General features: G+C 31.9%; 6 protein-coding genes and 1 non-coding gene across 7 annotated transcripts; 4 read left to right on the forward strand and 3 right to left on the reverse strand.

Moving 5' to 3' along the window:
• Positions 1-1,400: 1,400 nt before the first annotated feature.
• Positions 1,401-2,420, forward strand: LOC18098277 (phospholipase D gamma 1). Its single transcript, XM_006384929.3, has 2 exons — positions 1,401-1,712; positions 1,896-2,420. The coding sequence occupies exons 1-2, from the start codon at positions 1,587-1,589 to the stop codon at positions 2,187-2,189; spliced, it is 420 nt and encodes a 139-aa protein (XP_006384991.2). The 5' UTR covers positions 1,401-1,586; the 3' UTR covers positions 2,190-2,420.
• Positions 2,421-2,874: 454 nt separating this feature from the next.
• TRNAR-UCG (transfer RNA arginine (anticodon UCG)) lies at positions 2,875-2,948 on the forward strand. Its single transcript has one exon. It is a non-coding gene; the product is annotated as a tRNA-Arg (tRNA).
• Positions 2,949-3,629: 681 nt separating this feature from the next.
• LOC18098278 (sm-like protein LSM2) lies at positions 3,630-8,092 on the forward strand. Its single transcript, XM_024598798.2, has 3 exons — positions 3,630-3,875; positions 3,972-4,130; positions 7,587-8,092. Exons 1-3 carry the CDS (start codon positions 3,873-3,875, stop codon positions 7,704-7,706), a joined length of 282 nt encoding a protein of 93 aa, XP_024454566.1. The 5' UTR covers positions 3,630-3,872; the 3' UTR covers positions 7,707-8,092.
• Positions 8,093-12,302: 4,210 nt separating this feature from the next.
• On the forward strand, positions 12,303-19,518 carry LOC18098279 (uncharacterized protein At4g06598). The gene is made up of 5 exons (XM_052452466.1): positions 12,303-12,558; positions 13,712-14,441; positions 15,909-15,988; positions 16,108-16,230; positions 18,842-19,518. Exons 2-5 carry the CDS (start codon positions 13,732-13,734, stop codon positions 19,033-19,035), a joined length of 1,107 nt encoding a protein of 368 aa, XP_052308426.1. The 5' UTR covers positions 12,303-12,558; positions 13,712-13,731; the 3' UTR covers positions 19,036-19,518.
• Positions 19,519-22,629: 3,111 nt separating this feature from the next.
• LOC18098280 (COBRA-like protein 6) lies at positions 22,630-26,142 on the reverse strand. The gene is made up of 6 exons (XM_006384933.3): positions 25,732-26,142; positions 25,488-25,567; positions 23,957-24,407; positions 23,711-23,864; positions 23,295-23,560; positions 22,630-23,004 (listed from the first exon to the last, which is right to left on the reverse strand). The coding sequence occupies exons 1-6, from the start codon at positions 25,793-25,795 to the stop codon at positions 22,724-22,726; spliced, it is 1,296 nt and encodes a 431-aa protein (XP_006384995.2). The 5' UTR covers positions 25,796-26,142; the 3' UTR covers positions 22,630-22,723.
• Positions 26,143-31,150: 5,008 nt separating this feature from the next.
• LOC18098281 (ubiquitin-like domain-containing CTD phosphatase) lies at positions 31,151-38,168 on the reverse strand. Its single transcript, XM_006384934.3, has 7 exons — positions 37,835-38,168; positions 35,646-35,790; positions 33,986-34,100; positions 33,857-33,920; positions 33,221-33,386; positions 32,796-33,094; positions 31,151-31,533 (listed from the first exon to the last, which is right to left on the reverse strand). Exons 1-6 carry the CDS (start codon positions 38,107-38,109, stop codon positions 32,849-32,851), a joined length of 1,011 nt encoding a protein of 336 aa, XP_006384996.2. The 5' UTR covers positions 38,110-38,168; the 3' UTR covers positions 31,151-31,533; positions 32,796-32,848.
• A 10,502-nt stretch (positions 38,169-48,670) lies between these two features.
• Positions 48,671-49,509, reverse strand: LOC112327218 (putative AP2/ERF and B3 domain-containing protein Os01g0140700). The gene has a single exon (XM_024599267.2). The coding sequence runs from the start codon at positions 49,462-49,464 to the stop codon at positions 49,072-49,074; it is 393 nt and encodes a 130-aa protein (XP_024455035.1). The 5' UTR covers positions 49,465-49,509; the 3' UTR covers positions 48,671-49,071.
• Between the last annotated feature and the right edge of the window lie 8,206 nt (positions 49,510-57,715).

Raw genomic sequence — 57,715 nt, forward strand, 5'->3', positions numbered from 1 at the left:
ATTTTAATGCATTTTAATCTAATCGGGTTAAATTGAATAAATTTGAAAAACATAAGGTGGCCAAATCTTTTTCTCAAATCCTCATTTTCCTAGATAATACAAATAGAAAGGTAATTTTAAGGGTTTTTTTTTCCTTCTAAAATGAATAGAACGGTTCTTGAAAATATGAGACAGGGATCACCACTTTATTTTATTTGAAAAAGGAAAAGTAGAAAAATTATTTTACTAAAAAAAATCTTCAACAGATGACAATGATAAAAAAAATATATGACGACTTTTTTTTTTAAAAAAGGAGCATGAGTGTAAACCCCATATTAAAATTTTCTGAGTTTGTAAATATTAAAATCCTAATTTGAAAATAAAATGAAATTGAAAGATTTTTATATTAATAATAAAATGGATAAAAACAATTGTGTTAAATTAAAAATTAGTTGGGTTGACGAGATGAAATACTCGGTGAAACGAAAAACATTTAATTATTAAAAGGAGAGGCAATATTTTTCTTAAGAGGTCGAGAAGGTGAGTCTATAAGCACCGATGACCTCCTTTGGAAGCCAATAGTGGCCGGCTGTTCAAAGAAGGAGAGAGGATTTTTTTTTTTTCAAATTTCTTCAATATTCTACCCAAATTCACATCTCCATACAAGAATAAAAGGGGTAAGAAGGGATTAGGAAGATATTAGGCTAGGAAAAACAATGAAAATCTAGAGGATTTTGACATGGAAAGTGGTGGGTTTGAGAGGAAAATTTAGGAGGGGAGGAAAACTTGTTTTCATCACTTTTTTTTCTTCAAACGATTGTGTTTAAGAGGTGAGAAGTTTGAATTTAAACTTTAATTATATGTATATTATGTGATAATATATTTTTATTAGAAAATGCATTATGGAATGTGGGTTTGAATAAATAATTGATTAAATGCTTAATGTAGTGAGAGAGTTTAGCTCTGCAAGCAACACTCTTAGAACTAGTACTGGGCGGCGAGGGCTGCCTGCCGCGATGTGTGTCATGGCGACAATGGAACACCAGTGAGAGCCAAAACAATTGATGAATTGATTTGAATTCTTCCCCAATTTCACTCTATCCTCGTGCCATAACGACAACAACCCCCTTCACAACGAACATCAACATCTTTTTCGGTTTGCAGTGTTTTTTTTTTTTTAATTTCAATTATATCTGTTAGTTTATTAGAATTATAATTTTTTTCAGTTTATTTTTTACAGGGTTATTCTAGAATCATAATCCAGATTACAAGTTTGATAAGTTAACTTGAGTTTTTTTTTTAATTAATTTTTTTAATTTTATTTTTTAATATTAGATTTATTGAGAATTAGACTTTGTGATTTTTTTAGTATCCTTTCTATAAAGTTATCATTATCTCATGATTCGAGTTACAGGTTTAGTGGGTTAACCTTAGTTGACTTGAGTTGTTTTGTTTTATATCGATTTTTTTTTAATTTTATCTTTTAACACTTGATTGATTGAGAAATGAATTCATAATTTGTTTCAATTTGATTTTTATTAGGCTATCCTGGTTTCATGATCTGAATTACGAGTTTGATAGATTAATCCGGATTTGATGACGAATACATGGTCATGGGATCAGCAAACGTTAACAAGATATCCTTGGATGGTTCAAGGGATACAGAAATTGCTATGGGGGCTTACCAACCAACATACACATGGGCAAGAAAAAGTTCTCGTCCACATGGACAGGTTTGAAACTTCAGCTGCCACAAAATGTGCCCTAGTGAAGCTGGAGTTAAATCTTCTGTTATCATTGACTCACAGTTGGAGCTAGTATAGTTAATTATTCGATCATAAAGAACAGTAGATTAAATACAAAGGAAACATTTCAAGCCAGTTTTCATACCCTCATCGTTGATTACTTGACTGCAGGTATATGGTTACCGGATGTCTCTTTGGGCAGAGCATCTAGGCAACCTCGAGGAAGCTTTCGGCGAGCCTCAACACCTTGAATGCATGAAACGAGTGAGAAAGATTTCCAGACACAACTGGAAAGCATATGTTTCCGAGGAGGGTAAAGAAATGAGAGGACACTTGCTACAATATCCAATTCAAGTGAGCAGAAGTGGAAAAGTGAGCGCATTGCCAGGTCATGAAACATTTCCTGATGTTGGTGGCAAAGTTCTTGGATCACCCACCACCCTTCCTGATGTTCTAACAACGTAAATTCAGCTAAAGCTTTCACGCTATGGAGTTCACCATGTATAACTTCATCTGAGCTGCTTCTTGTTGCACAAAATAGTGGGGATCCTGTAGGCACAACATTGTTGAAACATCGAACATGTACACAAAAGGTTGTGACTTATTCAAACACACAGAGCTAGTGGTAGGTTTGATGATGTTTCATGGCAATGTTGCAAGAGGTTTACAAGAATTTGGTACCATTATTTATTAAATTAAAATAATTATGTGCTTGATTGTAATACTGATCTTGAACAGGAAGAGGGGTCAATTCGTTAGTATTGTAGTTCAAGATTTTTTAATTAAAAATATATTAAAATAATATTATTTTTAATTATTTTTTTATTTTTAATATTACCATATTAAAATCATCTAAAATACATAAATTTAAAGTAAAAAAAATTCAGAACTATTAAAATGAAAAAGGTTTATTCTAATTATTTCTTCTTCTTTTTTGAATTTTGTCTAATATTTTATTTTACATTCGTCAAAAATCTAAATAAACAATAATTTAACTAGTGAAATGAAATAAAATAAGGAAATATAAATTAAAAAAGCAAAATAGCAAGGGGCATGCCCATTCCGGCTACTCCCCTGCATCTTTTAACCGAAAGTAAATCAAACGTGTAAAAGATATATATTAATTAAATGAGGGCTACAGCACAATGAGGACCGCATAGCGCAGTGGATTAGCGCGTCTGACTTCGGATCAGAAGGTCGTGGGTTCGACTCCCACTGTGGTCGGTTAAACTACTGCGACTCAGCCTCTTTTCTTCAATTTTTGTGAGCCATCTATCAGTCTCAGACAATAATTCAAATATTTTCTTTCATAATTATAATGTGCGAAAATTTCTCTTTTTTTTTCTTGATTTTTATGAGCCATGATTAAGTTTTCAGAATTATTTTAATGTTAGGTGTATCAAAAACTTCATCCCAGCAATATAACCTGAGTTTCTCATTAAAAAGAAAATAAAGAGTTAGTTGCTAAGCCACCACCACATACGCAGTTTGAGTCCATGTACTGACATATGCATTGTACTCATTAATTATTTTTTAAATAATATTTTTTATTTATTCAATTACCTAATTACCCTTAAAACAACCCAATCATAACAAAAAAACTATAATGAAAATATAAAAAAGCCTTGAATATTAGTTTAGTAATTTTTGTTTTTAGGATAATTCAATTATTTTATTATGTTCAAAAAAATAAAAATAAAATCTCTAGATGCAATTTTTTTTAAAATAATTAAATTATTTTACTATACTAAAAATTACAAGAAAACCAATTTATTTCTGATTAATATGATAATAACAATAGATTCATTCTAGCGAGTAGAACATTTTACCTTCAATGACCAGCTCATTATTTTTGTCTAGGACAGACAAATTCATCGTTACACTGTAACGATCAATGCTAAACAGTGAGGTGTGTGCGTGTGTGTGTGTGTGTGTCGTGGAGGGGTATATTGGTCATTAGATAGAGAAGAAGGGAGTCGCGGGCGTGTAATCGGGGACTCTAAATCCCAGCAAAGCAAGCAGGTATAAAAAGGAGTAGAGTATTTCATTCCATTCCATCACTATCGAGGCAAAGCAGTGTAGCGGGAGACCTAATAAGCTGCTTAACAGTCACAGAAAGACATTCATAACGCAGATAGGTTAGAGATTATGGTGAGTCATCTCTATTTTTTCTCGTGATTGTAATTAAAAGGTTAATGATAATGATATGATTTAGGGTTTATGAATAATGGGGGTTTTTGGGTGCAGTTGTTCTTTTCGTATTTCAAGGATTTGGTAGGGAAAGAAGTGACGGTAGAGCTGAAGAATGATTTGGCAATTAGAGGAACTCTTCACTCTGTCGATCAATACCTCAACATCAAGCTCGAGAACACCCGCGTTGTCGATCAAGACAAGTACCCTCACATGGTACTCTACTCCTGTTCTCTTAAACCCTAATAATTTCCCAATCATGTTTTTTTCTTTTTATTATTATTATTCCATTTTTAACTGTAATTACCTTCCCCTAAGTTACCAAGCTCGCAATGTAATGTAATTGACTGAAAGCTTGGTATGGATATTTTTTTGTACAGGAATTAAAGTCAAAATTATTAGGTCATTTTGATGACCTTTTCTTGCAAAAAGTAAATTATTCTTATATTGGTGCAGTTCTATTTTGTAGCTGACATTTTGGGATATATAGTAGCCTGCTTATGAGCCAACCCTTAAATTTCAACCACATACATAAAGCTATTTGGTGGGTTTAATCATATTGTTCTTTTCGTCATCAAGTGACCCTTGGCTTCCGATTCGTAGAGCTTAAATTCTTTACGGACTTTTGCAATCTTAGCTCATTGTCTGGATCAGCTGTGTCCAAACTAAGGCTTTTTATTAAACACTCTTAAGATATTTTGATATGTAAAATCAACAATAGAACTATCATTTAGTGGCTTGACATTATATGACCTTTATTTGAAGCTATCCGGTAGCTCTTTTGTGATTATTACTGGGCTATGTAGTTTACTTCTGATCATCTATGGATGGCTAGCTGTTATCCTCTTATTCTCTCTTGAGAATTTAACTACAAGTCTTCTTTAGACTTGGAAAGCTTTGCACGCTTAGCATGGCAACTTAGTTCTTGAAGAAAGAGTTGAGCTATCCGGTATCTCATTCGTGACTTTTACTGAGATATCATTTACATCAGTTTGGAATAGGCTCAATCATCTTGTGGCTTGAGCTTTCTTTTCTTTGCTATCTAGTAGAACAAGTTATTGATAGCTCAACTATCTTTCTCATAGAGTTATGTGCAATTTAGCCATCTTGATCCTGAAGCCAGCTGTAGATAGCTCAGCCATCTTGTCACGTAAGTTATTGTGACCAAATTATCTTTATTTAGTAGCTTGGGTTCAGTCATGGCCTTGGGTATCTTGTAGACTGGGTTTTAGGTCATCAAGCTGTCTAGTACCTTGACTTTACAAGTAGGTCAGTTATCTCATAGCAAATGTGATGACCAAGCAACCCTAGCTTTGTTTAAAAGGTTGTTTGATGTTCTTATAATCATGCGCCTATGCTGAGCTATCCTGTAGCTTGATCGTCCCCTTATTTCTCGTCTTGTGACTTTGTTGTGACTTTGTCAGGCTATATTTGAGTGCAGATTTTGTTGATTTGTTATTCAAAGCTATCTGGCAGCTCATTCTTGACCCTTATTTTAGATATCCTTGTCTCATATCTGATCTCAGTGGTGCTATATTGTAGACCACTTGGCTGAATTTGATCGCTACACGAGTCCTTTGAGAAACAACAGCTCATAGTGATCAGGCTAATCATGAATGGGAAATAAACTTGTTCCCTAGGTTAGCAGAATTTCATACCGAGTGTGGAGATACTAAAATGTGAACTTTATGACAGCAGCATACCAGCATATCATTAATTCTGTTATCATGATCATAATCTCCGATGATGTGTTAAACATGCAACTTATTAATGATAAGTTTCATTTCCATTGAATCTTCAAGTTAGCTAACCAGTCCTTGTCATTTATATCTGGACACGGTACTACACCAAGCTAATTACCCTGGTATCAAGCTGGTGCAGCTAGGTATGTCAAGGACTTATGTTGAGGTAGGCACTATATGCCAAGCTCGCCTCAGTTTGACATGAGGCTTCCCCATATTTCACTCTCTCCTGGTTTAATCAACAAATTAAGGAGTTCATGACTGTTGGGTAGTAACGGAGGTTTTATTTTGCAAGTTGATGCAATTTTCAAGAACGACACAGCATGTGTATTTTTTTAATAATCGAAGTTTGATAAGTGGCTGACCTGAGTTGTGATTATCTCGATTTCATGTGCTGACAAATTGTTTTGGCCAACTCCTTGTTGTTATTCATGGCAATTTTCTTGATGAATCATGTTTTTAATTGATAGTTGTATTTGATCTCTTGGATGAGCTCACCCTTTTTCTTGTTGACACCAGTGAGCAAAGTTGAAGAGTTAAAGTGTTATTGATGTCATCATGAATTGTCATTATGTTTATTCCCATAGACAGCCAAAATGTTTTTGGCAAAAAACAGCCATATTATTGAAAAGTTAGAATTGTTGAGTAAGGCTACTAGCTAGTCAATATCAAGCTCCTTCGCTGCTTCCCACATTGAACTCATGTGTTGTGCCTGTAAAACAATTAAAACCTAAGGATGGCCCAGAAGCTGTTCTTGGGAGACCACTCTGATGCCCAAGTTAGCAAGCTTGTTAGTTGAGAGAAAGCTTGGGAAAGATTTTTAAGCAATTGAGTGTGCATACCCTAAGTTATGCTTCAAAGTCCCCTCCTTATAAAGGTTTAACTTGCTCATATAGAGTTGGATTATGAGTAGACTTACAGGTTGGAGATCATATGTAAATCATATTCTGATTAGGATTGCATTATCATGGATCCAACTCCCTATTCTTCTTGAAGATCATAATTATATTATTTTTCCAAAATGTCAAAGTAACTATTTACAAGAGTTTTGGGTGTTTGTTTTAAGGAGGATGATCTGAAGGTGGGTTGGATGAATTAGTTGTAAGAAATCACACTTGCTGACAGCATGCATGTCAAATAAACATATCACATATTTTTGGAATTTTATGTTGTGGCTGATTTTATATTTGCGATGGATGATGATGTTGTGTATCTGGTTCCTAACTTCTTATAAAATAGCACATCTTGAAAAGTTTATGCTTCTGTGCTTGCCACCTTCAATGAGTTTGTATTCTGCTCCTGCAATGTTCTTTTTCTTATTAATAGAAGAGAGCATTGTTTCATTCTTTGTTTTCTCTTTCCTTTTTTCTTCTATTTCAAAAAAGATCATAAAGAGGGTGGGTTTAGCATTTGGACATTTTTTCTATCAATGATCTGGCCAATCATGTATAATTTTGCTATAAAAACATGTAAAACTTCTTTCTGCAAATCAAAAAAATTTTAAATAGGGATCACAAAAATATCCATTCACTTCTCTGATGAAATTGTCATGCAATATACGAGCAAGGATTGAGAAACTGAGTATTTGCCTTTGCCAGGAGTTCTGCTGCCATGTCCTCTATATTCATGCATGTTTGTGTTCCTATGAGGGTGTGTGCTATTTTCGTTGTATAAATTCATGAAATGCACATCTCTGGACATTCACACACAAACGCACCCAAAGAATGTTTTCAGGACGAGGATTGTGTTGAGCTCTTGTTGTTGATATTTTTCTGTGAATAAATTCCCTGGGTTTACTTGCTTTATCCTATGTTTGCTTCAAGTTATGATGCCCATAGTACTTTTATCTTTCCCATTTGACAGTCCTGTTCTTCTGGATTTTTAATATGATCGTGCTAGCTGGATCTAATGATTTTATGTTAAATTGCAGCTTTCTGTGAGGAACTGTTTCATAAGGGGATCGGTGGTGAGATACGTTCAACTTCCTCCAGAGGGTGTGGATGTTGATCTGCTTCACGATGCCACGAGAAGGGAAGCTCGGGGTGGCTGAAAGTCATTGGAATAAACCTCTTCAAGTACTTCTCTAGACATCCGATGCAATTGATTTACCTTAAACAAGCTTTCTTCTCATTCTGGAGCTGTACGTTATTACTAGTGATGAGTTAATGAACATTAGAACATAGAAGTTAGACTTCCTAGCAATCCGGAGAAAATGCTATTGGGTTGAGCATTGACAATTTAATGGCTTAAAGAAGATGATTAATGTGCTAAACTGAAGCTATTCATTGCAGAAGATTGAGTTAATGGCTGCTTTGCTGGAAGTTCTTCAATTGATTGTTTGTTGTTTTACCTCCAAGTTCTACTGTTCTAGGATATTATGCCGGATGTAAGAATCTACTTGCTTCATATTTCTCAAGTCTAGCTCTTTGACAATAACTATAGATATGTGTTTAATGTTGGATTTTCTCACAGCTAAATCTTTCAAGTACAAACTGAAGAGAGAAATTTAATTGTACGAAATTGCATGTGATTCTTCGAGTCCATGATCAAGTACAAAGCATGGCCTCTTGAGAAAAATAGTGCAGTACCAAAGCAAAATTATAATCTTTCCATGGAAAAACCATGGATTCTTGAGAAAAACACAACACCAAGAAACAAACAAAAACCAAATTATTATAGTCAATTCAAGGTCTTATTGTATTCTATATATTATTGTTCCAAGATAAAATATAGACGACCAAATAATATTAAAAGAAGGGAAATTATTCTTTAACATCGTAGTTGAAATTGCATAATAATTTATATCATATATCTAGAAGTGTGTTTGGCAGTGTGGTAGCGGTTGCTTTTCAAATAGCTTTTCGTGCCGAAATACATGCTAATGATTTTTTTTATTTTTTAAAAATCATTTTTAACATCAACACATCAAAACGATTCAAAAAGTACAAACCGCACTCAATTTTAACAAAAAAAAAAATTCAAAATTTGACGAACAGGCTACTAATGTGCCAAAAAAACATCAACAGAAATGACTATTACTAAAAAGCCCTTGTAATATTTAATATTATAACTTTGCTATCAAACTAGCATTACATGCCAAAAATAAAAGAATAACCAAAACTTGATAATTCATGAAACATTTTAGATGCAATACAAAATCCATCCTAATTTTATGAGACCAATTTGAATCAAATAGCAGCAGCTACAGAATCTAGGAAATTATGACCCCATTTACTACTTTCAGTTCTTGTTTTCAAATTTTCTGTTTGTACTCTATTTCTCAGAAGAAGAAGAAGAAGAAGAAGGTCGTTGGTAGCTCACCTTCCCTTGAAGTGCTGCTTCTGTCCTTTTCAAATTTCAACAATAGTTTATACCAATTAAAGAAGGTATTGTGCTCGACCAAACTTCAGTGTTTGGTCATTCTTAATCAATAAAGTCGATTCATAAGATCGCTAAGTCAAATATAAGGAACCTGTAGAGCCTTCAAGGTTGGTTGATGTGCCACCCACTTTGAAGGTACCCTTGTATGTTCTGATCAATGATGGAGTAGCACTATCATTATTACACACACACTAGCTTTGGTATCCACATTTTATGGCGGGGCTAGATTATTTTATTATTAAAAAAATAATATTTAAGAATTGAAATAGAATAAAAAATATATATAAAAAATCGGATGTTAATTGGAATTAAGTCAACATGAATTATCTCGTTAAATTCACAACCCATATTATATTACTTGAATAACCTGATAAAAAATAAAAAAAATTTAAAGTCTTTTTATATAGAAAAAATATGTTAATTTTTTAAACATGTGACCTGTAAATCATTAGATTTGAAATAAAATATTTCTTAATAAATTAAAAACAAAATATTTCAATCATACGAAAGTATTTTAAAAAATATCAATTCAAAACATCAAAATCATTATTGCTACTATTATTAATAAGTAATATCATCACTATTATTATTACTATTATTATTATTATTATTATTATTTTTGCTATTATTATTAAAATTACTAGTATTACTACTACTATAATCATTATTATTATTATTATTGCAAAAATAAAAACCATAAACTTGATTTAAAGGATATAATTGAAAACTATAAAAACTTTGACATAAGAGTTAAGGAAAATAATAAGAAATCAAAAGAAAAGTGACCAAATTGAAATCATTATTATCATCATTGAAAAAATAAATAAACTTAATTTGAAAGATAAAATTGAAAGTCATAAAAACTTTGGCAAGAGGGAAAAAGAAAAAAAATTAAAAGTAGAAGGACCGAATAAAAAAATATTATATATGCAAATTAGAAATAAATAATTAAATTGAAAATAAATAAAACTTTAATAAAAAATAAAAATGATAAAAATACAAAAATTAAAATTAAAATTAAAATGACTGAATCTAAAATATCAATAATAATAAAAATCATAGTGTATTTATCAAGATAAAAGAGAAAAATATATATAAAAAATTCACCAATTATAAACCAACTATATTTCAACAACACATGTCATTCACAATAGAAGAGAAGTCTCGTAATAAAAGAGAAGACTATAAAGAATGTTTATGGTTTATCTTTTGGACCACTAATAACTTATAATTGATTGCTAAATGTCATTCTCTCTCTCCCCCCTCTTTATTTATCTATATGTTTCTTCTCTTTAATTAATGTTTAAATTCTTCTTTTTTATTTGTTATAGTTTATAAAATTAGAATTAGTGATTCTCTTTGCTCTCCCTTTTCTCTTCTTTTTTTTTTTAAAAAAGAAAAAAGTTATTCTTTTTTATACGTCTGAAATTAATATTCTTGACGTGAGATTTTGTGAGGCGAAAAAGCTTAAAAGAATGAATGATCTTTACTCAAAATTGGTAGATACAATGCATGCTGCCTCCTCCCTTTATATTTATATTTATTTGTAAAATTAGAGTGAATTAACTAATCATCACCACATCAATGGAAAAGGTATTATATGTAGTAAATGTAAGTATATTAAAGAATCAATTGGAAATTCGAATGGAAGATTGAATAGTATTTATAATAATTAAAAGATACTGCAATGTTCTTAAGATATGAAACCTATCTTAATTATATATTTATATTTTTTAAACTCATATGAGCATTTTTGTGTTTCTTGCAAATTGAAACTTGGATCCACCTAAAGCAAACCATGAGAAAGTAATGGTATGTATTTTCTTTTTCGCACCCAAATGTTCTAGTCCCAGAGAAAGAGAAAGAGGTGATATATAATTTTAAGAAGTAGTTATATGAATTAATCTGAATTCTAACTTAATTTAAGACCTGATCATGGATAGATAAATCAATCCACATGCTAGTAGAATGATCTGAGTTTTAATTTTTATTTTTTTTTAAAAAAACACCTAAAATAATATCATTTCATTAATTTTAAAATACTTAAAATGATATTATTTTAGTAAAAAAATAAATGAAACCCGTTTCGAGCTAGATTTTATGTTGATGGTCACTATATTAACCCATAAAATAAAGTTTTATAACCATGCTTAATACTAAAAGCATGTTGTTCTAAAAAAAATTAAAAACCTAAAATAACATTGTTTTGATAAAAAAACAATTTAATTTAACAAAAAACTCGGTTTAAACTAGATTTTAAGTTACTAAATTAACCCGTCAAGCGAGTTCTTATAAGAATGATTAATACTATATTCAAAAGTGTTTCTCTTTCTCTTACTACAAGCATGCTTGCATGAACAAAATCATCCCAAAAAAAAAAAAAAAGTTGGCTTGCATGATGGTCACTTGGGATTTTAGATGCTTAGGGGAGCAAAATGAACCTTTATTTCTCGAGAAATGAAGGCGAGCAACCTTTGCAACATTGTCATAGGGCAAGTGTGGATTTTTAATGTAGACATGTTGGGTTTTACAAGCATGGATTTTTGTTGTCTCCTTGTGCACTTTATGTGTGGGAGTTGGCTGGCTTCATTACCACTTTACTATAATGTTCTCTCTCCCTCTCTTCCCATCAAATTATCAACAACTTGAAAGCCCTTTATGTGCAATGGACTCACCCTTCCTTCTCCTACCATGTTCTATTAAGAAAATCCTTAATCCCATAATTTTCTTCTTCGTCTTCTTCTTCTATATAATTAGAAATAAATCCAACTCCCATTTGTCCCAACAAGGTAAATTAATCTTGAATAAACTTGATTAGTCAATGGACACCGCATTGAGAAATGTAAACCACACCCTCCATTGATGCCAACTAAGCTTTATATTTGGCCTCCATAGATCCAGTTCATAGTCATGGCTTTTTGAATTTAACCCTTAAAACCAATATTTACAAGGTTTTTTTTTCAGACCAATACGAGGAATGCATTCTTAAATCTTAAGATCTTGTAAAATAAAACTTAATCTTAATTAATACTTGAGTTAACTCCATAAAACCTCCTGTTAAAAATTGATTTAATACCATTAGAAAAAAAATGATCTAATAATTTAACAACTCATCTAGTTTATTGTTATTTAGAAAAAAAACCCTTCAATAGAAACAATAATCACTCCAATTATAATGAAGAAAAACAATTCTAGACCTTGTAAGAATTTATATATATATATTCACACACACATGTGTGTGGGTGTGTGTGTGAAAATCGGATCGTATAATACTCATATCATCAAGTGAAATATAAAGAGAATATTGCTCCACTTGTATAGAATTTCAATCCAGCCCATTTGAACAAGAAGAGAGAGACTAGAGAGAGAGAGAGGTCCCCTACTCTCCATTAAGTGAAAAAAAATAAAAAATAGAAAGAAAAAAAACCCTAAGACAGAAAGACACAGTTCAGCTGATTTGATTCTAATCTCTTTGTTTTGAATTGCATTTAGAGATCTCAATTTCTTCAATCCACCGAAAGGTACAAACTTTATCTCTTTTTTTAATTTGTGTTTTTGCTTCCAAAGGAATCTGTTTTGGTTTTTGATTTCAAGAAATAAAAGTTTAGATTTTGATTCATATTTTAGCTCTTTTTTTATCACACATTGCAACAATTTGTTAAAATATGTCAATAATTTGGTTTCTTGTTTTGTTTCAGATATTGCATGCCTCTCATTTTAGAGTTTTTCTTGTTTGATTGCTGAGAAAATTTTGGAATCAAAAGAAATTGCTAATTTTAAATCGTGGGTTTCCTTTCTTTTTGGTCTGGGAGCTGGAAAAACGTGAACTTTACATTTAGATTAACTAAAATCAGAAAGTTTGTTTAATTTAAAGTGTAACACTGAAATTTCTTTTCTTTTAATGGAAACCAAACAGAGGGCTATGATGTTTTTTTTTCTGTTGAGTGGCTGCAATAAAATGTTCTTTATTTTTTTCTTCTTAGTTTGTTTTTGGATTGGTAAACTTGGTTGTTTTTTCTCTGTTACATGTAGTTGTAAATTATGTTTTGTAAGTCTGCATATTGGTCTGGCACCAATTTGACCTAAAAGGGTCACCGAAGTTGAGATTGATCTAATGGGGTCAAGTCTTTTCTGGAGTTTTAGTCGAGTAACCATGAGATGAACCGTGGAGCTACCATGAAGTAGATTAAATGGGTGGAAATTTGGAAGAAAGCACATGAGTTGCTTTCAAGGTCTGATCTGGTCTTTCAAACCTAGTTTTATTAAGAGGATCAGCCTAAATCTTTGATCATCAAAATGCAATGGATGGTAACTGTTGATTACTAAAGTTTCATATCATGCCTGAATTTGGGAATCGGATTTATTTATTTGTTTTCCCTGCTTTTGTTCTGGCATGCTATTATAAATATTTCTGCTTTGAATGTATTGAGAAATGTAGATAACTAATTTTGGTGGATAGATGTTGTCCCCTTTCTTGTTCATTTGTGGTTTCTTATGTTAGAGAATGTTGGTCTTTTGAATCTCTTTTGTGAGGTTATCTATCTGCATTGCTTTTTGAGGCCTCTGTGAGGGATGCGTTTGAGAGACTGGAAAACATTCGAAAAAATAATTTTTTGATCCCCCATATTGCCATTAAGTACCCTGATTTGTTTTCTATATAAAACTCTTTGACAGGTACTGCTATTGCTTTGTCTATGGCAAACTCCAAGGGGTCAGCAAACATAAGAAATTTCATGTACTCTGGAAAACATGCATTACTTCCTCCAAAAAGTCCTTTTCCTATTGTTTCTCCATCATATGTTGATTATGTTCCCAGCAGCAGTATTGGATCAAAAACTGTTCAAAAGCCTAGAGAGGGAAACACACACCATCAGCGAACTTCCTCTGAGATGCTCTTCATAGAGGATCAGCCTTCATGGCTTGATGATCTTCTTAATGAGCCAGAGACACCTGTCCGTAGAGGAGGTCATAGGCGTTCATCAAGTGACTCTTTTGCGTACATAGATGCAGCTAATGCTTCTAACATGGATTATGCAGCACAGGATGGGTGCAGATATAAAAATGTGATATCTATACCTTCTTGGGGATCTCAAGACTTTGATTATTACAAAGATGTTAGGCGAACTCCTCTCTATGCTGAAATGAACATGTCGAAACAGAAGAATAGGGCTTGGGATTCATCTTTAAATGCCCAAACGTACCCAAGCAGTCTTTCCTCTCCCAGGGAGAATGCTGGTCTGCAGAGTTCAGGATCATCATGTGCTCCCCGGGAAGCAGATAGTGTTTCAGAGAGTGAAAAGCAAGATCCACTCGATGGTTCACATGATTCAAAAATCTCATCTGAGAAGGACAGCTCAAATTCCAAGTCTTCTGCATCAGAGACTGATACAAAACGTGCTAAACAGTATGTCCTGTATTATTTTTCTTCATTATCAATACCTCATGCATGCTTTGATATATTACTTAGACATAGAGCATGGCTCAAGTCGAATCATTAGTGTCATCATTTAATCTATTTAGTGTCCCCCTTTTCTTTCTGTGATCGAAGCATGTTTTGTTGATATACTGGATGATCAAGCCCCATTATTGGTGTCCTAATGCTTATCATTTTAAGGATGCATAATCAAGGGCTACTAGATTAGCACATGTTTTCTTGGAGTTGCAACATCTTGGAAGTGGAAAATCCAACCACCACACCTAGGGTACTTAGACATACCTTAAAAAAGATTGCATGACGCAACCATAAAGCTTAATTGCTAAAGAACTCATTCATAAACTCCGATTCTTAATATGAAGCATGACAAGTATAGATATTTACAGACTCAACACACTCCTAATTAGGTAGTTAAATCCTACTAAAATGGAACACCAGATAATCCGTACAGTACTAAGCTCCAAAAAGGACAAGAATTTACAAAATAATAATTGAATAATACAAATGGAACCTCAATGCCCCATTTTCATGGCTGCATTACTCTGATTTCCGTCTTTATTAATATAGTACATAAAGGCAGATGTTGAAAAAACATCCAGACAGGCACTGAGGTGTTTATTTAGCCTTGTTAACATTCCACCGGCCCGAATTTAGTGGATGCAAAATAATGACATGTTTGAACGCCCTAAAAGGAAAGGGGGATGGTCAAGCCGCAAGGGCGGACATTATCAGACACTTTAAAGGTCTTAGGTTGAAGTTGAAGTGATTTTTGTGATTTTATTTTGTGTGGAATTAATAGTTTTTATATTTGGAGCCTCCCTCTCCTTGTGATGATAAATGATAATGCTTCTACCATGTGGAAGGAAAGGGGAGAAAAAGAACTGATATGTCAAGATTTTTTCCATTGAAAATGATGGGTGTCCTTGTATTTTTTCTTTGTCTTTCCATTCTACTCTTGAGATGAAAGAATCATTTTCAAATAGGACAAAAGTGAAAGCAAGCAGAACTATTGAAGAAGAAAGGAGCTAGCAATCCATGTGTAACTCAGGGATGCATGTATACCTCTTTAACATGATTTATCATCTGTTGAGGAGGACGTGTTTCTTCCCTCTGCATTTTCTACTTGGCTTTCTTGATAATCATATCTGTTGACGACATGTGGCTTTATTTATGAGAGTTGAATATCTGAATACATAGTGGCTTATGCTATTTCTACATTTCTGATCTGTTAATAAACAATCTAAAATTTGGTATGATGACTATGACTCATGCTTTTGGCTGTTGTTGTTTGGTAGTTATTTTTGGATACTTGTTTGTAGGAGCTAGAATAGCTACTTATAATATGAAGGATATGCAAAGGTGATAAAGCTCAGGTACTCTGCAATGAGTTGAAGAGAAATACTTTTGTTAATAAGATTAAAATTATATCCACTGCAGGCAATTTGCTCAGCGCTCCAGAGTCCGGAAACTTCAGTACATAGCTGATCTGGAAAGAAATGTACAAGCTTTGCAGGCAAGTATCTAAGTTTCTGCAGAAGCTGAAGTGAGGAGTAATTTTCTATTTAATTTGTAAGGGAAATGAATGAATTGCTAAAATTGTCTGATGTCATAACTATATTTTGTACACCACAGGCAGAAGGATCTGAAGTCTCAGCCGAGCTTGAATTTGTCAATCAGCAAAATCTTATTCTAAGCATGGAGAACAAAGCTCTTAAGCAACGGTTTGAAAATTTGGCCCATGAGCAGCTTATCAAATGCTGTAAGCTCTAATTCCTGACTTCTTGACAGTTAAGGTGTTTGGAAAGAGTTGAAATTTTTGAACCATTTAGTTTGTCATGATGCTAACATAAAAAAATTTAAAGAGTCAATGATTGCTTTCCTCCATTCCATACTGCTGAACTTCCCAAGAAAGCGGGTAAGACACATCACTGAAATGCACAACCTTGTTTATTTGTGCCATTTGAACAGAAAAGGATATTGAAGAAAAATGTTATCCAGCACTTATAGGGGACTTGTTTTATGGATTTAGTGTGGAATAAACAAATAGTTGGCTTGGCAGAAGGTTCGTAAAATTCATGAAATATTCATATTTGGGGATGGAAATCATCAACATGTTCTTAAAGTTTCTAGATGTTAGTGAATATAATAAAACCACATTCTTAGGCCTTACCTAACAACTTGAGTTTTCTCTTTAGATTGCGTGGTTCTTGACATGGTATAAGATCTCATCGACCAAGTAGTTAAGAGTTCGAATCTTAACAACCTCATTCTTTTTTCTAATTAACATTAAAATTTCAGCTTTAGGTAGTGTGAGGAGATGTAAAGTTAGTGAATATAATAAAACCATATGCTAGTGCCCGCACATAACAACCTAAGGAGGTTGAGTGGTTCTTTGAAACTAGAAGAACTAAAGGCAGGGTTGTAGGATTTACTTTTAACAATCAAGTCAGCAACATGGTTTTTTCATGTAACAAAATAATTAGGAATACCTTTTTTGTGAATTTCTTGTATAAGGTCTTATAGAGAATTTGATCTTTTGGATAGTGTTGATTCTTTTGTATGGTTTTTACTACGTGAGATGGATATTCTTATAGCTTTGCCTCTTAAAAGCTATTTTTGCTTTCTATTACCAGTCAATAATATTGCTGTTAGGTTCCCTCAAGTAGCCAAGGCCAGATGGTGCTGAAGTAGGCCTTAGGCTTAAAATTTCATATCTTGCCAAATCAAGGATATGTAGAAATTGGATCCATATAACTTCAACTAGTTTTGGATTGAGTCATGATGTTTGCTTGAATTTATCTTTACCAACCATGAAAGTTGTGGCCAAATAACATTCCCCAGCTTTCCTAAAAGAAAAAAAAAATTATCCAGCTCCACTTCAGCAGACTCTGGCTTTCTCCTCTTGAGCTTGTTATTTATAACAGAAGATTGTTAACAATCTTAGTTTAACTCCTGTTTCGTTAATTTTTTGTTGGGTTGATTAGCAGCTGTGCCCACCTGCGTTGGCTTGAAAGCATAATATTTTCTTTGTGCTTCAACTTTTCTTGAGCTTGTTGATGTGTCTTGCTATGGTTGCTTCAGGTCACTGTAATTATAGTGCCTTCAAGGTTACAAAATAATAAGATCGTGTTTATGATGTAATAAGTGTAAATACTAATTAGTTTCTAATTATTTACAAATGTTTTCATTACAACTAAACAGTATCTTTTTTCTTCTCTAAGGTGACAATAAACATTTTTTTTTATTGAAATTGTACTTAATTGTTTGTAATTATCACAATCACAAAGCAATTAACTAAATTACAAAATGATAAGATGATTTTTAACACTTCATTTAGTGAATCTATGTAATAGTCCATAATCACTTGTTAAGAAGTGAATAGTATTTATTTCACTTTTGAAAGTAACAATGTACTATATGAGTCTTAATTGTATATTAGAAACCAGTATTATCATGGGATAATTAGTTATACTACTAAGTGGTAAGATAAGTTATTATGATACAATTATTAATTTTTTTTTAATAGTTTGTAACTTGAAGGCATTATAATTGTAGTGCCTTAAAGCAACCAAGCGAGCCCCCTTGTTGATGCTTTTGCACTTATAGAAACTATACAGGTATATCTATATTTGTTTGTATGTGATGTATTTGCACAAACATGTGCATGCATATTCTGTATGTATTTCCTTATCTTGCTTGCCATCATGTTCTACACCCTTTAGAAGATTAGTGAGAACGAGATGGGGTGGGCTGCTCACAAACACCGTTTGCTTCACATGAATTGGCCTTTTGTTGGGTAAACATCGACTGGAAACTGTCATGTTTGGATCTGTCAAAGATAATTAAGTTGATGGTAGAAAACAGAATACAATATCAACTGTTCCTATCTATTAAAGTGAACATGAGTTTTTAACTGTCTCATGATGGACATGCGGTCGCCATTTGTGGCTTAAGAACATGTCACTGAAATGCATGTTTATGGCAAGGGATTTAGTCACAACAGATTGCATAGTATGCAACTAAAAGATTTTCCAATGAATATGGCAAGAGTTTAGAATGAACAATTTTAGTAGGATGCTTTGGTTCCGTTATCTGTTACTTGAGAGAGGGGTTTGAGACTGCAGGGGTGGAGAATGTGCATGGCAGAAGCATGATTTGCTGCTTCTTGAAAGCACAGCTTTCCTTTTGGACAGTCCTTTGATTCTGAAAACTTTAGGGCATAGAAGTGACATAGGAAGGTGACCGAGATAAAAACGATAATGGATTGAGAATGAGATTATTGATCTTCCTCATTATGAATGGAAATGCTTTTATTTATTTATTAGTTTTCATGCTCTTACTGCTACTGAACTTTTTGAGGGTGTTTTCAGTGGAGCACGAAGTTCTGGAGAGGGAGATTGGAAGGCTACGAGCCTTATATCAGCAGCAGCAGCAGCAGCAACCTGCTTCAAATCATCGCCGTAGTAAAAGCAAGGACTTGGATTCCCAATTTGCAAACCTCTCTTTGAAACATAAGGATGCCAATTCTAGCCGAGACCCTGTGACTGGTTCACTCCGCATTTAGACATGTTGTAGCCAAGAGATTTGTTGTGCCACTACTTTGCCCATGTCTGGCTTGCCAAGTCTAGCCGGGACCACTTGACCATAATTGTTGTTGCCATTGAGTGGGATAAAGCTGGGTTCTAGCTTTCATCCCATTCTCCACCTGATTCAAACATTTTGTTTTTCTGTTCTTTCTTTCCCTATCTTAATTTGATAATTAATCTTCATGTGCACCTGGTGGTCATCGAGCAGGCAGATGACTCACCGGAGGTGATAACTAAGAAAGAGGTTTTTATTTTGGCCTCTACTGCATGTTCAGGTTATCAGAACTCAGGGAATTTGTATCCATTTCTGATCCATTTAGAATGTACACTTTGGAATCTAATGTAGCTGTGAAGGATCCTGAGGCCTTGTTGAATATGCATTGTCCGAAATTTGTTATTCTTAGGAAACTCTTGTAAAATCTGTTCAATGAAATCCATGCTTGCTTCCTGCTCTGTTTAAATGATGAGAATTATTTTGAGCAGGGAACGTTTGGCTGGTTGGAAATAATGCTCTTTTGCCTGCTATAGCTTCAAATTTATAGAATCGCTTTTGCCAAGTTGGGGAAAGCATTACTTGATGCTTTGCTTAGGATTACTTGTAACACTATTGAATAAAATTCACCGTACACTTCAGAGGTAAACCCTTCTGAGAAAAGCTGAGCTTAACTTTCAGGAAATGATTAGGATGGGGAGGAGGCGTTCATTTGATCGATGGTGTTGTTGCTTATGCTTTGAGAACACTTGTTTTCGTATCAAATGATCGAGGTAAATATCAAGGATGAGCAGAATAATCAATAAAATTAAACTAGAAAATCTTATAAAATTTTTTGGCTAGATATCGGTGGGTTTCAGATGATAGAAACTGAAAAAACTAAACTAAGAAAAAACTTAGTACATATAATAAATTGAGGTATAAATACTAACCCTAAATACATGCCATGCCTCTCTTTCTTATTTTCTTACTAAACGTGTTCAAGATATAATTATAACTTAACAGTTACAAAACATGAACAAACCTAATAGTTAGAAGGTTCATCGTTCGAGTTAGATCCTGGGGGTGGAGGGGGGGCTTATGGGAAGTATGTGGAGGACTCTCAATGTCATAATGCCCTGGCTGGTCACAAGGGCTACACTTTGTAGGTCCTGGGAATCACTCTGAAGCTATGTAATCATCTCATCTCTTTCAACCAGCTCTTCACATAGGTTTGGCGAGAGAGGCTCATAGATCCACTAGGATACGTTGAGTTGTACGAGGAGGATGCATAAGATGTGCCCAAAGGATAACTAGCTAGATAGGTCCTCTAAACGAGGTCGCTCGTAAAAAAAATCGCTCTTCCAAAAGAGACAATGATCCTAAGAGGGGTCAGAAGAAACCAATAAGGGAACGCTTAAGCTATTCCAAAATGCGTACCTCTCCATTAAACACCACCCTTATCGAAGTCCTTGCAATCATCCAAGGCAAGGAGTTTGTTCGATATCCTTCACCCCTGAAGCCTTCTTCCAACACCCTCACATCGAAGAAATATTGTCTTGTTCATAAAGACAGAGGATATGACACCAAAGATTGTTATGTCTTGAAAAAAGAAATTGAAATGTTGATAGCTAATGGTTATCTTGGTTAGTTTCTAAAGAAGGATTCTCACCCAAAACAGAATAGAGAAGAGCCTGGTTAATATGAAATGACTCTTCCCGAGATCAATGTGAATTTAAAGGTAGGCAGGAGGTGACTTTAACAATATAAAGAGAAAGCATGTAAAGCAAGTCCTCACAGCTGCTAAACTGTTGGATCAATGGCACAAGCCAATACTCTTGAAGATGGGGAAGGTGTGACTTTTCCATATAAGGACACCCTTGTCATTACCACTATTATCTCTAACCACAAAGTATATCAGGTGTTAGTAGATGATGGCAGCGTAGTGAACATCCTCTCTATAGAAGCATGTCCCAAATTAGAATCCCTTAATTAAAACTAATACAAGTGAAGAGTCCCCTCAACGGGATAAAGGGTTCAGGCGTTCCAGTGAAAGGAGTTTTAGAACTACCTGTTATGATTGGTATTCCCCCAAGATATACCTCACTCCAACAACACTTCATTATGATTGATATGACGTTGACTTATAATGTCATCTTAGAAAGACCCTTACTACACCAAATCAATGTTGTAATCAATACTAGGTACTTGGCGTTAAAGTTCCCAACTTAACATGGAGTTGCCACGTTGCGAGGGGATTAGGTAGCCTCCAAGCAATGTGCCATCACTTGCTTGAAAGGTAAGAAAGTGCTGATATTGTACGCGAGATGAACAAGCCATCACAAAAATAGGATACACCTTGACACCGACATAATAACAATAATTGACAGAGCTCTTACAAGTTCAAAAGTTGAATTTTACAACAGATGCATCAGGCATGCCAGGCATCAGTCCTAAAATAACTACTCACCAGTTAAAGGAATAACCAGTTGCACTCTAGTTCGTAAGAATAAAAAGAACTTTGAAAGGGAAAGATTGAAAGCTATAACAAAAACAAAAGAAGATAAACTTTAGGTCATTGGTTTCATCAAGGGAGTGTTATACCCTGTCTAGTTGTCAAATATGGTTATGGTCAAGAAGAATAATGGCAAGTGATGAATGTGTGTAGATTTCACTGATTTGAACAAAGCTTGTCTAAAATATAGTTATTCGCTCCAAAAAATGATCGTTGGTAGATGCCACTGTAGGTCTCAAATTCTTGAGCTCCTTGGATGCCAACTCAGGTTATTATCAAATCTTCATGCACCCCAAAGACGAGGAGAAAACGACTTTCATAACTATAGAAAGTACTTATTGCTACAGAGTAATGCCATTCATGTTGAAGAATGCAAGGGAAACATATCAATAAATGGTTAATCAAATATTCAAAAATCAGTTAATAAAAATTATGAAGGGATATGTTGATGACATGTTACTAAAGAGCATGACTTTTGAACATCTTCTAGACCTTGATATAAGTAATAGATGTCATTGTTAAATTGCAACATTTACCGATGAACTATGTCATCGCTATACCCCTCGGTACATACCAACAGAAATAGTCCATTGGTGTACACTGAGAGAATTGCAGTAAGAAAAAAAAAATAAATAAATTAATAACATGTCATTTTATAGAAGTATTACCGACAAAATAACCCTTTAGTAACATGTCATCAAGAATTTATTTATTTATTTATAACATGTCATATTAGCGACAACTTTATTTTGTCGGTAATACCTTCTATAAAATGCATGTTATTTATTTATTTATTTTATTCTTTCTTTTCTTACTGCAATTCTCTCAGTGTACATCAATGGATTATTTCTGTCGGTATGTACCGAGGGGTATAGCGATGACATAGTTCATCGGTAAATATTGCAATTTAACAATGGAGTTATTTTTATAAGTATTTTTATTTGTATTTGCTAATTTTCTGATAATAAATCTAATTTTAGCAATCAAAATATAATTTGACATTTGTACCCCGCAACAATATATATCATGAGTGCGTTTCACCATGTATTTGTTTTTTCCGAGGGAATTGTGTATAGCGAACCATAGTAACCTAGTAAAACACAATCTCAAAATTATTTCTTTTGAACAATGGCAGTGAGCTTATCTAACAAAAAAAACAAATACTAATGTGGAGACAATTTTAGAGCATAAATGCGAGAAACAAAGAGAAAAGAATTATGAAAGGTGTGGTAGCAGAGGCACTATGCCCCTTGTTGGGCAGCGATGGATATTCATCCGGTGGAGGCATGACACATTCATCACCATTAAATTGAATCTTTCTAGGGAAACCCCAACCTTCTCTGAAAGTAAAAATCCCTGGATCTTTGCGTAGTAAAATTTCAGTCTGTAAATTCCCATCCTTTCCTTCTTGTAGTAAAATGTCATTGTAAAAAGGAAGCCCCCAAAACATCCCAGTATCATCTGCATAGTAATTTAATGTCAAAACACAATTACTGATATAATGACAATTGCTGAATGCAGGTTAAGTTTGCATCTCGTTAGCGTCTTTGAAGAAAGAAGAGTAGAGACAAATGAAAAAAACATATTTGATTATAAAAACAGATACGCAGATATAAAAATAATTATGTTCATGGGATAATTTTACAGTTAATTTATATTCTTTCAAAATAAAAAGTATATGGATGTTCTCTTTTCGCTAGATCACTAAACAATAATAATATGATAGAAGCTAGCTTTGTGCAACAACTTACTGATATATCCGTATCGATTGAGGGGTGCGTAGTTGAAGCTGAAAACCTGTGTCAGACTTTGCAGGTTGGGATGTAGCACCACCAAGTTCCATTCTGAATAATTTTTCATGATGTGGAAATTTGTAACTGTCATTTTAGCCCTCCAATATTGTTTGTAACTTTCTTTCAGATGCCAATGCACCCTTATTGGGCACATATGCTCTGAGCACCTTACTACAGGTGTTGGATCTTGATTTTGTTTCAGCAATGGTGGGGTCTCACCATACCTGCCAGTTTTCACAGAGCTTAATTCCCTTCTAAACAAATAATGATCAGTTGATCTGCAAATTCAAGACACTAAAATCTTTTTGAAGTGTGTTACCAAGCAAGCCCTACACATGATGAAAAAAATGTTAAAAAACGTCGGGGAGATATACTTTACACATTTTGTTCCAGGTTGTCCTTGGCAGCCGCAGCTGCATCTGGGGCACGAAACAATAGTTTGATTGTAGAATGCAGACAAGGAAACACAACATCTTGGTGTAGGTGATGCTAAACTCTGGGAGTACATGCAGGTCACATTCCATGTCGCTTCAAGAAAACAGAACAGGGAAATTTACAAAAAAGATGAAAGGATTAAACTATTGTCATGGAAAAAGTAGTAAAGTTCTGAAAGTGATTACCAAGAGCCTGTGTCCATCGCCGGCCTCCATCTGTTGTGTACCTGCTGGGTTCTACCTTAACTGCACCCCCACAACTATAGCCTGGAACTCCAAGTTTGAAATTTTCCGGCATTTTAAATTGGGAATTGGTACCAGAACCTCCGACAGCCATCTGAAAAGTAGCAACATACTTGGAAGGATCTTGCTTCATGGATGACAGTACACCTCCCTTGCAACAATTTTGGGTTTGGGCATTATAATTGGTTCCGGGAAGAAGGTCTACAATGAATGGCTCCTTCTCACAACAATGAGGAAGGGTTGATTCCTTGAATTCAGTGCAGTTTCCTTGCTCAGTAGCCTCAGCTCCCTGCATTGACCATATCACCTCTTTGCCTTTCCATGCCCAATTCAATTTCCAGCCTGGTGGTTCCACATGGCGATATTGTTGGAAGTTGTAAATTGATACCATCAGCTTAAAGAGTAGAAAACAAATGTCAAAGACCGATTTGCATATAATTAATAAAAATTTATAGTGATTAATATTGTAATAACAAGAGTTATAGTAATCCCAAATTTATAGTTATTATTGTTATGGTTATAAATTGTAATGGCAGATAAGTGAATATAATAATATAAGAGTTATAAAAATAATTATAAATATTAAATAAAAATAAAATGATAATGACAGCTAATCAAGATAATAATAATGATAGTATTATGACAGACATGATCACGATGATAATATTTAGAAAATATGATAATTGTAATGATATTATATTTTTAAATAAAAGAATTAAAATAAAAAATTATCATTTTTTGTTTTTAGAAAATATTAATATTTAAAATTATTTTCTTTTTAAAATTAAACATTTTTCTACTATGATACCAAACAATATATTATATTTTTTATTATTTAAGGCTCCTTGGTGGGATCTTTGATTGGATATGAACACTCCTTTCTCCCAAGACAGAACTGGCCTGTTGAGTGATGTCATGGTGACCAATGGGTGGACAGAATTAAACAACAAAGACTAAGATTTTTGTCGAGCCCACAAGCACCAGACCATGTTAGAAGCAGACAAACTGTACTTGGCTCAGCAGTTCTCTCTCAGGTTTCAGATTATCACACGTACATCATGCACTTTGTTCTTCTTTATTGCTAGTCGAGAAACAAGAAAAATAATGCTAGGATTTCCTGCTTTTTCTACAAATCAGTTTTTTTCTTACAAGAAAATCGCAAGGATGATGGAACAACAACAGTTTTTCTTGATGGTTTAAGATTCAATGAACATCACACAAGTAATTGAAAAACTTTTGGAAAAAAATTAAACTATATTTTCTCCTTTTCTCTTCTAGGATTCCAAATTATCCAAAAATGGAAAAAAAAAATAGAAAAATCTTATACAGTGGAAAGCCAGAATGCCTCTAATCCAACACCAAAAAACAAATATATCACAAGGGAATAACATGTTGAGAAAAGGGAACAAAAATAAAATCAAAATATTGGGAAAAAAATATTTTAGAAAATAATGAAAACATATCCACAGCTTACATTATTTGTACCGGAATTCGATAGAAGAAGATCCCATTTGATGGTTATGTTGCCATAAGGATCAAGTGGGTCAAACCCATCTGCACAAATTCCATTGAAATTCACCAAGTCTCAGTTCATTGAAACATTCATGGCTCTTAATTGGCAAAACTCAACAACATCATAAAATTCTATTAAAAAAGAAAGAAAGAAAGAAATAATGAGATTTGAAACTATGTTGGAAAATTAAAAAGAGGGTACTTACAAGAAGGTGATATAGAGCTAATGAGATAGAAGAAGAAGAAGATCAAAATCAAGACCATGCCCATTAATCCTTACTCAAACAAAAATGAACAAAAGAGGTTCAAAAACCTTCAAGAAAATCAACTCCTCTTTATATATATCTCCTATGAAGAAAGAAATAGATCTTTTCTCTCTTTTTTCCACAAGAATACACAGGGAGTGGCTAATTTCTTCACAGTCTGTATGGTTTGAGAGAAATGAACGAAAATGGAGCAGTCTAGTCAGTCTGTTTTGTGTCTCAAAAATAGAGTGTTTGGCTTAACTCTCTAAAAGACAAATAAGTAAAGGAAAGAAATAAAATTATAATTAATGCTGAGTGAGAGAAGGACTTGGAAATGGCTAAATTTAGGGAGTGCTGGGCTGTGCATGCACTGTGATTTGTGAAGAGAGATAGGTAGATACATTCAAAGTTCACGCGTTATATTCTGGGGCACTTGGCTGCCGCTTGGGTCTCAGGGAAATGCACTTGCTTTTAAGAATTTTGCACTATATATTTTTATTGTTAAAAAATGAAAAAAAAAAACAAATAAAAGAAAAGAAAGGAATCTGCAATATTTTGTTATTTCCTCCTTTTTCCCAAAATAATTTAATTGCTTAATTATTTTTTATTATATATATAGTTTAATAAATTGCAATATTGATATTTGTAAATATTTTTGGATTTAGTTGTTTAATGAATTTTGATATATATGTTTAATAAATTTCAGTATTGATATTTGTAAATATTTATTGTCTTTTCCTTCGTAACATTTTAGGATTGTGATAGTTCAAGCAAAGTGCCAATGTAGCAGTATTATATACATAAGAGATGATTTAGGGAACCCGTTTTATGTTCTTTGGAGTTTCATTAATTTATAATAAAATTATCATTGTCTTAGTTTTTGTGATTTTTTTTTAAATATTTTTTTTAAAAAAGATAGAAATTTTATAATAAAATATATAATTGACAAGGATAAAAACACAAATAAAAAGATAATTAGTCAGAAAAACAGAATTGAAGTCGAAAAGAGTTATCACACAAAACTCTAATTTATAATTTTATTATCGTGTAATACTCTTCAAGTAGTTTGTCTCTTTAAAAGATTTACAAATCCTTAAATAAACTCCAAAACTACCCTAAGCAAACTAGGAAACCTGAAAATAAAGAAAAAATAATAAAAGTTTTAAACAAACTAAGAAAAATAAAATTATTAAGTATAATATTTAATTTCCTAAACTAATTAGAAAAAAAATAACTTTTTTTCTAAAATCTCATCCTCCATCAGTTTCTCCAAGTTGAAAAGATCTTAACCTCAAGTTCAAATTATTCTTGTCTCAATCTCGTGGATGATTAATCAAGAGTTTCCAACCCTTTAGATGCTCGGTCTTTCCATTACAAATATCATATATGTCAATAACATGCATAGCCTCTATAACAACGAAACCACTATCAACGTTAGGAGGAGATTTGAAAATTTGTTTCCTGATTTTTATCTAAAGTACAATAACATCAACTTTGACCCCGCCAAAATTCTCCTAAAGCACATGTGTGGCATACATTCACAATATGCTTAATTAAAAACCAAGAATTTTCTCCTTACAGACATCACAAACCAAGAATTTTGGATTTAAATCTTCTCCTTCAACATCATCGTCAACATCCTCATCAAATTTTGGTGGTTAATTCCAATCCACAAAGAAATTAAAATCATCAAAAACTTTCAGTTTCAACATCATATTCATCTCGATCAAGAAGTTGTTTCCTCTACTTATATCTCCGAAACAGATTCTCAAAATTAGTAATGGATTTGTTATTACTCTTCTCACGATCCCCTCGGCTCCTCACCTCTGTCATCTAACGATTTAATTTTGCAATATATCTCCACATATCTTCTATCACCATATCTTGAACAAATTTTTTTAATTTTGCAATTTATCTCTGCATAGTCTCTATCACCGGTTACTGAACATCTCTTTCTTGATAGGAAACATCACCATCGTTTTATACACAAACACGTCATGTTCTACTACCTCTTCCATGTATGGTTATTGCAATACACAAGAACCAAATAACCACTGGATTCGTTGGACTATGATATCAACTGACGTGGATGATAACACAAACAAGAAGACAACAAGTTTGAATAACAGAAATAAAGCTAAATAGGGTTGTCATACAGAACCCTGATTTATAATTTTATTACTGAATATTTCTCTTTAAGTAATATGTCTCACAAAAAAGTTTACAAATCCTTAAATAAATCCAAAACTAAACTTAAAAATAAAGAAAAAGCAATAAAAGTCCTAAACAAATTAGGAAAAATAAAATTATTAAGCATAATATTTAATTTTCTAAACAAAATAGAGAAAAAATATTTTTTTTCTAAAAACTCCTCTTGTATCATAATTAATATACAAGAGAACTCTCTTAATATAGAAAATGAAACCGGTTTACATCTAAGATTAAATAAGTTAAAAAAAGAACATATAATAAAAATTTTATTTAGAGACTAAAGATCTAGATTTTAGATCTAAAATATAAAAGCTATTTTACAAGTGAATGGACAACTAACATACTCTTTTTTTTTTTACAATCCATCAATAGCTTTGCTACCTATCTTCCATTTAATACTCTTTTTTTTCTTAACAAGAGTTTTGAAGACTGATTTATTAGCGATCTACATAAAACTTTTAGTGTAATACAAAGACTCATGAAAGGATAGAAGAACACAAGAAACAAAATCAAACAACAAATTAAAACTAAGGAAATTACCAGATAAACTGAACAAACACACAAAAAAAAAAAATCAAAGTAGGAATTCTTAGATATAGGATTATTGCAAAAAAAAAAAAAGAAGAATAAAAAAAAAATCTACCACCAATTGCAACAACTAAAGAAAAAACTAAAAGACAAACAAAGTTCTAAAGAAGTAGAAAACATTAAGCATGTTCACATAAACAGATTTAGTTCAATTGTTGGTTAAATAATAAAATTCTCTAAATTAATTATAGCTTTGTGTATACAAGTGTAAGGATTAACTAATATACTAAAAAAAAGTTGAAGCAACTTTATGGTTTGTATAAATAGTGAAGCTGGTTCATTTTATTTTTTTCCTTTCCGTTTCTTTTTTTACTTTATTTTTCGTATGCAAAAAGTGTTTGGGGATTTTTTTATTACGAATTATAGACTGATTTTGCAAATTAAAATTTATTGGTTTTTAAAAAATAAAAAAAAATTAAGGACTAAATTTAACAAGCAAAACAAAACAACTCCATATACTTTTCAATTTATCTATTGTTCAGTCCCTGGAATTTTAGCATTTCATATTTTAGTCCAAAACTTCTGGTTTTTTATTGAGAAATGAGAGAAAGTAATCAAAAAATATTGAAGAAAGAGAAAGTTGTCGGTTATCGACATTTTAGCCACCAAAATAGATGATCTTAGTGTCAAAGAACTATGTTTTCAAGTGGAGTTCGATGAATGTGATTTCTCACTTTCATAATGCTAAAAAAGTACATCGAGATATTAATTTTTTTATTTGGTTATTTTAATAGCGATTAGAGGTTGTTTGTGGTTGCAAAAGGGGTTATCAAGGCTTATAGGTTTTTTTAGGTGTTTCCATGTGAAAACAAATTGAAAAAATAATTTTGGGATTTTCAAAACTAGAACCTTGATTTTTCATTCATCGGAGGTGATAAAAGAATATTGCAGTCAACAACAAATTATCTACCACAATAAATAAATATCTTTTGCCACAGTGGATGACTTGTTATCCAGTGTGTATAAAAGCATGAATGACATGTCACCCGCTCTATTAAAAACCAAAAATAAAATAAAAATCAACCCAAGCGTACATGGGCTCTTTGGTAGTTGACCAAGCGTGCGAGTCTGGCCTGCTAGACCCAACTATGTATGATTTATACTTGAATTTAAAGTATATTAATATAGTCGAATATTTGTTTAAATAAATAATGATAAGTTGGCTATTAAATCATCAAACTTTACTATTTTATAGTAGTACAATCAAATCAATTGTAAACATTAGAGTAGAAATCAACAAAAGAAAAGATAAGTGGGCCTAAAAATAAAAATTATTTGTATAATATATTTATAAAAATAAAAATTATTTATTTTTAGTAAAAAAAAATAACATAAAGACATAAATTAAAAGAAAAATTCAGGGTTAAATATTTACACACTCATGATTAGTTTTCTATGTTAATAATTAATTAATATAAATAAAATTTATCAATTCATATATATATATATATATATATATATATATATATTCATAAGCATAAAAAAACATCTCTGCATTACTTAATTTAAAAAACCATGATACAATAAAATATATTGGTAATATTGACACATTTTTTTACGGAGCTATAGCGATGAGTTAAAAAGGCTAGTTGATTTCTATAATATATTTCATATATTAAATAATATAAAAGAAAGGTGTGCGTGTGTTTTGATATATTATAATATAGATTTTAGAAACATATTTGGACATTTAATCCAGGGGGCTTTTCGGTCCCATGTCGTAGACACACCAGCAAGTATTCCGAAATATATTAGTTATTTTTTAAAATATTTTTATTTTAAAATATAATAAAATAATATTTTTTTATTTTTTAAAAACTATTTTTAATATGAGTACATTAAAATATTATAAAAATATCCAAAAAAATATTACTTTGAAGTAAAAAAAAAAAAATTTAATTTTTTTTTATAAAATTGCTTTTAAACCTCAAATACAAGCAAGCTCTTTTCTATTATTTTTTTCTTGACATTTTTCTTATTAAATATTCAATAGAAGTGATGATGTTATATTAGCAACTTCATTAATTATGTGAGCAATTATGTCCATGCACTGCGCAGGCAAGACTTAAGAGTGGCAGTCACTATCACTTCAATCTTCTTGGTAAAGAGTGCAAGTGTCTGAATAGCGAACCATGTGAAAAAGGATCCTTAAGAATATAATTCAGTACTTCATGCAGCTATTTATGGCAGGAGGTTGGTGGCAATCTTGTGGAAAAGGATCCTTCCTGCTCATACCTATCGAGCCATTTAAAGCACAAGGTTGCTGGCAAGCTTACGAAAAAGAGCCTTCCAGCTCATCCAAAATGGACAGCCATCTTGTCTGCATCGATGGTGAAATTCAACTTTTATGCTGCCATTGATGTTCAAAATAAGGTGGGGCTGCATTGGTTCTTCCACTCATCTCTACAGGATCATGTTAGCAGAGCTACTCATGAGATGGCCAACCAGGTTAGGTTTAAGGTTCATAAATGTAGTTACACAGAGGAAGCTCCTAGCAATTGTTTAGGCTATTGCAAACTCTGATGCATCTTAGGGTTTCTTTGAATGAAAGGAAACAAGTTATCAAGGAAGAAAGGAAAACTAAAATCAAATAAAATACATAATTAAAAAAAACAAGAAAATACTGTATCCTCCACACACAAACACATGCACAGTTATCTAAAAATCTTTCCATCACACAAGAACTACTCGATTACTACCTACCATACAAGTTACACAGGGTAACATCTAGAGCTAACCCAGACCATTGGCACCCACGTTGAGAAATCACATCATAATAAAGAGGAAGCCTTGGGACTACCTGGAGAGTTTCGATAGAATATGGCAAGGAATTTTAAAACTGTCTCAAACAATTCCAAGCATTCCCCAAGACTGTTCAATTCTTGTCATTTACATAATAAAGAAGGGAACACAAACAGGCTGGCCATAAGCTCTATATCCGCATCGAATCCAACCTTGGAATCCCTGAAATGGAAGATCTCATTAGAAATTACAAGGTATATCAGTACAAACAACTGTGTAATTGAGTGCTTTAAAATTTTTAAATTCCAGTTAGTATTTTTCAGTTTTTATGTACATAAGTTCTTATAATGTTGCCAAAAGACCCCCCAACAATGCTACCTTGGTAAGGTACCAAAAGGAACAATGACTCCACACTGATCATAACATCAGCCATTCTACAACTACCACTTCAAAGAGAGCTTCATACGAAGGATCCATGTAGCTGTTCTATCATTCTATCATCATTTCCCCCTATCCTTGTCTCCCCTCCAGTGTCTCTGAAAACAACAAATCATGCATGTAGCAACAACTTAATGAATCAAACGTTGTCCATCATCTCCATGATTGAATGGAAGTCACCTTATCGATGTCTCCAGAACTCAATCCACCATCTTTGTTGCCATTATTAAAGTAATTATAACCTCCATATACCCCACCATGATGACAACTTAAAATCTCTTAACACCATGCTATAATAACTGAATCATTTATAGCACTAATAACTTTTAAAAAATTCCTTGAGCTCTGACCACAAACAAATATCAATTGGTTATGATTTTAGTTGTTTTAGAAATGACTGGGACTTCACAGAAATGCTTTCTAGTTTGAAACAGGATCATTTTCAAATGGGATTGTAATGATTTTCAAGAAATTTATCTGGCTAGCTAGACACAGAGGTACAGCGGTGCTTTATTCCCAGCTCATGTACAAATCCCCATCACTAGAAGAAGAATTCCAACCATACCAGTTCACATCCTCCCAGGCTCTTCTAATTCATCAGCCTGTTAACCTTCAATCTTTTTTCATCTCCATCCTCTTTATATCCATCTACTTGTACTGCACCTTTTTATCTGGTGGCCGCTTGAAAAGCTGTGTAGACATGGCAATGGAAGTTGTTTTCATTGGCAGCTATCAGCTAGTCAGGTGGTTTGAGCAGCTTTTGTTGGTTAAATGCAGTCACTGGTTTTTGAAGTATATTAAAAACATCTAATATCAATTTATGTATGTATATGATCAATAGTTAGCCATAAATTTTCCACTACATTTTGAATTTCCCCTAAAGAAATAAGAAGGAACAGTAAAAATTTGCATTTTAGCAAGTTTCATCATCTTTTTCCCCTTCCTGATTGAGTTTCCATCAATGTTACAGATGATTTTGAGGTGGCAATAACAAGTAAGGTTTGACAGAGAAGAAAAGCAATTACAAAAGAGCATAAACTACTTACCTCAAAAGGAAGGTACAAGCAGCAAACTTTAAAGTTTCAAAATTTGTTATGACTCAGGTACGCCTACGGTTTTTAGCATTGCCCTCAGCAAAGAACTCCCAGTTTTTATGATCCAGGACACTTAAATCATCAAGCTCTGCAATGGCAAGCAAGTATTGTGTGAGCTTCACAAGCTCCTGATCATTATCTCGGTTAGCATGAGCCTTCCTGAATGGCTTGATTACCAAACCATTTCTTGGGTTCATCACGAAATTTCTTCGCAGATCGTCAAACATTATAGTGTTTTTTGAACTGTAAAACTGAAAAGCAAACAAGAAAGCAATATGTCAACTAGCGATAAAATTCAAGATTTTGCAGCATGGGAACGGGATTATTAGGCAACAAATATAAACGGAAAATATAACGCATGCATCTTAAAATTGCACCTCTGGGAATTTAGCCCAAATCAATCCAAGCGGCTTGCAGTCAAAGATCCCACGAGAGTCTGATTGAACTGTAATCATTGCTAAGTGGTCTAAAAGAGCTGTTATTTTGTAGTTAGGATTGTTGAGGACCCCAAGTTGTCCCATCTTCAATTCAACCCACTTCATGCTGCAGAAAAGAGGGATAGGTAGTGACTGGGAATGAAGACAACAATGGACATTAATATTTGATTTTTTTTTTTAATTTTATGTTGTATAATTATTAAAAAATTTAGTATGATTTAGGAATATTAATATTCACTATTTAATAGTTAAAAGTTAAAATACGAATCTAGTTATTTCTTATTCAGTAGGTTTTCATATTTTTATAGGGATGTTTTAATTTCTCTATGAGGATTTATTTTCCCTATTTCTTTTTGGTTTGGTGCCAATAAATATGCCCTACGTAGACAATAAGTAGTGTTACAAATATTGATTAATCAAATAAATTGAGTTCTTCACATGATTGGTTCTCTTGAGAGTTATGTCCATGAGTTCATCAACTAATTCTACATCACTTTAATTCAGGGGGCTGGGGAGTGGAAGATAAGCAGAAAGCCAGCACAGAGAAACTAAAAAAAAGTAAAATGAGGATCTGACCTGGTTGCAGACCATATCATTATGTCATATTCTGCATAAACGGCAGTGAGAAACTCATGAAGATCTGCAGAAGATAAGAACATTAGAAAAGTGATTGTTAAAAAATCTTGCTACAACCTAACTACTCACATGGCCGCATGAGTTCAAGTGGATTCTCTGCTGTGGATCGGTGATCAAACAGTGTATAGTCAATATCCAGAACAAGCAGTTTCTTTCCTGGACGACATGGATTTTTAAGTTCAATCTACAAATCAAAAAGCAATGAACATTGACATTACTCACAAGCTTTGTGAAGAAAAAAAGCATCAAATCTTTGTGATTAGATACATCATAGGCATTACATATAATCATCTGTGAGAAGAAAATTAATGGTGAAAAAACATGGAGTAACCAACAGCTTGGCTACAAAATACACAAAGCACCAGGCACCACTCATGAAGCAGCAAGATGAACATTTCACCTCAACATTAAGGGTACTCCAATTATCAGGCAACATTCTTCCATCAAAATAAAGCCCAAAAATTCACAGAATTTTTGTGAATTTTGTGACAAGTACATATACCATTTTGTGACATTTTGACCCGCCACTCCATAAAAATCCTTATTTTCTTCCTCTTCCAAAACTGGATGTCATGGGAATAATGTACAAAGGCAAAGATAATTTTATTAAATTTTTTACCAGCTGAAACACATGCAATCAAGGTATTAATTAAATCCTTTTGTTTTAAATCAAAAATATTAATATCAAATTTTGCAGTCACTGACTAAAGAGAAAATGGCAGTTCAATGGAAGAGTTTTCATAGAACTTCAACAGGCACTTGAAATCAACTTTTATTACTTAAAAACCAACAGCATATAACCTTGACAAGAAGCATTTAGATATATACGATTCTCAGATATAAGATTACCAGATTAATCATGACAAAAAGGAGGGCTGCAACATATAAAACAATGAAAGTTATCAATTCTGTAACAAAATTGGCAGCAGAAAGACAGGAAGTACTGCTCTAATGTTGGTAACAAAGACGAATTGGCTATTTAGCTGTGGTGGTATATGGCACATTGAAAAGCTAGTAGAAACTCTATATATATTGATTCCATATATATTGATTCCATAAGTAGTCTCGTGCTTTTACCACTTATTTCATCTGAAAAATAGGATCACACATTTGGAGCCCTTCATGTAAAGCTTTTTTCCCCTTGTTTTTTAACAAGGACAGATATTTATCAAAACAACACCTATAAAAGGATAGGAGGACAACCCCCTTGAGAGGCAAAAATATTAAAACAAAAGGCATTCCAATTGTGTTACACATGCAACAGAGAAGCTCCACTGCAAGTCCCTGCAGCTTTACTCCGTAAGGAGGTTCAGAAAAAAACAAAATCTATCTGTGCACTCAGCACCTTATATCACTAAAATTTCTATTTTAGTGTCCCACCAGTTCGAAAAGGTTGAGCGGCATCCTTACTGTCAATCTCTACACTGGCACAGGCTAGTTGATCATAGGCATGCATTTGGAGAAAATGAGCACAAACAAATTATCAAAAAAAAAAAAAAGGCATTAGCAGATTCATCAAGCTCTAGGATAACATGAATAACAAAGGCACCAATATTTTGACACCATGTTTCTTGGACGAATATCATAGGACGGTTTAAATCTCTGATAAAGCATACATTTACGCAAGTGATTGTCCAAAATCAAAACATATATGCAAATAGATATTACATCCCATCCCTACTGAACTAACAAAATATAATTTATTAACTATGAAATTTTTAAAGCTGACCTTGAATTGATCTATACGCTTCCTCAGTTTCTGCTTATTGACTTCCTTATCTTTAATATCAACAGCTTCATCTTGCCCAAGTTCAAAATCATCAACAATCTCTGGAGAGTCCACTTGATCCACGATAATATCATCTTCAACAGTTCTGTAGTGGAATTTAATATCCATTTCAAATGTGATTAAACTAAAAGAGTAATAATCTTGTATGATTGGCACCTCAATATAATAAATTAAAGTTGATGTTCATGTAGCAGACTGACTCCAAGTCATTGCAAGCTTAAACAAATGTGGTGATGAATTTATCGTTTTTTAAGATAGCAAGTTCTTTATGTCAGGAAAATTCAACCTATAGAACACTGGGAAGAAGGAAATGCCATTCCAATGTACAATTTATATTATGTATTCTGCTTCCACCAATTTTTTAAAACAAGCTGCCAGGGACGAAATGCTGAAGCTATGAAAATGTACTAAAATTCTCTGTAGATTGAATAATCTAAACAGCGTACACTCTACATTCTGATTCATAGAAGTTAACATAGTTACATTCTACACATTCTGCATCACAGATGATAAGCACCCTTATTCTGCCACTGCTTATGTTAACAGTCTAATTTTGGAATTAAATGACTGCTATGTGTTATGCAGAAAGAAAAAAGAAAAAGGTTTCCTATAATACCATTACTTGTTGCCTATAAGATATTAGTTCAGTGTGAAAGACCTTAAAATTGAAGAAGGCTCAAGTACTGAGAAAGTAACATAACCAAAACTGAAAAGGAAAAGAGAGAAGGAAAAGCTTTACATGTTCAACTCCAACCTCCAGCAGGCCTAGAGCCTACCAGCAATCATGTTTCATAAACAGTAAATCATATGACAAGGAGTAGAATTAATCAAATTTAGCTATCACTGGTTTCTTGACTCGGATTGGTAAAATAAGTATTCAGAGAAGCTTAGTGTCTCCAAAATATTGTGAGAATCAGACCATTTTATAAAGTACCAAATAAGATTGGTGCTTTATTTTGAAAAGGAACCTGTCATCCTCCAGTGCTTTGTTCGTGACACGATACCATACAACTTCTTTTATTGCAATGCAAAAGGATGCCAATAAGTAATTTGGTTAATCTTGCAACTATTTTAAAATCCTCATGAGTACTTCTTGCGAACCTATCAAATTTTCTTCAATCAAAAAGCCCTATTCATCAATTTCCTCACCAATTTACTATCTATATTCAGCTGATTATAGATTATAAGTTCATAACCCTATCCCATTCACAGATCTACTAATTCTTTCATTCCCGATAGTAAGAGAGATCTTGAACTGAGAAATAGATTTTAGAAGCTAAAAAGATATCTTGAGCAATCTCAATAATCAGGCTCATTGATATTCCTGAGTAGAAATGATGTAGATTATTCAAGAATCGATGTCGATTTGCTTTATAAAAAGAGGATATCAATGAACTTCTATGAAATGGTTTCACAAGACTCAACCAATTGTCTTGATCTTGATTGTGGGATATCATTGAGAAAGAGGAATCCGAGTCTATGTTCTATGGACTTATATGTAACTATTGAGAGTCAAGATATTATACACAACATGACTATTCCACCAAAAAGTTTTTTTTAGTTCAAAATGATTAATATGTGGAATAAGAACAAGTGATTGCTGAAATTCACTTGGGAACATACACTTTTAATTTTACAGAGAGGGTTCGAAAACATACTAATTCCAAAATGCTCTGGAGTATAGTTTTCTTGCAAATTCAGCCCTAACCTTCAGGGAAGAATCCAGTAAAAGCTCTTCTGACAAAGGGAGAAAGCACAAAAGAATTTCCACCATTGCGAAAATACGATCAACTTTTTAAAATGTAAGGGAACTGGGACCGGGTCCAGGGGGGTCTGCTTGCCCTAACCCTAAGTAATTAGTTCTTGAGCTATGAAACATAAGCCCCACCAAGACAAAAGTTTAGTTCTTTCCATGTACACAGACAAATGCAGACACAAACATGTTGTCTTTTCCATAGGAAATTCCGAATCAACAACTACTCCCTTTTACAAATAACAAAAAAAATAAACCCCTTGATCAAAACAAAATCAGTATCAGCAATAACCCATAAAAAAACACAAACATAGATCACAAAAGAAACTAACTTTTGTTTAGTCTTCACTATGCAGAGAGAGAGAGAGAGAGTTACCCGATCATGGTCATCTTGAGAGAGGATTTGATAGGTAATTGAGAGAGCAAAACTGATTCATCGGCGAGTTTGTTACCAATTTTGGGGTAAAGAAGCTTTTGTCTCTTCGGCAAAACGTTGGTGAGTTCGCAGATACTGCGCTTCAACTCGGCTACTGAATCGTTGCCGCAGACTCGGACAGTGTAATCCTTTCCGCTCCATTTGACTGTCAGTGTTATCTCATCTTCTGTCGCCGACGAGGTTAGTGAAGCAGAAGCAGAAGCTGAAGCAGCCATTTTTTTTTCCTTCTCTTTTTGGGGTCTCTCCTTCTCTCTGATTATCTCCGGTTTCAAGTTTCCCTTTTAATAACAGTTTTTGCCCCTGAAGTATTTGATGTCGTGGCACATTAATCTTCCACTGTCAATCTGATATTTTTACCTATCATGTTTTAGGTAAATAGGCATTGCTATGGGTGATTTCTAAATTCTATTTTTATTTAATTTTGTAATAATCAAAATATTTGTTTTAAGAAATTTCAATGATTTAAACTTAAATATATAAATATATTTCTCTTGTCAAAAATCTCTTTTTATTATTTTGATGCAGCAATGATTTTTTGTTAATAAAAAAATCTTAACAGTTAAAATAAATATTTATCAAGGCTTCATTTTTCTTGTTTGCTAATTTCTTTTTAATTCCGGAGATAACATAAGTCTTTTATGAAAAGGTCTGTTGTGGATACATTTTTGTATACCACAAAGTTTTTTAATTAGAAAATAAAAAGTCATTATTTATACTTAATAAAATAAAATATAGATAAACATAATCCAAAATAAATGTTAATGTTCAATGAAGTGTTGGTCTAACGGTTAAGACACTGTTATATCCCTGTAAGGACAAGAATCGATCCCTAGAAAACGTATTTATTGGGAGATGCAGCTATAAACCTCGAACAAGATTAGTTTTATTTTTTAAAATGGTGTAAGAATACCCAGATAAAAAAAAATGCTAATGTTATCAAATTATAAAGCGAGAAGCTCATTTTTTTAGTAAAAGAATAAATGTAAATACAGTTATTTAAAAAACAGTAAATAATAATAAAATGTACAAGGTAGGGAATTCATAGGCATAATTGTAGAGAAGGTTCGGTAACTTACACGCTATTTGGAATTGCATTATAAGCTATGTTTAATGAAAATTTTAAAAAAGTATTGTTTAAAATTAATTTTTTTTATGTTTTTAAATTATTTTAATATATTGATATCAAATAATTTTTATAAAATAAAAATAAATATTATTATAATATATTTTTAAATAAAAAATATTTTTAAAATCAACTACTGCCGTGATCTGTACACCCCTTTATCAAGGAAACAGAATAATGTGACAATTAGAGTTGAGGTGGTCAAGAAAATTAACGACAATTTATATGCTTTTCGATGTGCTTTAAGAAATTTCAGTGAATGTCTTGAGAGATGATAGCAATCACTTTGTGGGACCATTTGGGCACAAGGAACGCGCTTTGCAGCTTCGAAGAAATTTCTGCTCCTTCACCGTTACATAACCATGAATTTGGGTGTTTACAAGTATAATAATAATTATTTTTTAAAGTATTTTTTTATTTATAAATATATTAAAATAATATTTTTTATTTTTAAAAAATTATTTTTAATATTAATATATTAAATCATTTGGAAACACTAAAAATCTATTAATTTTAAATAAAAAAAGATAAAAACATTTTTAAAATATAAATATAAACGTTGGTGTAAACTTTTTTTTTTAATGCAGCAGTCATATGTTATCACTCTAAATTTAATTTTCAGACTTAGCTTTGATGTATTCAACTTGGGTATTATTTTTTATTTGCATTGAATAATTCTCAAATAAATTCAAAATTATTGAATGTAAAATATTATTTTTAATATTTAAACATTTATTAAAAAAAAACGTTCTTAGACATACTCAAATATCTGACGGATACTTCATTAGTAACTACAATCTCAATTATTCTCATTATTAAAAAAAAAACATGAATTTCTTAATAGCTTGTGAATATCTTAGAAGAGTAATATATTTATATGGATAACAATTGATAGAAAAGAATTATCAATGAGTTTTTTTTTTAAATTGTGATAATTATTCAAATTAATTTGTAGTTCATTATAATTTAACTCATTTTTTTTTATCTATTATATTTATTATTTATATATTTAAAATAGTAATGAAATGAATAGAATAGGTTTACTTGATGTACCTATGTTATATCGTACAAGTACTAGTTAACTTCCGTGCTTTTCAATGCGAGTTAGATAAAAAAAAATCAACACAGAAAACAACTTTAAGCACTATTAATGTATTTTTTATCTTGTAGAAAATTTTAATAAAATTCTAGTTGCATGGAAAGTAAATATCATTATCCATTGACGTATGTCATGTTTTCTAATTCATTAAGAAGATAAATTTTTGAAATTGCGTCTTGATTCTGCCAACAAATTATGAAAATAACTTTAGTTTTATTTAAATTAGTTGGGTTATTGTTTTATTTATCTTTAAGTTATTATTAGACATTTTAGAGATATTAGGGTCTTTATTTAAATTTGGGTTCATTATATTATTATTATTATTTATTAGGTTTATTCATATCCATTAAGGATGTCCTATTAGACTTGGGATTTTTCTAATATAAATACTATTTTGTAAAGACAGGGTTAAACTATATTTTTACTGAAGAAATTGGCATTCTTGCTATCTTTTATGGTCGAGTGATTCACATACTAAGTTCTTGATTAAACTTGCAAATTCTTTAAATGATTGATCAATTTTATTATGATTTTATACTACTTGTTTGCGACTCTTTATAGGTGTAAGGTGATGGTCATCATTGTGTAGTCATAATGTATCATGTTTTTAAAGTTATCCTTATTATGGTTAGGAATATATAAGGAATAATGATCGGTTTATATATACTATATTGGACTAAATCTTTGGACAATCGGTCTATATACACTGGGGATGATCTTTTACAGAGCTCAAAAGGAATTCAGCGATGGTTCGAGTTCGAGTTCAAAAATGATTTCAAGACTAGATAGTTTTTATGAGTTCTTGGCTTGTTTGTATTTGTCTTGTATCTTTCGAACTTTTCCCTCACTGGACATTTTATTGTTGACTAAAAAAATAATAAATATGTGCATAATAATAAAAGAAAGGATAGTAGAATGATGGTGCCACTAGCATATTTAGGTGATGATGGGGAGTGTGGTCATTGATGAGTTTTGATTGAACCACAGAAATTTGCATGAATCAGTGTTTGGTTAAGGTTGAACCCTTCAAGAATTGAGTTAACCTCAGTTTGAAAAAAAAAAAAAAAAGGCTACACAAACCAGCTACAAGCTTCTCACCTCATTTTTTATATCTACCGGCAAAAACACATAGAAGATAGGAAAGAAAAAAACTATTGCAAAAATACCTTCCCAAATTAACTCTTTCTCTTATACCACCCTGTAAGAACACCTCGCAATGGTCTTTTAACTGGGTAGATTCATCATCTCTCTCCCAATAAACTTTCATCATTTATCTTCTTTGATCCTTTTCTTTTAGAAATAATTTTATTTCATGTTTTTCTACTTTTAAAAAAATATTACTTGTCTAAAATTGAACCTACCTGATACGTTTCTCAAAGGGATCTTGTAGATCTGTTTAAAGATATTTTGAATTAATTTTTTTTTGTTTACACCAAGAACCTCTTTTGATTTCTTCTTTATCTTCAAAATTAAAACTCAGATCTGGCATGTTTCTATACATGTTTCTTCTTTATATTCTTTTAAAGTTTATGGTTTGTTGTAATAATTGAATTTTGATAAGAGGTGAATTATGTTTGATTCACCAAGACATATGTCTATATATGTTTCTATATCACCTGATTGCATCATGTTAGTGGATCTAACTATTATATATACATTTGAGGGTCTACTTTTATTTTTGGGATCCAAAGTCCTTTTCTTTTCTTTTCTTTTCAATTTTGTCTACTTCACTGATTTTTTCAATACTTGTATGTTAATTGTACCTGCAGCTAAGATTAGTTGGTATATTACTAGGTTGTAATTTATTATAGATTTAGATACTAGTGCATATTTTCAATACCATATATATAGTTCAAGGTCACACTTTATATTACTAGGTTATTATTTCTAAGTTGTGTTTAGTTTTAGCGTTAATGTTTGAAACTGTTTAAAAAAATAGCATTGGTTGTTTGCTTTTAAATATGTTATCGAACTAGGAATGAAAAGTTATAAAACTATGGATAAAGATACTTGGACTAAGGAAATGTTGGACGCTTTTTGTGAGCTTTGCATCGAGGCTATTGACATGGGGAATGAGACCACATACTTATTTCAATAAAGTTGGTTGTAAATTTTTGTTGACATCCTTAAAAAGAAACATTCATTCACCAAGGCACAATTAAAGAACACATAGGATGACTGCAAAAAAAAATTAGAAAATATAGATGAAGCTTATTTTTTAAACTAGTGTTGGCTAGAATGGTGAATTAGAAACCATTTCTATAAGTAATGAGCAGTGAAAAGCAAAAATTCAAGTTATTTATCATGATACTTAATCTTTAATTTGTTTATATTTTATTTTAATAATTCATAAAATATTTAAAGTTGCATTAATTAATTGTATTTGTTTTGTGTAGGAATTAGAGGAGAAAATAAAGTGTAAACATATTAGTATTGAATTATCTTTACGTTTGATGTTTGATAGAATGTTCTTAAATATTGCTGCTACAACAAAAACTGATCATTTTAGAATTATATACTAAATTAAGGTAGTAAGGAAATCCAGGACGTTCCGAAGCTGATCATCTCATATGCCAAATATTTTCAAGGCTATTGAATATAAAATAATATTTTTAATATTTACAGATATATCAAAAACAACTTTTTAGACATGCTCAAATACCTGAAGAATACTTCATTAATAAATATAATTTTGATTATTCTCATTATTAAAAAACATAAATTTATTAATAGCCTGTGCATATCTTGTAAAACTTATGTGATAACAATTGATAAATGACGTTAAAGAAAATGATAAATGTGATTTAAATTTTATTATTATAATTTGTATTTTATTATAATTTAACTCATTTGGTTTATCTTCAATAATCAATACTTATTATTGAAGTAAATCTCTGAAATTATGCAGCTGGGCTTCTCTGAAATTATGCCGCTGGGCTTGCACTTCGGCTTGTAGCCTTAAGCCCGTTGAAGTTTGATTTTGTTGGGACACCAAGTGTTTGGACCGCTTGATGGACTAAGAAAAAATAATCTGGCTAAGCGACAGCTGAAACCAGTCCAATCCATGCGGTTTCCCATGTCTAGAATCAAAAGCAGTGTTTTGGGAGCCGTTCTTAAAATTTTTGAATTTTTTTTAAATAATATTTTTTTATATATTTTTATATTGTTTTGATGTCAAAAATAGTTTTTTTAAAATGAAAAAACTTTATTTTAATGTATTTATAAGTAAAAAACATTTTAAACCGTCACCGCTACTATAATCTCAAATAAGCTCTAAGACTGTATTTAGTAATGTGGTTGAAATTATTTTTCAAAATGATTTTTATTTGGAAAAATATTAAAATAATATTTTTTTATTTTTTAAAAGTTATTTTTAATATTAGTACATTAAAATGATATAAAAATACTAAAAAAGTTATTTTGAAGCAAAGAAAAAATAAAATAAAAATTTAATTTTTAAAAAAATAATTTTTTTTTTTTAAAAAGAATACTTTGGAAACATCTGCTGTCATATCCTCCACAAAATCGAAAGAAACAGACAATATATATAAACAGAAAAGAATCGATCGAGCGAAAAGTTGAAATGATCGAAAGATTGATGAAGCTGAGAGCGAAAAGTTGAAACATCTTGTCTTTTGTGTTCATCGAAAGAAAAGAAGAAAAAGCTTGACCAAACCGAACGAAGAAAAAGAAGAAAGCTACCGAGGACAAGAACGTCTGCAGTGGCCAAACCGAAAAAGCTTCATCCAATAAAAATTTCGATGTGAAGGGTTGGTGCTCTGTGGGCTAGGCTCTCTTATTAATCACTTCACTGATTTGTCGAATATCGCTTTCTGCCTAGCACGAGACCGGGAGACTAAAGCCGGTTCATGGCGATAAACCTGTTAAAATCGCACGATGATCCAGCCGCGGGGACGTGGTGATTAATCGCACGAGATGATATATTATTTTTTTATAATCTAAAAGATATTAAAAAAGAAGTTGATGGATTACTCGCACGAAAGATGTGCCTTTTTGATCGGTCACATGATGAGGATGTTCGCGCGGTGCTGATATGGCTTGGACACAGACGTTAAAATGCCTCGAACTCGAAGGTCCACGTAGACGACAATTTGGTGGCTAGATGATTAAATACTATTATTAGATCCAATAGATTATTTTTATAGATTAAATACTTTTTAAAGATTTAGGCTTTTAGAATTATAATAATAGTTGTTTTTTTAAATAATTTTGATAAAAATATATTAAAATAATATTTTACTAAAAAATAAAAAAGTTTGTGTTTACGTGAAGATAACATAATTATACGATTGTTTGGAACGTGGACTAACTATTATTTTTAAAAAATTTAAAATTATATTTTATTAAAAATTAATTTTTTTATATTTTAAATCGTTTTAATATGTTGAATTTAAAAATAATTTTAAAAAAATAAAAAAATATTACACTTCCTGCGCTAAAGGACAACCTAAGTACTGAAAAAACAGAATCTACAGATTCCACAAACAAGAAAGCATTTGATCGGTCGGTTGTGTCCAGCAAGACAAGACTCGCGCAATAACGAACGCCAAGCCGCCTATCTGACGTGTTATTAGGCTTGCACGTGCCCATCTTGTATTTTGTTCCCATGTACCCCACCATGTGGACCCACAAGGGTTCGTCGGCAACTGCTTTAACTATCAATTCGTAATCAATCCTTAAGAAATATTAGTTTTATGATTAAAAATACTTTTTTTATTCAGATTTAAATATTAATATTATTATTTAAATTTTTTTATTAAAATTCGATGATTTAATTATTAATGATGGTATTTGATATGATGGTATGCCAATTTTTGTCTTTGCAATGAGATCCTTACAAACAATAACTAAAAAGTATATATCTTTTTATCACATCTTTACAGCTTTAGAATTAATTAAAACTAAGTCGATTATGTCTCTGCTTTGTTTTATGTAATTGTCGCTCAAAATGCTGTTACAACGTCATATTTATTGAAACTTTTGATAATATATACCTTTTTTAAAATAAATAAAAAATCAAACCATTGTTGGCACAGTTAGTTAAGAACTGATTCAAAAAGGATTGGGTCATTTAGTTATCGCATTAACTCGTTAATGCGAGTCATTGGATCAATCCATAACAATTATTTCTATTAAAACAATTATTGACCCAATCAAATTTGAATAGAGTATAACTGGTCGTCCAAAACATAATCAAGTTAACTAGTTCTTATCATGCCAATATTTTTTCTAGTTCAACTTAAAATTTAATTTGAATCAAGCACCTATCACAGGTTTTTGGAATTAGACCGTCAAGTCGAGCCAATTTAAGACCCACTAGATAGGTGGTCTGCGTTATGCTGCGAGCCTTTTATTTTTTTTCATCGTGGAAAAGATATCAAGACGATGCAAATTTATTTAAAAAAAAAATCTAAGATTTTGGTTATCGACTTGAGATAAAAAAAAAAAAGGATTAAGAAGCAGTAAAAAAAAAGCTCATGTCAAACTAGTAAACCTGTTGAATCCATGACCTCGAGACATGATATAAGGACAACTCTGAAGAAAGAAAAGATAAAAAAAAACTTAATTAAAAAATAAAATATCTTTAGTTATATGGTACAATTGTTTTTAGTTTTCAAAGGTAATGAAGCAACTTAATTATTTAGAAATAAAATCAAAACCTAAAAAGCTTATCGACTAAAAATATCACCATACTTCTAGATCTAATGCATGTTACTTTGCCGATCAAGAGATAAAATTAGTCTTTTACTATGAATTTGTACCGTAAAAGATTAATGTCTTTTAGTATATTCTATAATAATTCAATTTCTCAAGATTTTTTTTTAAAATAAAGATTTTAATATCAATTGAAAAATCATTTCAGATACTATTCCTTAACTCTGGGTTCTTGGGTACAAGAGATGCTAATCATAAATAATTAATCTGTCTAAGCGATAGCAGAAACGAGTCCAATTCATGCGATTTCGCATGGACAAGAACGTATGCACTGACCAAACCGAAAAAAGCTTCATCCAATAAAAGTTTCTAATTGATCACTTCGCAGATTTGTCGAATATCACTTTCTACCTAACGCGAGACCGTGAGACTAAACCTGTTAAAATCGCACGATGATTCAGCCGACAGCTCCGATTCACTAAAATAAAAAAATGATATATTATTTTTTTAAATCACTTGTAATAAAAAAGAGAGGATAATATCGAATCTCCTAAACCGCGGGGACGTGGTGATTAATCGCACGAAATGATATATTATTTTTTTATAATCTAAAAGATATTAAAAAAGAAGTTGATGGATTAATCGCGCGAAACATGTGCCTTTTTGATCGGTCACATGATGAGGTTGGAGGAGTTGTCGCGCTGTGCTGATATGGCACGGACACAGACGTTAAAATGGCTCGAACTCGAAGGTCCACGTAGACGACAATTTGGTGGCTAGAAGAGGGCCCTCGAAAGGACCTGTCTCCTAAAAGAATCGAACGACTTCTTGTTCTCTTTCATCCGGTGATGCGAAAAGAGTGAGAGAACGTTCGATGATTTCTCAGCCCCAATCGAAGATTTCTTTCGATAGATGGTTATATGGACCGTCCCCTAACACAGGTTTCACTCTTTTTTCTTTTTCTTTTTCTTAAAAAGAAAAAACAAATAGCACGCCTGGTTGCTCCGGTGAAGCATTGTCTGGGATCTTGTATCGAGTCTTGAACCAGATTGATTTTTAAAAAAATTATTCATTTTATTAATCTAATTAAATTTGAAGAATCCTATGCATCAACTCATGATTTGAGTAATTTGATCAAAGTTTAAAAAAAAATATGATCAATTTTATCATTGTTTTTACTTTTTTTTAATTTTCAATTAACAATATTGTTGTTTAAAAAAAATAAAAAAAATTCAATAAACCCATATCATGGACTAAGCGATTGACTCACTCAACTTATAACTCAAATTACAAATCAATAATTAGCCGAGTTGGGTCATTTAACTATTGTTACTACCATAAGATTAATTAGTGCAACTTTAATTCGCACAATCGACAACTTAAATAAATAAATAATACTTTGATTGAATAACGATGCTAAGGCTTAAAAGCATGCACCGTACATCTCTTTTGTATAAAAAATAAAAATAAATAAATAAAGAAGCATCATGCGATCTTGTAACTTGGATAGTCTTGGACGTCACAGTACAAAGGCGTTTAATAGATTGGAAAACAAATAAAAATAACTATCTTTATTCTTTTTTTAAAATAGATTGGAGAAGTAATTTAATAGCTTTTTTCAAGGCCATTAATATTAGTTTAATGACTATGATAACATAAACATATATACTTATCTTCAATTCGTTTGACTTTGAGCATTGTTATGTATGTTCATTGAAAGAAAAATGATAAGAAATATTAAATGCAACTATTTAACAATCTTCTCTCATGCTAGGTGTCTTTAGATAAATGCTTATTTGGTGCTGTAGTTTAATTTATTTTTTAAGAAATTTTGATTTTTTTTCTTTAAATTAGATTTTCTTAGGGTTTTTATATCATTTTAATATGGTAATTTTAAAAAATAAAAAATATATTATTTTAATGTATTTTCAAGCGAAAAATACCTTGAAAAGCAACTATTACCACACTCTTAATTAAAAACCCTTAGATTGGAAAACTTATGTAAGATAGCGCAAATCTACATTTATTAAATATTTTCTTTCAAAAATCAAGATAATATAAAACTTGTAGACAAATAATTAAGAAAGAATAAAAATGATGAAAACATAATTAAGGTAGGCAAAAGATGAATTTAATTCATCATAAGATATTGGTCATTAAATCAAAAACATTACCAATAAGAATTTGTTTAAAACTTTTAATCTTACTCGTGTTTGGAGGATCCCACACACACAGTTGATATTTTTTTTTTTTTTTTTGATTTACGTGGGGTGTCCGGGCCAGCTTACGCGCACCACGACTATTCCCCACGGCCCACTGGACATCCTGCAAGCCCAGGAGCAGGTAAGGCACCGCGGGGGTGACAGACGTGCACATAGAGGGTCGAACCCGGGACGGGGGCGGAACAAGTCACACTGTTGACCACAGCAGCTAGACCCTCAAGTGCTACACAGTTGATATTTAATCTATAGTATTGGAAAATTAGAAAATTTACTTGGAATTATTAATTAATTGCAAGGGGAGTTTGATTTTTTGGCCACATGATAAGTTGACGTACTTATCTGATAAGTCATACGGCAATTGCTTTGGAACCATCCACAATTTAATTCAGAACTTTTTCTTAAAGAGAAAAAAAAAACCTACCATCTTTCGTTGCTAAAAAAGAAAAGGCAAAAAAACAAGAATTGGATCTTTCAACAGATTTCTCTGTCAGCTTTGTCACCTAGCAAACAATAAAAGAAAAATATTTTAATTAAAAACAACTTGTAATTGACTTAAATCCATGTATGTGATTTATGAGGTGTTTTTCATCATTTGTTGAGATAATTAATCTCATGGAGCCCATGGAAACAAACAACCGATGGGGAGTGGTAATTAATTTATGGAACTAATGAAGAAAAATAAGATTAATTTGCAATCCAAGAAAAAGTCTGAAACGTTTCGCTTAATTACAGGCCAAAACCATGGGCATGGTGAGCTTCCGAGCTTTCACTCTTTCACTCCCATGATTACAAGATCTTGCCAAGACATATTCAGGATCATAGCTAGTGCCATACAAAAGAGGAAATATGCAGAAACGACTTTGAATACTTGTACAGCTAGGATATCAAACTCCTCTGAGATCTCCGGCCGGCCAAAACCCTCCCCTCCGAGAGAAAGAGAGAGCAGGAACAAGACTACAGCGTAAGAACACTACCCTCAGAATCAAGATGGAAGATACACCTATGTTTTACATGCCTGGATTAGTACGTAGCTTCTTCTTCTTCTTCTTCTTCTTCTTCAAAGAGGGTCTACCCAAAACTCTTGACCGAGTAACTTGAGTTTTTTCCGTGCTTGAATTCCGAATTGCAGACCCTCAGCTCCATCATTGTCCGCGACAGAAAAGATGACTTCATCGCCTTCCTTGAGACACCTGTTTTTGACAAACTTAATCCAGCCTGAAGAGAGGACTGGTTTGGGGTGGGGATCTTTTCTTCTCGTGGAACACCGGAACCTCCATCGACGACCATCGATGTCGAAGACAGCAACTTCTTTCGAGTATTTTCCTTTTGGGATTTGGAAAGCGGAGAGGCTATCCATTGGAATTGTCATTCTATAATCAATGTCAGTCTTTGATAGTGTCTTTTTGAATAGCTTTTTTGGCATATTGATAGGTATGGGAGATCCTAGCATTATCTTAAGATAGATTCTCACAACTTGAGAGCTGCTGTTGCAAGTGCAAGTGCAAGTGCAGCGCTCCCTCAATTTATAGATAATAAATCGCGGTTAACCTCATAATAGTCCCCAATCTTTAGGGACAATTCAATTAGATCTCCGTAGTGTCAATAAACTCTCAATCAGATTCTCCTTCTATACATTTCAATTAACAAAACTATTAATTAGTTAATTTCTTTATATAATGCCTCTTTGGTACCGTACGTGGTACATAGTATTTTTTGTAAACATATTTTTTAATAAAAATATATTAAAATGTTATTTTTTTTAATGATTTTTCATATGAAAAAACAATTTAAAAAACAGAAACTACCGTAGCATCAAATGGATACATAATCTATTCCATTACATGATTAGAGAAATTTTAGTAATTTTATAAGTTTTTAATAAAATATCAAAAAACAAGTGCATTTAATGTGATATTAATTGAAACTAATAAAAAAAAATTCTAATCAACAATCTATTATTATTAGATGTAATCTAGATTATTTTTATAGATTGAATACTTTTTTAAGAATTGTTTGTTTTTAAAATATTTTTTTATAAAAATAAATTAAAATAATATTTTTTTATAAAAAAATAACTTTAAAATAATTAATCAAAATAATCTAAACAAATCCATTTTTACGTGATGATAGCAGAATTATATCTCGAATAAGACAACCTAAATATTAAAAAAACAGGAGCGACAGATTCCACATGTAAGAAAGCGCGCATTTGATCGGTCGGTTGTGTTCAGCAAGACAAGACTCGCGCAATAACGAACGCCAAGCCTATCTGATGTGTTATTAGGCTTGCACGTGCCCATCTTGTATTTTGTTCGCATGTGGACCCACAAGGGTTCGTGGGCAACTACTTCAACTATCAATTCGTAATCAATCCTTAAGAAATATTAGTTGGATGATTAAAAATACTTGTTTTATTTAGATTTAAATATTAATATTATTATTTTAAAAAAATTATAATAATAATTAACCGACTAGTAAATCTATTAACATTTAGATTTATTTAGAAAATGTTATATATTTATTGTCAAATAAAAAAATCAGCTAGCTAGTAAATTTGGTATAAAGTTATATATTTATTTAATCGTATCATTATATATTATATATATAGAATGAAAAACATTATTCCAATAATAAAACACTTAATTGTAATAAAACGGTAAGTGAACATTTTTATTAATAATAATTATCAAAGATTGCAGTAATTCTTATTCATAGGATCGGCCAAGATTCTATATCATAGTCCAACCAAAAGTAATATAAACTACTCATTATATAAATATTCTTAAAGTGCTGCTTAGATAAATCTTCTAGTGCTTAAAAAAATTCATGGACGTGCCATCTCACTTTTTTATTTTAACTAAAGTTTGATTCATTTAAAACTTTATCTTTTTTTTTTAATTTCTTAATCATCTAAATTAAAATTTAAACAATGCTAACTTTGCAAATTGAGTAGCTGTAAAGAGTTGGGTTCTTGATAGTATAATTAAGTTGAGCTAGTTGAATTATGCTTGGACTTAAAAACAAAAAATTATTTTGATTAAAAAAAAATTAATATTTTTTATATATCTAGCCCATCTTGAATTAACGGATAATCAAGCTGCTCGACTTGGCTTGGCCAAGCCAGGTCATATAACAAGTGTAGTAGAGCAGTCAAATCTCTTGACAAGCGAATTTATTTTTGTGTAAATTGCAAGAATATTAGAATATTTTAAAAAAATTAAAATATTAATATCAATTGAAAAATCATTTCAGATGATATTTCTGACTAAGCCATGCTAATCATAAATAATTAATCCGACTAAGCTACAGCAGAAACTAGTCCAATTCATGCGGTTTCGCATGGATTGAATCTCATATCGCAAGAGCTGCACGAATGGGACCCCCTATGTCTAGAATCTTAGACTCTTGGGAAACATATGCTATCATAAATATCCACGACAAAATCAAAAGAAACAAACCATATATATATAAAAAGAAAAGAAAAGAAAAGAATCGATCGAGCGAAAAGTTGAAATGATCGAAAGATTGATGAAGCTGAGACCAAGCTTAGCTACCCCACCAAGATATCCTTAAGAATCCATGTGTAAGGCAAGAAAGTTTTGCTGTTTCTTTTTATGCGATTGGAGATCATGCTTAGTCTTTTGTGTTCATCGAAAGAAAAGAAGAAAAAGCTTGACCAAACCGAACGAAGAAAAAGAAGAAAGCTACCGAGGACAAGAACGTATGCCTTGACCAAACCGAAAAAGCTTCATCCAATAAAAATTTCGATGTGATGGGGTGGGCTCGGCTCTCTAATTGATCACTTCACAGATTTGTCGAATATCGCTTTCTGCCTAACGCGAGACCGTGAGACTAAAGCCGGTTCATGGCGATAAAATCGCACGATGATCCAGCCGACAGCTCCGAATTCACTAAAATAATTAGTGGGGTCGGATCGAGACATGGAAGATACTGACAACAAGCCATCACACCTAGCTTTACCATCAGCCATTGTCGAGTCATCCACCTAGTTATTGAAATCTAAGCTTGCAGTCCATCAATATCATAATTAATCATCCCCAAGCCTGAACCACACTCGTTTGTTGTCCCCATACCGTTTCAATATCCAAACTACAATTATTAAACCCATACGGGTTAATGGATCGATTAAATAACTTATCAATTCAAGATCTAATTCAAACTAAGTTTTGAATTAAATTAAATGGAAATAGATTTGATCAAAATTGATCAAGATACGGTTTGAATTTTTTATAAGAAATTTCTTTTTTCATTTTTTTTAAATATAATCTTGAAATAACATGGTTTTGAATTGATAAATTCAAATTAAAGTGTACAATCCAAGACCCGTTCTTTATACCAGGTTATATATAGTTTAATAACTTTCATTCCAAAGATAAGGATATGATCACTCCGCAGAATTGTGAAATATCGCTTGCTGCCTAAATCAATGCTCTTCCGTGAGACATAAATCGCACGACGATCTAGCCACCAACTTCTAAAATTCACTAAAATAATTAGTGGGGTCAGAGAAAGAATCGAGAAATAGAAGACAACAACCCATCACACTCAGCTTACAATCAGCCGTTGTCGAATCACCTACAAAGTTATTGAAATCTAAGCTTACAGTTCATCAATAATCACCAAAAAATCCATTCAGCCATCCCAAGTTCGAGCCACACTATCATGTTGTCTACATTTGCAGTAATCTCATCGTCCAAACTGTGTTAATGAACTGTAACTAAACTAATATTAATATCAATGATCTTCTTCTTGAAAAGAAGAAGTCTTGAGTCCCAACTTACTTTTTATGTGTGTAAGATCCAAATTGTGAATATCCTTAATTATGTTTATCCAAGCATTATCTGGAAACGAAGATATGAACTAAGAATTCTCTAGTTATATTGACAGGGAAAATTGTATTACCAAACAGCAAATGTTCAGCAAAAGCTCAGTCCCAAGTTAAGGGAATGATCATCCCAACTTAATTTACAGTGAATTACAAAGTCGAAGCCCTATATACAGTAGCTACTCAGTCTGATCATTAAGCGGTTGCAGATGCTGCCGAAAGGAAAGAAAGAAGAAGAAGAACTCAATTTTGCAATTCGATATCGCACGATAGGGACACTTGGAAAGAGGAAAGAGAATCAAAATAACCGGCCACTGCAGAGCCCCCAGCTAATAAACAGAGGTGGAAGTTGAGTCACAGGTCTAATGCAAGCGTCGCGGATCCTAAGAGATTCTGTTCTCTTAAGATTTGCACCATCTTACTGATGATTAGCTCAAACAAGCCCAGTAGTTTGATGAGACAGGCTAGATATATATAGCACCTGATCACTAGTTTTGATGATGTGTTGAAGCTGATTTCTTAATCTTGATTTTGAAATGTTCTCCTGCCGCTACATCCTTCTCTTTATCAGAGATGATTACTATAACGTCGCCGGTACTGAGACCCTTTTTACGAACAAATGAAAACCAGTCCCCAGAAAGGGCTGGTTTTGAACTCCTTCCTGGTGACACTCTACAACGAAAGGTCCACACTTGCCCCTCCTCGTCTTTGAACTTCAAGTTTGCTTCATGGTCTTTTGGGAAATCTTTTAGACAATTTTCTGGAAGCGTTAGTCTTCTCTGAACATCGGTGCTGTCGAGTTTTTTTGTGAAGTTTTCCATTGCTAGCTTCTTTTTGTTTTTTGTTTTTTTTTTTTTTTTGGGGAGAAGTTGATGTGCAATGGTTGAGAAGTTTCCCCTTCGCCAAGGCTTTTATAATTCGGCCTTGAGTACGGCCTACAATACTGTGAAACATCGTTTTCTAATTGGTGGGTCCACACAAAATTCCAAAATCATGACAGGAAAACATTGGCTGCACATGACGTGCGACGCTTTTAAAATCACACTAGAGATATTGAATCGATCCACGAGCTGTCAGTTTTATTAAAATAGTATCGTTTTGTTTCTTTCATTTTTTTTATTCAGCTAATTTAGGTTTGTGCTAGACTTAATTGGATTAACCTTGTTATTAAAAATCTAATTAGACTAATTAAATTAACAGATATTCATCTGATCAATAGCTTTTTTATTTACACCTGGTTTGTTTGATGGAATGTGATTTTCTAGTAATTCTTTTTAATTTTTTTTATGTTTGTTTGTTATTAAAAAAATTGATTAAAAAAAACACTTTTCAATTAAAAAAAATTTGACTTGATTTTCACGAAATTGTTTTCCTTTTATTTTGGGCGGAAAACACACTTTCTGAAAGTTGTAAAAAATTTAGAAATGTCATATTATTTGATGATTATATCAAATTTAGTCCTCAAACTTTTGATTGTTATAATTTTTTTTGAATATTTTTTTTTAATTTCATCCCTTAGAATTTAATTTTTATATTAACTTTAGTCCTCATTTTTATAATTGTTATTTGTTCTTCCCTTATTATTTTTTAATTGAAATTTTTTATTTATCAAATTTGGTTCTCGTTCTTTTGATTGTTACTTATTTTATTTGAAATAATTTATGAAATGATAATTATTTTTTTATTTGTTAGATTTGATCTCTATTATTTTAATTATTATTTATTTTATTTGAGATAATTTATGAATTATTTTTTTTTCAATTTAATTTTCATTCAACTTTTTAATTTGTAAGATTTGTTCCTCATTATTTTTATAAGCCTGAAAAAAATAAAACATTAGTAAGTTATTTTTCAACTTATTTTTCATAGCATAACTAAACACTAAAAAGTGTTTTTCTACTTATTTTTCATTACACTACCAAATATCAGAAAATAATTCACTTTTCTGAAATTCATTTAAAAAATAAAACTACTTCCCAGCAAATAAACAAAATCTTAATTTAAAATCTAACTTAAATGAAGTTTTGATTTATTGAATCGAGCCATGGGTTTTAAAATTACATAAGTTGGGATATATAAATATATAACTACAAATAAGACTCTTATTTATGCAATGAATCACGAATCAGTCCTCATTTTCTAAAAAATCTCAGTGTTATCTATGAATCATTTAAGTAAATAGTTGTCTTGTTAATTAGTATAAAAGGTGTTCTTATTACATAAACATGGAAGATTTAGCGTTTTACATACTTAAAATGTTTGTTCTAATTCAGTGTTTGCTAGCAAATACACCAAGCACTCAGGCACTGTTTTTTTATTTAATATGAATATTCAAATCAGCTTGCGTTTCCTGCACCAAGCACGCACGCACTCTTGTGGATCGTGGATGTGACTGCAATTGTTGTCAATTCTGTTTATTGACATCATGTTGTCAGCCTATCACCAGCACCGAGTTCAATGTTTCTGCAAGACATCATTAAAATGCGTGGAGTTATCCTCTCTCTTTTTTGCTAGCAAACACTGTTAGTTTATTTTGTCATATCGCGCGATCATTTAAAAAGTTCTCGTGATGATGATGACGACGATGACACGTGTGATTCTTCTACAAAAACTGAAGATGTCATGGTGGGTGGTTAAACTTTATTCCAAATTTATTTTGATTACAAATTTAAGTTGAATAAAAAAATTTTGATTGAGTTAAGTTCTTAAATATCAGTTGACTAAACTAAACCCTGTTAAAACTTGAAGATGAACTTTAATAATTATTTGAAAAAAAAAATCAAAACAACATCATTTTAATAAAAATAATGACATGAATAAATCTAGAAACGATAATTTAACTCAAAAACCTACTAGTTTTTTTTTGTAATAAAAGACGTCCGAGTCAGTTTACATTCACCCTCAACTAATCTCTCGAGGCCTGAAGCCTACTAGTTTATTCCTTATAAATTAAGTCTGACAAATATGTTTATTGCTGGTAGTAAATTGATGACTGAATTAAATTTATTAGATTTTAAAAAATTAAAAAATTATTTTTAATAAAAACAAAATTAACATAAATGAACCCAATCTTTCATAATTAACTCAATATAGAACCTCCTAACTCACACTTTTTATAAACCAAGTCCGACAAGCATGCTATGCTTTCTACTAGTAGTGGCTAGGATGGTGAGCCACCAAGACATAACTTTCTTTATTTTCAACGTTGAACATTTGACTAAATAGATCAATCTCTTTTTTTTTTAGATCAATCTTGACATTATATGTCTTGGCTTGTTCTACAATAAGCTAAAATGTTATTCGAATATTGGTGGATACGACAATCATAGCTCGGACAACAAGTGTTGTCACATGTGTGGCTTGTATAGTGTACAAATGCAGACCGAGAGTTAGCTACTATTCTCAACTCAAATCCAACACTATTGTCTTTTGACCCATCAACAACAAATCTCGTCTTTGAAATTGACAAGAAAAGATAATGCTCCTTTTATTTCAAAAAGATTATCATGTTCGATTAAAAAAATTATTGGTTCAACATCACCTTTCGTTGTTCACACCCTCTCTCTTTGTGCACGAGAATCACCCTGCAAATAATTGAAGCTTTAGGTTCTCCGTAAACTTGATTCTCGGGTATAGTAGTAGATGTTATTTTTTATAATTTAAAAATATATTAAAATAATATATTTTTATTTTTAAAATTTTATTTTTTACATCAATTAATTAAAAAAATCTAAAAACATAAAAAAATTATCATACACAAAAACACTCATTTTTTAACAAAATGGTGGTGCATGATACTGCAATGTCTAACATTCCACTAGAATACCGTGTTTTAATAATAATTATTCAACTTTTCGAATACATTTAAGACAAGCTCAATGATTTTCCGATTGTTAAATTTCATTAATATACCTAGAGCTTTTTTTAATTATAAAACAAATAAAACATTAATATCAATTAAACTATAATTTAATATCAATTATATTTTTTTGAAAAAAAAAACCCATCAATTCAGTTAGTTATATCCAGCTAGCTAACAGAGGTGGGGTCAATTTCTGTGGGCCCAGCACAAGAAAAGAATAAAAAAAATACAGAACAAAAAGGTCGCTTCAATGTATAATTTTAATAAATCAGCTTTCGACGATGTAGACCGCCGGCCCCACACATTAGAATTTTAAGAGCATGATTGTTTCGTATCAGCTATGTCGTCATGTTGTCGGGCGTTAGGCATCGCGCGATGTTGCTCCCCTTGCTGACGAGTCCTTGGATATACGCTTTATATAAATATCAAATCCCAATCATTTAACTTGCATTTAATTGTAGAGATTAAAATCTATTTCTTAAAAAAACCTCAATTATTACATAAAGACGAGCTAACTCAGTATGTTATTAATTATAATTTGATTTTTTTAACTTTGTAATTAATTATTATAATTATAATATCTTATCTAAAACTTATCTTGTCAGTTTTTATTAGTAGATTAATTTAAATTAATTATTTTTATTAAAATTATAATATTTTATATTTTATTTATCTCGAACACAATTTGATTTGGATAAAAATTTACAATATCAACTAAATTATTAAAAAAATCAGCTAATAGAACAGGTTTGACTGGTTTAATATTATATTTGATTTATCTAAAAATCTAGCTAGATTTAACGACGCTACCCCTCGGCCCTCACTATCTAATTAACTATCAAAAAGATCATAATTGCTTTAGAATTTTTTTCAATTGCGCGAAAGCCGTAGATTCTCTGCTTGGTCGTAGTGACGTAGGGACGGCCCTCGCCTTCAACGTCAGCACCTCTACCTGACGCCTAAAGTTGATTTGTTTTTTAGTGTGCCTAAAAA

This window comes from Populus trichocarpa, chromosome 4, assembly GCF_000002775.5.
Source record: "Populus trichocarpa isolate Nisqually-1 chromosome 4, P.trichocarpa_v4.1, whole genome shotgun sequence".
Lineage (NCBI taxonomy): Eukaryota > Viridiplantae > Streptophyta > Magnoliopsida > Malpighiales > Salicaceae > Populus > Populus trichocarpa.

Bases quoted from the DNA above. Each gene is read 5' to 3' on its own strand.
- LOC18098277 (XM_006384929.3), top strand. From the start codon at position 1,587: ATGGTCATGGGATCAGCAAACGTTAACAAGATATCCTTGGATGGTTCA. The intron at 1,713-1,895 runs GTTTGAAACTTC...ACTTGACTGCAG, and splicing joins GTTCTCGTCCACATGGACAG to GTATATGGTTACCGGATGTC.
- LOC18098278 (XM_024598798.2), top strand. The intron at 4,131-7,586 runs GTACTCTACTCC...GTTAAATTGCAG, and splicing joins AAGACAAGTACCCTCACATG to CTTTCTGTGAGGAACTGTTT.
- LOC18098279 (XM_052452466.1), top strand. From the start codon at position 13,732: ATGGCAAACTCCAAGGGGTCAGCAAACATAAGAAATTTCATGTACTCT. The intron at 15,989-16,107 runs GTATCTAAGTTT...CACCACAGGCAG, and splicing joins TGTACAAGCTTTGCAGGCAA to AAGGATCTGAAGTCTCAGCC. The intron at 16,231-18,841 runs GTAAGCTCTAAT...GGGTGTTTTCAG, and splicing joins TGAGCAGCTTATCAAATGCT to TGGAGCACGAAGTTCTGGAG.
- LOC18098280 (XM_006384933.3), bottom strand. From the start codon at position 25,795: ATGGGCATGGTCTTGATTTTGATCTTCTTCTTCTTCTATCTCATTAGC. The intron at 23,561-23,710 runs GTATATCTCCCC...GAAAACTGGCAG, and splicing joins CCTGGAACAAAATGTGTAAA to GTATGGTGAGACCCCACCAT. The intron at 23,005-23,294 runs GTAAGTTGTTGC...ATTACTATGCAG, and splicing joins CAATCGATACGGATATATCA to ATGATACTGGGATGTTTTGG.
- LOC18098281 (XM_006384934.3), bottom strand. From the start codon at position 38,109: ATGGCTGCTTCAGCTTCTGCTTCTGCTTCACTAACCTCGTCGGCGACA. The intron at 33,387-33,856 runs GTCAGATCCTCA...TCTTTTCTGCAG, and splicing joins ATGATATGGTCTGCAACCAG to CATGAAGTGGGTTGAATTGA. The intron at 33,095-33,220 runs GTGCAATTTTAA...TTTGCTTTTCAG, and splicing joins TTTGGGCTAAATTCCCAGAG to TTTTACAGTTCAAAAAACAC.
- LOC112327218 (XM_024599267.2), bottom strand. From the start codon at position 49,464: ATGCTAGGATCTCCCATACCTATCAATATGCCAAAAAAGCTATTCAAA.